Source organism: Gobio gobio (assembly GCF_949357685.1).
Source record: "Gobio gobio genome assembly, chromosome: 5".
Taxonomy (NCBI): domain Eukaryota; kingdom Metazoa; phylum Chordata; class Actinopteri; order Cypriniformes; family Gobionidae; genus Gobio; species Gobio gobio.
The window spans coordinates 38,737,797-38,809,885 of NC_137101.1; positions in this window are offsets into that span (position 1 = coordinate 38,737,797).

Sequence of the window (72,089 nt, forward strand, 5' to 3'; positions counted from 1 at the left end):
TGGTTTGGAATGAATGGCCAAAAACACAGATGACCGGGACTTTTTGAAACAGTTCTCGCTTCAGACTCGAAAAGAGATGTGGGTTGCCAAATTTCCGTTCTGCATGTGAAGTTAGAGAACAAAAGCAGGTCAACTAAAGCTCCTGGAGGGAACAACTCCCGACGGAAACCGACAAAGCACCACGTAGTCGGCAGGGTTCGAACCTGCGCGGGGAGACCCCAATGGATTTCGAGTCCATCGCCTTAACCTCTCGGCCACGACTACTCCTTGATAAGAGTCGCATGTCATTTTCTTGGCAGGATGTGAAGGGCAGAGTACAACGGGTACAATGCACACAGCTAAAAAATCGAGTTGTGAGCTGCACCTGAAGTTAGAGAAGACATTGAGCTGTAAGAAAGCTCCTATATGACACAATTCTTTTCACAAACAGACAAAGCATCACGTAGTCGGCAGGGTTCGAACCTGCGCGGGGAGACCCCAATGGATTTCAAGTCCATCGCCTTAACCTCTCGGCCACGACTACTGCATTCAGTGAGTCGCATGCTATTTTCTTGGCTGGATTTGAGCAGCAGAGGAGATCAGGTCCAACCTTCCATGCACCCGGCTACAAAATCGAGTTGGCAAAAAGGAGTTCAATGTCATCTTCGCCTACAAGAAAAGACTGCCATGACCCGGATTCGGACCGCGGTTGCTGCGGGTACAATGCAGAGTACTAAAAGCAATACGGTGACGGCACACCAATTGCCAGGGCTTGCATGCTTAAGTGGTTTGAACAGAGGAGTAAATGGTACATAATGAGTAGGCTTCTGTTTTACTATTGTAAGAGAGAACAAGTGCAACATTTAAAAAATAAAGACTAATATGCAAGGTTCTCCACAATACATAATTCAGTGACTCTTGAGCTGCACAACGTCAAGGCCTTGAAGTTATCGAGGGTTACCAAAGCCATTGCTCCGACTGCCTATATAGAATGGCCAGAAAATCAGATGACCGGGGCTTTTTGAAACGGTGCTCACTTAAGTCTTGAAAAGAGATACGTGCTGCCCAATTTCCATACTGCACATGAAGTTAGATAAGACAACGAGCTCAAACAAAGCTCCTGTATGACACAATTCTTGTCGCAAAACAGACAAAGCATCACGTAGTCGGCAGGGTTCGAACCTGCGCGGGGAGACCCCAATGGATTTCAAGTCCATCGCCTTAACCTCTCGGCCACGACTACTCCTTTCAGTGAGTCACATGCTATTTTCACGGCTAGATGTGAGCAGCAGAGGAGGCCGGGTCAAACCGTCGATGTACCCGACTACAATATTGAATTGGCAAAAAGGAGTTGAGTGCCGCCTTCGCCTACACGAAAAGACTGCCATGACCCGGATTCGGACTGCGGTTGCTGCGGGCACAACGCAGAGTACTAAACGCTATACAGTGATGGTAGGAACACTGTCATTGAAAGAGTTGTTTTATTTCATTACTAGTTGATAACTCTTACGTGGTTTGGAATGAATGGCCAAAAACACAGATGACCGGGACTTTTTGAAACAGTTCTCGCTTCAGACTCGAAAAGAGATGTGGGTTGCCAAATTTCCGTTCTGCATGTGAAGTTAGAGAACAAAAGCAGGTCAACTAAAGCTCCTGGAGGGAACAACTCCCGACGGAAACCGACAAAGCACCACGTAGTCGGCAGGGTTCGAAACTGCGCGGGGAGACCCCAATGGATTTCGAGTCCATCGCCTTAACCTCTCGGCCACGACTACTCCTTGATAAGAGTCGCATGTCATTTTCTTGGCAGGATGTGAAGGGCAGAGTACAACGGGTACAATGCACACAGCTAAAAAATCGAGTTGTGAGCTGCACCTGAAGTTAGAGAAGACATTGAGCTGTAAGAAAGCTCCTATATGACACAATTCTTTTCACAAACAGACAAAGCATCACGTAGTCGGCAGGGTTCGAACCTGCGCGGGGAGACCCCAATGGATTTCAAGTCCATCGCCTTAACCTCTCGGCCACGACTACTGCATTCAGTAAGTCGCATGCTATTTTCTTGGCTGGATTTGAGCAGCAGAGGAGATCAGGTCCAACCTTCCATGCACCCGGCTACAAAATCGAGTTGGCAAAAAGGAGTTCAATGTCATCTTCGCCTACAAGAAAAGACTGCCATGACCCGGATTCGGACCGCGGTTGCTGCGGGTACAATGCAGAGTACTAAAAGCAATACGGTGACGGCACACCAATTGCCAGGGCTTGCATGCTTAAGTGGTTTGAACAGAGGAGTAAATGGTACATAATGAGTAGGCTTCTGTTTTACTATTGTAAGAGAGAACAAGTGCAACATTTAAAAAATAAAGACTAATATGCAAGGTTCTCCACAATACATAATTCAGTGACTCTTGAGCTGCACAACGTCAAGGCCTTGAAATTATCGAGGGTTACCAAAGCCATTGCTCCGACTGCCTATATAGAATGGCCAGAAAATCAGATGACCGGGGCTTTTTGAAACGGTGCTCACTTAAGTCTTGAAAAGAGATACGTGCTGCCCAATTTCCATACTGCACATGAAGTTAGAGAAGACAACGAGCTCAAACAAAGCTCCTGTATGACACAATTCTTGTCGCAAAACAGACAAAGCATCACGTAGTCGGCAGGGTTCGAACCTGCGCGGGGAGACCCCAATGGATTTCAAGTCCATCGCCTTAACCTCTCGGCCACGACTACTCCTTTCAGTGAGTCACATGCTATTTTCACGGCTAGATGTGAGCAGCAGAGGAGGCCGGGTCAAACCGTCGATGTACCCGACTACAATATTGAATTGGCAAAAAGGAGTTGAGTGCCGCCTTCGCCTACACGAAAAGACTGCCATGACCCGGATTCGGACTGCGGTTGCTGCGGGCACAACGCAGAGTACTAAACGCTATACAGTGATGGTAGGAACACTGTCATTGAAAGAGTTGTTTTATTTCATTACAAGTTGATAACTCTTACGTGGTTTGGAATGAATGGCCAAAAACACAGATGACCGGGACTTTTTGAAACAGTTCTCGCTTCAGACTCGAAAAGAGATGTGGGTTGCCAAATTTCCGTTCTGCATGTGAAGTTAGAGAACAAAAGCAGGTCAACTAAAGCTCCTGGAGGGAACAACTCCCGACGGAAACCGACAAAGCACAACGTAGTCGGCAGGGTTCGAACCTGCGCGGGGAGACCCCAATGGATTTCGAGTCCATCGCCTTAACCTCTCGGCCACGACTACTCCTTGATAAGAGTCGCATGTCATTTTCTTGGCAGGATGTGAAGGGCAGAGTACAACGGGTACAATGCACACAGCTAAAAAATCGAGTTGTGAGCTGCACCTGAAGTTAGAGAAGACATTGAGCTGTAAGAAAGCTCCTATATGACACAATTCTTTTCACAAACAGACAAAGCATCACGTAGTCGGCAGGGTTCGAACCTGCGCGGGGAGACCCCAATGGATTTCAAGTCCATCGCCTTAACCTCTCGGCCACGACTACTGCATTCAGTGAGTCGCATGCTATTTTCTTGGCTGGATTTGAGCAGCAGAGGAGATCAGGTCCAACCTTCCATGCACCCGGCTACAAAATCGAGTTGGCAAAAAGGAGTTCAATGTCATCTTCGCCTACAAGAAAAGACTGCCATGACCCGGATTCGGACCGCGGTTGCTGCGGGTACAATGCAGAGTACTAAAAGCAATACGGTGACGGCACACCAATTGCCAGGGCTTGCATGCTTAAGTGGTTTGAACAGAGGAGTAAATGGTACATAATGAGTAGGCTTCTGTTTTACTATTGTAAGAGAGAACAAGTGCAACATTTAAAAAATAAAGACTAATATGCAAGGTTCTCCACAATACATAATTCAGTGACTCTTGAGCTGCACAACGTCAAGGCCTTGAAATTATCGAGGGTTACCAAAGCCATTGCTCCGACTGCCTATATAGAATGGCCAGAAAATCAGATGACCGGGGCTTTTTGAAACGGTGCTCACTTAAGTCTTGAAAAGAGATACGTGCTGCCCAATTTCCATACTGCACATGAAGTTAGAGAAGACAACGAGCTCAAACAAAGCTCCTGTATGACACAATTCTTGTCGCAAAACAGACAAAGCATCACGTAGTCGGCAGGGTTCGAACCTGCGCGGGGAGACCCCAATGGATTTCAAGTCCATCGCCTTAACCTCTCGGCCACGACTACTCCTTTCAGTGAGTCACATGCTATTTTCACGGCTAGATGTGAGCAGCAGAGGAGGCCGGGTCAAACCGTCGATGTACCCGACTACAATATTGAATTGGCAAAAAGGAGTTGAGTGCCGCCTTCGCCTACACGAAAAGACTGCCATGACCCGGATTCGGACTGCGGTTGCTGCGGGCACAACGCAGAGTACTAAACGCTATACAGTGATGGTAGGAACACTGTCATTGAAAGAGTTGTTTTATTTCATTACAAGTTGATAACTCTTACGTGGTTTGGAATGAATGGCCAAAAACACAGATGACCGGGACTTTTTGAAACAGTTCTCGCTTCAGACTCGAAAAGAGATGTGGGTTGCCAAATTTCCGTTCTGCATGTGAAGTTAGAGAACAAAAGCAGGTCAACTAAAGCTCCTGGAGGGAACAACTCCCGACGGAAACCGACAAAGCACCACGTAGTCGGCAGGGTTCGAACCTGCGCGGGGAGACCCCAATGGATTTCGAGTCCATCGCCTTAACCTCTCGGCCACGACTACTCCTTGATAAGAGTCGCATGTCATTTTCTTGGCAGGATGTGAAGGGCAGAGTACAACGGGTACAATGCACACAGCTAAAAAATCGAGTTGTGAGCTGCACCTGAAGTTAGAGAAGACATTGAGCTGTAAGAAAGCTCCTATATGACACAATTCTTTTCACAAACAGACAAAGCATCACGTAGTCGGCAGGGTTCGAACCTGCGCGGGGAGACCCCAATGGATTTCAAGTCCATCGCCTTAACCTCTCGGCCACGACTACTGCATTCAGTGAGTCGCATGCTATTTTCTTGGCTGGATTTGAGCAGCAGAGGAGATCAGGTCCAACCTTCCATGCACCCGGCTACAAAATCGAGTTGGCAAAAAGGAGTTCAATGTCATCTTCGCCTACAAGAAAAGACTGCCATGACCCGGATTCGGACCGCGGTTGCTGCGGGTACAATGCAGAGTACTAAAAGCAATACGGTGACGGCACACCAATTGCCAGGGCTTGCATGCTTAAGTGGTTTGAACAGAGGAGTAAATGGTACATAATGAGTAGGCTTCTGTTTTACTATTGTAAGAGAGAACAAGTGCAACATTTAAAAAATAAAGACTAATATGCAAGGTTCTCCACAATACATAATTCAGTGACTCTTGAGCTGCACAACGTCAAGGCCTTGAAGTTATCGAGGGTTACCAAAGCCATTGCTCCGACTGCCTATATAGAATGGCCAGAAAATCAGATGACCGGGGCTTTTTGAAACGGTGCTCACTTAAGTCTTGAAAAGAGATACGTGCTGCCCAATTTCCATACTGCACATGAAGTTAGATAAGACAACGAGCTCAAACAAAGCTCCTGTATGACACAATTCTTGTCGCAAAACAGACAAAGCATCACGTAGTCGGCAGGGTTCGAACCTGCGCGGGGAGACCCCAATGGATTTCAAGTCCATCGCCTTAACCTCTCGGCCACGACTACTCCTTTCAGTGAGTCACATGCTATTTTCACGGCTAGATGTGAGCAGCAGAGGAGGCCGGGTCAAACCGTCGATGTACCCGACTACAATATTGAATTGGCAAAAAGGAGTTGAGTGCCGCCTTCGCCTACACGAAAAGACTGCCATGACCCGGATTCGGACTGCGGTTGCTGCGGGCACAGCGCAGAGTACTAAACGCTATACAGTGATGGTAGGAACACTGTCATTGAAAGAGTTGTTTTATTTCATTACAAGTTGATAACTCTTACGTGGTTTGGAATGAATGGCCAAAAACACAGATGACCGGGACTTTTTGAAACAGTTCTCGCTTCAGACTCGAAAAGAGATGTGGGTTGCCAAATTTCCGTTCTGCATGTGAAGTTAGAGAACAAAAGCAGGTCAACTAAAGCTCCTGGAGGGAACAACTCCCGACGGAAACCGACAAAGCACCACGTAGTCGGCAGGGTTCGAAACTGCGCGGGGAGACCCCAATGGATTTCGAGTCCATCGCCTTAACCTCTCGGCCACGACTACTCCTTGATAAGAGTCGCATGTCATTTTCTTGGCAGGATGTGAAGGGCAGAGTACAACGGGTACAATGCACACAGCTAAAAAATCGAGTTGTGAGCTGCACCTGAAGTTAGAGAAGACATTGAGCTGTAAGAAAGCTCCTATATGACACAATTCTTTTCACAAACAGACAAAGCATCACGTAGTCGGCAGGGTTCCAACCTGCGCGGGGAGACCCCAATGGATTTCAAGTCCATCGCCTTAACCTCTCGGCCACGACTACTGCATTCAGTGAGTCGCATGCTATTTTCTTGGCTGGATTTGAGCAGCAGAGGAGATCAGGTCCAACCTTCCATGCACCCGGCTACAAAATCGAGTTGGCAAAAAGGAGTTCAATGTCATCTTCGCCTACAAGAAAAGACTGCCATGACCCGGATTCGGACCGCGGTTGCTGCGGGTACAATGCAGAGTACTAAAAGCAATACGGTGACGGCACACCAATTGCCAGGGCTTGCATGCTTAAGTGGTTTGAACAGAGGAGTAAATGGTACATAATGAGTAGGCTTCTGTTTTACTATTGTAAGAGAGAACAAGTGCAACATTTAAAAAATAAAGACTAATATGCAAGGTTCTCCACAATACATAATTCAGTGACTCTTGAGCTGCACAACGTCAAGGCCTTGAAATTATCGAGGGTTACCAAAGCCATTGCTCCGACTGCCTATATAGAATGGCCAGAAAATCAGATGACCGGGGCTTTTTGAAACGGTGCTCACTTAAGTCTTGAAAAGAGATACGTGCTGCCCAATTTCCATACTGCACATGAAGTTAGAGAAGACAACGAGCTCAAACAAAGCTCCTGTATGACACAATTCTTGTCGCAAAACAGACAAAGCATCACGTAGTCGGCAGGGTTCGAACCTGCGCGGGGAGACCCCAATGGATTTCAAGTCCATCGCCTTAACCTCTCGGCCACGACTACTCCTTTCAGTGAGTCACATGCTATTTTCACGGCTAGATGTGAGCAGCAGAGGAGGCCGGGTCAAACCGTCGATGTACCCGACTACAATATTGAATTGGCAAAAAGGAGTTGAGTGCCGCCTTCGCCTACACGAAAAGACTGCCATGACCCGGATTCGGACTGCGGTTGCTGCGGGCACAACGCAGAGTACTAAACGCTATACAGTGATGGTAGGAACACTGTCATTGAAAGAGTTGTTTTATTTCATTACAAGTTGATAACTCTTACGTGGTTTGGAATGAATGGCCAAAAACACAGATGACCGGGACTTTTTGAAACAGTTCTCGCTTCAGACTCGAAAAGAGATGTGGGTTGCCAAATTTCCGTTCTGCATGTGAAGTTAGAGAACAAAAGCAGGTCAACTAAAGCTCCTGGAGGGAACAACTCCCGACGGAAACCGACAAAGCACCACGTAGTCGGCAGGGTTCGAACCTGCGCGGGGAGACCCCAATGGATTTCGAGTCCATCGCCTTAACCTCTCGGCCACGACTACTCCTTGATAAGAGTCGCATGTCATTTTCTTGGCAGGATGTGAAGGGCAGAGTACAACGGGTACAATGCACACAGCTAAAAAATCGAGTTGTGAGCTGCACCTGAAGTTAGAGAAGACATTGAGCTGTAAGAAAGCTCCTATATGACACAATTCTTTTCACAAACAGACAAAGCATCACGTAGTCGGCAGGGTTCCAACCTGCGCGGGGAGACCCCAATGGATTTCAAGTCCATCGCCTTAACCTCTCGGCCACGACTACTGCATTCAGTGAGTCGCATGCTATTTTCTTGGCTGGATTTGAGCAGCAGAGGAGATCAGGTCCAACCTTCCATGCACCCGGCTACAAAATCGAGTTGGCAAAAAGGAGTTCAATGTCATCTTCGCCTACAAGAAAAGACTGCCATGACCCGGATTCGGACCGCGGTTGCTGCGGGTACAATGCAGAGTACTAAAAGCAATACGGTGACGGCACACCAATTGCCAGGGCTTGCATGCTTAAGTGGTTTGAACAGAGGAGTAAATGGTACATAATGAGTAGGCTTCTGTTTTACTATTGTAAGAGAGAACAAGTGCAACATTTAAAAAATAAAGACTAATATGCAAGGTTCTCCACAATACATAATTCAGTGACTCTTGAGCTGCACAACGTCAAGGCCTTGAAGTTATCGAGGGTTACCAAAGCCATTGCTCCGACTGCCTATATAGAATGGCCAGAAAATCAGATGACCGGGGCTTTTTGAAACGGTGCTCACTTAAGTCTTGAAAAGAGATACGTGCTGCCCAATTTCCATACTGCACATGAAGTTAGAGAAGACAACGAGCTCAAACAAAGCTCCTGTATGACACAATTCTTGTCGCAAAACAGACAAAGCATCACGTAGTCGGCAGGGTTCGAACCTGCGCGGGGAGACCCCAATGGATTTCAAGTCCATCGCCTTAACCTCTCGGCCACGACTACTCCTTTCAGTGAGTCACATGCTATTTTCACGGCTAGATGTGAGCAGCAGAGGAGGCCGGGTCAAACCGTCGATGTACCCGACTACAATATTGAATTGGCAAAAAGGAGTTGAGTGCCGCCTTCGCCTACACGAAAAGACTGCCATGACCCGGATTCGGACTGCGGTTGCTGCGGGCACAACGCAGAGTACTAAACGCTATACAGTGATGGCACTCCAAATCACCAAGGCCCGCTGAGAAGTGCCTGAACATACAGCGTCAACGGATAGCTTCAGCTCAGCTCTCTCAAGTCCCCCAACCCTGCTTGCTGAGACAGCAACCATGTCTTAAAGCAGGTAAAACAAAACCAAAGACTGGGAAAAAAACAACACCACATCTTTTCTTGGGGAGGAAGACCATTTCTCTCAAAGGCAGGAAAGAGCACGGCAAGTTATTAGGGGAGGTCTGCAACAAACTGACAGCCCTTCACCAGAACAGGGACTTGAACCCTGGACCCTCAGACTAAAAGTCTGATGCTCTACCGACTGAGCTGTCTGGGCTCTTGCTACAGTACAGTCATCCTGGGGACATAACAGTACTTTCTCCATAACGTGTTCATGCTTTGTCATCTTAAGGATGAAGACAACAATTTATAAAGGGAAGAGATATGGGCTGCTCCTGTAAGGTAGGAACACTGTCATTGAAAGAGTTGTTTTATTTCATTACAAGTTGATAACTCTTACGTGGTTTGGAATGAATGGCCAAAAACACAGATGACCGGGACTTTTTGAAACAGTTCTCGCTTCAGACTCGAAAAGAGATGTGGGTAGCCAAATTTCCGTTCTGCATGTGAAGTTAGAGAACAAAAGCAGGTCAACTAAAGCTCCTGGAGGGAACAACTCCCGACGGAAACTGACAAAGCACCACGTAGTCGGCAGGGTTCGAACCTGCGCGGGGAGACCCCAATGGATTTCGAGTCCATCGCCTTAACCTCTCGGCCACGACTACTCCTTGATAAGAGTCGCATGTCATTTTCTTGGCAGGATGTGAAGGGCAGAGTACAACGGGTACAATGCACACAGCTAAAAAATCGAGTTGTGAGCTGCACCTGAAGTTAGAGAAGACACTGAGCTGTAACAAAGCTCCTGTATGACACAATTCTTTTCACAAACAGACAAAGCATCACGTAGTCGGCAGGGTTCGAACCTGCGCGGGGAGACCCCAATGGATTTCAAGTCCATCGCCTTAACCTCTCGGCCACGACTACTGCTTTCAGTGAGTCGCATGCTATTTTCTTGGCTAGATTTGAGCAGCAGAGGAGATCAGGTCCAACCTTCCATGCACCCGGCTACAAAATCGAGTTGGCAAAAAGGAGTTCAATGTCATCTTCGCCTACAAGAAAAGACTGCCATGACCCGGATTCGGACCGCGGTTGCTGCGGGTACAATGCAGAGTACTAAAAGCAATACGGTGACGGCACACCAATTGCCAGGGCTTGCATGCTTAAGTGGTTTGAACAGAGGAGTAAATGGTACATAATGAGTAGGCTTCTGTTTTACTATTGTAAGAGAGAACAAGTGCAACATTTAAAAAATAAAGACTAATATGCAAGGTTCTCCACAATACATAATTCAGTGACTCTTGAGCTGCACAACGTCAAGGCCTTGAAATTATCGAGGGTTACCAAAGCCATTGCTCCGACTGCCTATATAGAATGGCCAGAAAATCAGATGACCGGGGCTTTTTGAAACGGTGCTCACTTAAGTCTTGAAAAGAGATACGTGCTGCCCAATTTCCATACTGCACATGAAGTTAGAGAAGACAACGAGCTCAAACAAAGCTCCTGTATGACACAATTCTTGTCGCAAAACAGACAAAGCATCACGTAGTCGGCAGGGTTCGAACCTGCGCGGGGAGACCCCAATGGATTTCAAGTCCATCGCCTTAACCTCTCGGCCACGACTACTCCTTGCAGTGAGTCACATGCTATTTTCACGGCTAGATGTGAACAACAGAGGAGGCCGGGTCAAACCGTCGATGTACCCGACTACAATATTGAATTGGCAAAAAGGAGTTGAGTGCCGCCTTCGCCTACACGAAAAGACTGCCATGACCCGGATTCGGACTGCGGTTGCTGCGGGCACAACGCAGAGTACTAAACGCTATACAGTGATGGTAGGAACACTGTCATTGAAAGAGTTGTTTTATTTCATTACAAGTTGATAACTCTTACGTGGTTTGGAATGAATGGCCAAAAACACAGATGACCGGGACTTTTTGAAACAGTTCTCGCTTCAGACTCGAAAAGAGATGTGGGTTGCCAAATTTCCGTTCTGCATGTGAAGTTAGAGAACAAAAGCAGGTCAACTAAAGCTCCTGGAGGGAACAACTCCCGACGGAAACCGACAAAGCACCACGTAGTCGGCAGGGTTCGAACCTGCGCGGGGAGACCCCAATGGATTTCGAGTCCATCGCCTTAACCTCTCGGCCACGACTACTCCTTGATAAGAGTCGCATGTAATTTTCTTGGCAGGATGTGAAGGGCAGAGTACAACGGGTACAATGCACACAGCTAAAAAATCGAGTTGTGAGCTGCACCTGAAGTTAGAGAAGACACTGAGCTGTAACAAAGCTCCTGTATGACACAATTCTTTTCACAAACAGACAAAGCATCACGTAGTCCGCAGGGTTCGAACCTGCGCGGGGAGACCCCAATGGATTTCAAGTCCATCGCCTTAACCTCTCGGCCACGACTACTGCATTCAGTGAGTCGCATGCTATTTTCTTGGCTGGATTTGAGCAGCAGAGGAGATCAGGTCCAACCTTCCATGCACCCGGCTACAAAATCGAGTTGGCAAAAAGGAGTTCAATGTCATCTTCGCCTACAAGAAAAGACTGCCATGACCCGGATTCGGACCGCGGTTGCTGCGGGTACAATGCAGAGTACTAAAAGCAATACGGTGACGGCACACCAATTGCCAGGGCTTGCATGCTTAAGTGGTTTGAACAGAGGAGTAAATGGTACATAATGAGTAGGCTTCTGTTTTACTATTGTAAGAGAGAACAAGTGCAACATTTAAAAAATAAAGACTAATATGCAAGGTTCTCCACAATACATAATTCAGTGACTCTTGAGCTGCACAACGTCAAGGCCTTGAAGTTATCGAGGGTTACCAAAGCCATTGCTCCGACTGCCTATATAGAATGGCCAGAAAATCAGATGACCGGGGCTTTTTGAAACGGTGCTCACTTAAGTCTTGAAAAGAGATACGTGCTGCCCAATTTCCATACTGCACATGAAGTTAGATAAGACAACGAGCTCAAACAAAGCTCCTGTATGACACAATTCTTGTCGCAAAACAGACAAAGCATCACGTAGTCGGCAGGGTTCGAACCTGCGCGGGGAGACCCCAATGGATTTCAAGTCCATCGCCTTAACCTCTCGGCCACGACTACTCCTTTCAGTGAGTCACATGCTATTTTCACGGCTAGATGTGAGCAGCAGAGGAGGCCGGGTCAAACCGTCGATGTACCCGACTACAATATTGAATTGGCAAAAAGGAGTTGAGTGCCGCCTTCGCCTACACGAAAAGACTGCCATGACCCGGATTCGGACTGCGGTTGCTGCGGGCACAGCGCAGAGTACTAAACGCTATACAGTGATGGTAGGAACACTGTCATTGAAAGAGTTGTTTTATTTCATTACAAGTTGATAACTCTTACGTGGTTTGGAATGAATGGCCAAAAACACAGATGACCGGGACTTTTTGAAACAGTTCTCGCTTCAGACTCGAAAAGAGATGTGGGTTGCCAAATTTCCGTTCTGCATGTGAAGTTAGAGAACAAAAGCAGGTCAACTAAAGCTCCTGGAGGGAACAACTCCCGACGGAAACCGACAAAGCACCACGTAGTCGGCAGGGTTCGAAACTGCGCGGGGAGACCCCAATGGATTTCGAGTCCATCGCCTTAACCTCTCGGCCACGACTACTCCTTGATAAGAGTCGCATGTCATTTTCTTGGCAGGATGTGAAGGGCAGAGTACAACGGGTACAATGCACACAGCTAAAAAATCGAGTTGTGAGCTGCACCTGAAGTTAGAGAAGACATTGAGCTGTAAGAAAGCTCCTATATGACACAATTCTTTTCACAAACAGACAAAGCATCACGTAGTCGGCAGGGTTCCAACCTGCGCGGGGAGACCCCAATGGATTTCAAGTCCATCGCCTTAACCTCTCGGCCACGACTACTGCATTCAGTGAGTCGCATGCTATTTTCTTGGCTGGATTTGAGCAGCAGAGGAGATCAGGTCCAACCTTCCATGCACCCGGCTACAAAATCGAGTTGGCAAAAAGGAGTTCAATGTCATCTTCGCCTACAAGAAAAGACTGCCATGACCCGGATTCGGACCGCGGTTGCTGCGGGTACAATGCAGAGTACTAAAAGCAATACGGTGACGGCACACCAATTGCCAGGGCTTGCATGCTTAAGTGGTTTGAACAGAGGAGTAAATGGTACATAATGAGTAGGCTTCTGTTTTACTATTGTAAGAGAGAACAAGTGCAACATTTAAAAAATAAAGACTAATATGCAAGGTTCTCCACAATACATAATTCAGTGACTCTTGAGCTGCACAACGTCAAGGCCTTGAAATTATCGAGGGTTACCAAAGCCATTGCTCCGACTGCCTATATAGAATGGCCAGAAAATCAGATGACCGGGGCTTTTTGAAACGGTGCTCACTTAAGTCTTGAAAAGAGATACGTGCTGCCCAATTTCCATACTGCACATGAAGTTAGAGAAGACAACGAGCTCAAACAAAGCTCCTGTATGACACAATTCTTGTCGCAAAACAGACAAAGCATCACGTAGTCGGCAGGGTTCGAACCTGCGCGGGGAGACCCCAATGGATTTCAAGTCCATCGCCTTAACCTCTCGGCCACGACTACTCCTTTCAGTGAGTCACATGCTATTTTCACGGCTAGATGTGAGCAGCAGAGGAGGCCGGGTCAAACCGTCGATGTACCCGACTACAATATTGAATTGGCAAAAAGGAGTTGAGTGCCGCCTTCGCCTACACGAAAAGACTGCCATGACCCGGATTCGGACTGCGGTTGCTGCGGGCACAACGCAGAGTACTAAACGCTATACAGTGATGGTAGGAACACTGTCATTGAAAGAGTTGTTTTATTTCATTACAAGTTGATAACTCTTACGTGGTTTGGAATGAATGGCCAAAAACACAGATGACCGGGACTTTTTGAAACAGTTCTCGCTTCAGACTCGAAAAGAGATGTGGGTTGCCAAATTTCCGTTCTGCATGTGAAGTTAGAGAACAAAAGCAGGTCAACTAAAGCTCCTGGAGGGAACAACTCCCGACGGAAACCGACAAAGCACCACGTAGTCGGCAGGGTTCGAACCTGCGCGGGGAGACCCCAATGGATTTCGAGTCCATCGCCTTAACCTCTCGGCCACGACTACTCCTTGATAAGAGTCGCATGTCATTTTCTTGGCAGGATGTGAAGGGCAGAGTACAACGGGTACAATGCACACAGCTAAAAAATCGAGTTGTGAGCTGCACCTGAAGTTAGAGAAGACATTGAGCTGTAAGAAAGCTCCTATATGACACAATTCTTTTCACAAACAGACAAAGCATCACGTAGTCGGCAGGGTTCCAACCTGCGCGGGGAGACCCCAATGGATTTCAAGTCCATCGCCTTAACCTCTCGGCCACGACTACTGCATTCAGTGAGTCGCATGCTATTTTCTTGGCTGGATTTGAGCAGCAGAGGAGATCAGGTCCAACCTTCCATGCACCCGGCTACAAAATCGAGTTGGCAAAAAGGAGTTCAATGTCATCTTCGCCTACAAGAAAAGACTGCCATGACCCGGATTCGGACCGCGGTTGCTGCGGGTACAATGCAGAGTACTAAAAGCAATACGGTGACGGCACACCAATTGCCAGGGCTTGCATGCTTAAGTGGTTTGAACAGAGGAGTAAATGGTACATAATGAGTAGGCTTCTGTTTTACTATTGTAAGAGAGAACAAGTGCAACATTTAAAAAATAAAGACTAATATGCAAGGTTCTCCACAATACATAATTCAGTGACTCTTGAGCTGCACAACGTCAAGGCCTTGAAGTTATCGAGGGTTACCAAAGCCATTGCTCCGACTGCCTATATAGAATGGCCAGAAAATCAGATGACCGGGGCTTTTTGAAACGGTGCTCACTTAAGTCTTGAAAAGAGATACGTGCTGCCCAATTTCCATACTGCACATGAAGTTAGAGAAGACAACGAGCTCAAACAAAGCTCCTGTATGACACAATTCTTGTCGCAAAACAGACAAAGCATCACGTAGTCGGCAGGGTTCGAACCTGCGCGGGGAGACCCCAATGGATTTCAAGTCCATCGCCTTAACCTCTCGGCCACGACTACTCCTTTCAGTGAGTCACATGCTATTTTCACGGCTAGATGTGAGCAGCAGAGGAGGCCGGGTCAAACCGTCGATGTACCCGACTACAATATTGAATTGGCAAAAAGGAGTTGAGTGCCGCCTTCGCCTACACGAAAAGACTGCCATGACACGGATTCGGACTGCGGTTGCTGCGGGCACAACGCAGAGTACTAAACGCTATACAGTGATGGCACTCCAAATCACCAAGGCCCGCTGAGAAGTGCCTGAACATACAGCGTCAACGGATAGCTTCAGCTCAGCTCTCTCAAGTCCCCCAACCCTGCTTGCTGAGACAGCAACCATGTCTTAAAGCAGGTAAAACAAAACCAAAGACTGGGAAAAAAACAACACCACATCTTTTCTTGGGGAGGAAGACCATTTCTCTCAAAGGCAGGAAAGAGCACGGCAAGTTATTAGGGGAGGTCTGCAACAAACTGACAGCCCTTCACCAGAACAGGGACTTGAACCCTGGACCCTCAGACTAAAAGTCTGATGCTCTACCGACTGAGCTGTCTGGGCTCTTGCTACAGTACAGTCATCCTGGGGACATAACAGTACTTTCTCCATAACGTGTTCATGCTTTGTCATCTTAAGGATGAAGACAACAATTTATAAAGGGAAGAGATATGGGCTGCTCCTGTAAGGTAGGAACACTGTCATTGAAAGAGTTGTTTTATTTCATTACAAGTTGATAACTCTTACGTGGTTTGGAATGAATGGCCAAAAACACAGATGACCGGGACTTTTTGAAACAGTTCTCGCTTCAGACTCGAAAAGAGATGTGGGTAGCCAAATTTCCGTTCTGCATGTGAAGTTAGAGAACAAAAGCAGGTCAACTAAAGCTCCTGGAGGGAACAACTCCCGACGGAAACTGACAAAGCACCACGTAGTCGGCAGGGTTCGAACCTGCGCGGGGAGACCCCAATGGATTTCGAGTCCATCGCCTTAACCTCTCGGCCACGACTACTCCTTGATAAGAGTCGCATGTCATTTTCTTGGCAGGATGTGAAGGGCAGAGTACAACGGGTACAATGCACACAGCTAAAAAATCGAGTTGTGAGCTGCACCTGAAGTTAGAGAAGACACTGAGCTGTAACAAAGCTCCTGTATGACACAATTCTTTTCACAAACAGACAAAGCATCACGTAGTCGGCAGGGTTCGAACCTGCGCGGGGAGACCCCAATGGATTTCAAGTCCATCGCCTTAACCTCTCGGCCACGACTACTGCTTTCAGTGAGTCGCATGCTATTTTCTTGGCTAGATTTGAGCAGCAGAGGAGATCAGGTCCAACCTTCCATGCACCCGGCTACAAAATCGAGTTGGCAAAAAGGAGTTCAATGTCATCTTCGCCTACAAGAAAAGACTGCCATGACCCGGATTCGGACCGCGGTTGCTGCGGGTACAATGCAGAGTACTAAAAGCAATACGGTGACGGCACACCAATTGCCAGGGCTTGCATGCTTAAGTGGTTTGAACAGAGGAGTAAATGGTACATAATGAGTAGGCTTCTGTTTTACTATTGTAAGAGAGAACAAGTGCAACATTTAAAAAATAAAGACTAATATGCAAGGTTCTCCACAATACATAATTCAGTGACTCTTGAGCTGCACAACGTCAAGGCCTTGAAATTATCGAGGGTTACCAAAGCCATTGCTCCGACTGCCTATATAGAATGGCCAGAAAATCAGATGACCGGGGCTTTTTGAAACGGTGCTCACTTAAGTCTTGAAAAGAGATACGTGCTGCCCAATTTCCATACTGCACATGAAGTTAGAGAAGACAACGAGCTCAAACAAAGCTCCTGTATGACACAATTCTTGTCGCAAAACAGACAAAGCATCACGTAGTCGGCAGGGTTCGAACCTGCGCGGGGAGACCCCAATGGATTTCAAGTCCATCGCCTTAACCTCTCGGCCACGACTACTCCTTGCAGTGAGTCACATGCTATTTTCACGGCTAGATGTGAACAACAGAGGAGGCCGGGTCAAACCGTCGATGTACCCGACTACAATATTGAATTGGCAAAAAGGAGTTGAGTGCCGCCTTCGCCTACACGAAAAGACTGCCATGACCCGGATTCGGACTGCGGTTGCTGCGGGCACAACGCAGAGTACTAAACGCTATACAGTGATGGTAGGAACACTGTCATTGAAAGAGTTGTTTTATTTCATTACAAGTTGATAACTCTTACGTGGTTTGGAATGAATGGCCAAAAACACAGATGACCGGGACTTTTTGAAACAGTTCTCGCTTCAGACTCGAAAAGAGATGTGGGTTGCCAAATTTCCGTTCTGCATGTGAAGTTAGAGAACAAAAGCAGGTCAACTAAAGCTCCTGGAGGGAACAACTCCCGACGGAAACCGACAAAGCACCACGTAGTCGGCAGGGTTCGAACCTGCGCGGGGAGACCCCAATGGATTTCGAGTCCATCGCCTTAACCTCTCGGCCACGACTACTCCTTGATAAGAGTCGCATGTAATTTTCTTGGCAGGATGTGAAGGGCAGAGTACAACGGGTACAATGCACACAGCTAAAAAATCGAGTTGTGAGCTGCACCTGAAGTTAGAGAAGACACTGAGCTGTAACAAAGCTCCTGTATGACACAATTCTTTTCACAAACAGACAAAGCATCACGTAGTCCGCAGGGTTCGAACCTGCGCGGGGAGACCCCAATGGATTTCAAGTCCATCGCCTTAACCTCTCGGCCACGACTACTGCATTCAGTGAGTCGCATGCTATTTTCTTGGCTGGATTTGAGCAGCAGAGGAGATCAGGTCCAACCTTCCATGCACCCGGCTACAAAATCGAGTTGGCAAAAAGGAGTTCAATGTCATCTTCGCCTACAAGAAAAGACTGCCATGACCCGGATTCGGACCGCGGTTGCTGCGGGTACAATGCAGAGTACTAAAAGCAATACGGTGACGGCACACCAATTGCCAGGGCTTGCATGCTTAAGTGGTTTGAACAGAGGAGTAAATGGTACATAATGAGTAGGCTTCTGTTTTACTATTGTAAGAGAGAACAAGTGCAACATTTAAAAAATAAAGACTAATATGCAAGGTTCTCCACAATACATAATTCAGTGACTCTTGAGCTGCACAACGTCAAGGCCTTGAAGTTATCGAGGGTTACCAAAGCCATTGCTCCGACTGCCTATATAGAATGGCCAGAAAATCAGATGACCGGGGCTTTTTGAAACGGTGCTCACTTAAGTCTTGAAAAGAGATACCTGCTGCCCAATTTCCATACTGCACATGAAGTTAGAGAAGACAACGAGCTCAAACAAAGCTCCTGTATGACACAATTCTTGTCGCAAAACAGACAAAGCATCACGTAGTCGGCAGGGTTCGAACCTGCGCGGGGAGACCCCAATGGATTTCAAGTCCATCGCCTTAACCTCTCGGCCACGACTACTCCTTTCAATGAGTCACATGCTATTTTCACGGCTAGATGTGAGCAGCAGAGGAGGCCGGGTCAAACCGTCGATGTACCCGACTACAATATTGAATTGGCTAAAAGGAGTTGAGTGCCGCCTTCGCCTACACGAAAAGACTGCCATGACCCGGATTCGGACTGCGGTTGCTGCGGGCACAACGCAGAGTACTAAACGCTATACAGTGATGGCACTCCAAATCACCAAGGCCCGCTGAGAAGTGCCTGAACATACAGCGTCAACGGATAGCTTCAGCTCAGCTCTCTCAAGTCCCCCAACCCTGCTTGCTGAGACAGCAACCATGTCTTAAAGCAGGTAAAACAAAACCAAAGACTGGGAAAAAAACAACACCACATCTTTTCTTGGGGAGGAAGACCATTTCTCTCAAAGGCAGGAAAGAGCACGGCAAGTTATTAGGGGAGGTCTGCAACAAACTGAGAGCCCTTCGCCCGAACAGGGACTTGAACCCTTGACCCTCAGACTAAAAGTCTGATGCTCTACCGACTGAGCTGTCTGGGCTCTTGCCACAGTACAGTCACCCTGGGGACATAACAGTACTTTCTCCATAACGTGTTCATGCTTTGTCATCTTAAGGATGAAGACAACAATTTGTAAAGGGAAGAGATATGGGCTGCTCCTGGCAAGGTAGGAACACTGTCATTGAAAGAGTTGTTTTATTTCATTACAAGTTGATAACTCTTACGTGGTTTGGAATGAATGGCCAAAAACACAGATGACCGGGACTTTTTGAAACAGTTCTCGCTTCAGACTCGAAAAGAGATGTGGGTTGCCAAATTTCCGTTCTGCATGTGAAGTTAGAGAACAAAAGCAGGTCAACTAAAGCTCCTGGAGGGAACAACTCCCGACGGAAACCGACAAAGCACCACGTAGTCGGCAGGGTTCGAACCTGCGCGGGGAGACCCCAATGGATTTCGAGTCCATCGCCTTAACCTCTCGGCCACGACTACTCCTTGATAAGAGTCGCATGTCATTTTCTTGGCAGGATGTGAAGGGCAGAGTACAACGGGTACAATGCACACAGCTAAAAAATCGAGTTGTGAGCTGCACCTGAAGTTAGAGAAGACATTGAGCTGTAAGAAAGCTCCTATATGACACAATTCTTTTCACAAACAGACAAAGCATCACGTAGTCGGCAGGGTTCGAACCTGCGCGGGGAGACCCCAATGGATTTCAAGTCCATCGCCTTAACCTCTCGGCCACGACTACTGCATTCAGTGAGTCGCATGCTATTTTCTTGGCTGGATTTGAGCAGCAGAGGAGATCAGGTCCAACCTTCCATGCACCCGGCTACAAAATCGAGTTGGCAAAAAGGAGTTCAATGTCATCTTCGCCTACAAGAAAAGACTGCCATGACCCGGATTCGGACCGCGGTTGCTGCGGGTACAATGCAGAGTACTAAAAGCAATACGGTGACGGCACACCAATTGCCAGGGCTTGCATGCTTAAGTGGTTTGAACAGAGGAGTAAATGGTACATAATGAGTAGGCTTCTGTTTTACTATTGTAAGAGAGAACAAGTGCAACATTTAAAAAATAAAGACTAATATGCAAGGTTCTCCACAATACATAATTCAGTGACTCTTGAGCTGCACAACGTCAAGGCCTTGAAGTTATCGAGGGTTACCAAAGCCATTGCTCCGACTGCCTATATAGAATGGCCAGAAAATCAGATGACCGGGGCTTTTTGAAACGGTGCTCACTTAAGTCTTGAAAAGAGATACGTGCTGCCCAATTTCCATACTGCACATGAAGTTAGATAAGACAACGAGCTCAAACAAAGCTCCTGTATGACACAATTCTTGTCGCAAAACAGACAAAGCATCACGTAGTCGGCAGGGTTCGAACCTGCGCGGGGAGACCCCAATGGATTTCAAGTCCATCGCCTTAACCTCTCGGCCACGACTACTCCTTTCAGTGAGTCACATGCTATTTTCACGGCTAGATGTGAGCAGCAGAGGAGGCCGGGTCAAACCGTCGATGTACCCGACTACAATATTGAATTGGCAAAAAGGAGTTGAGTGCCGCCTTCGCCTACACGAAAAGACTGCCATGACCCGGATTCGGACTGCGGTTGCTGCGGGCACAACGCAGAGTACTAAACGCTATACAGTGATGGTAGGAACACTGTCATTGAAAGAGTTGTTTTATTTCATTACAAGTTGATAACTCTTACGTGGTTTGGAATGAATGGCCAAAAACACAGATGACCGGGACTTTTTGAAACAGTTCTCGCTTCAGACTCGAAAAGAGATGTGGGTTGCCAAATTTCCGTTCTGCATGTGAAGTTAGAGAACAAAAGCAGGTCAACTAAAGCTCCTGGAGGGAACAACTCCCGACGGAAACCGACAAAGCACCACGTAGTCGGCAGCGTTCGAAACTGCGCGGGGAGACCCCAATGGATTTCGAGTCCATCGCCTTAACCTCTCGGCCACGACTACTCCTTGATAAGAGTCGCATGTCATTTTCTTGGCAGGATGTGAAGGGCAGAGTACAACGGGTACAATGCACACAGCTAAAAAATCGAGTTGTGAGCTGCACCTGAAGTTAGAGAAGACATTGAGCTGTAAGAAAGCTCCTATATGACACAATTCTTTTCACAAACAGACAAAGCATCACGTAGTCGGCAGGGTTCGAACCTGCGCGGGGAGACCCCAATGGATTTCAAGTCCATCGCCTTAACCTCTCGGCCACGACTACTGCATTCAGTGAGTCGCATGCTATTTTCTTGGCTGGATTTGAGCAGCAGAGGAGATCAGGTCCAACCTTCCATGCACCCGGCTACAAAATCGAGTTGGCAAAAAGGAGTTCAATGTCATCTTCGCCTACAAGAAAAGACTGCCATGACCCGGATTCGGACCGCGGTTGCTGCGGGTACAATGCAGAGTACTAAAAGCAATACGGTGACGGCACACCAATTGCCAGGGCTTGCATGCTTAAGTGGTTTGAACAGAGGAGTAAATGGTACATAATGAGTAGGCTTCTGTTTTACTATTGTAAGAGAGAACAAGTGCAACATTTAAAAAATAAAGACTAATATGCAAGGTTCTCCACAATACATAATTCAGTGACTCTTGAGCTGCACAACGTCAAGGCCTTGAAATTATCGAGGGTTACCAAAGCCATTGCTCCGACTGCCTATATAGAATGGCCAGAAAATCAGATGACCGGGGCTTTTTGAAACGGTGCTCACTTAAGTCTTGAAAAGAGATACGTGCTGCCCAATTTCCATACTGCACATGAAGTTAGAGAAGACAACGAGCTCAAACAAAGCTCCTGTATGACACAATTCTTGTCGCAAAACAGACAAAGCATCACGTAGTCGGCAGGGTTCGAACCTGCGCGGGGAGACCCCAATGGATTTCAAGTCCATCGCCTTAACCTCTCGGCCACGACTACTCCTTTCAGTGAGTCACATGCTATTTTCACGGCTAGATGTGAGCAGCAGAGGAGGCCGGGTCAAACCGTCGATGTACCCGACTACAATATTGAATTGGCAAAAAGGAGTTGAGTGCCGCCTTCGCCTACACGAAAAGACTGCCATGACCCGGATTCGGACTGCGGTTGCTGCGGGCACAACGCAGAGTACTAAACGCTATACAGTGATGGTAGGAACACTGTCATTGAAAGAGTTGTTTTATTTCATTACAAGTTGATAACTCTTACGTGGTTTGGAATGAATGGCCAAAACCACAGATGACCGGGACTTTTTGAAACAGTTCTCGCTTCAGACTCGAAAAGAGATGTGGGTTGCCAAATTTCCGTTCTGCATGTGAAGTTAGAGAACAAAAGCAGGTCAACTAAAGCTCCTGGAGGGAACAACTCCCGACGGAAACCGACAAAGCACCACGTAGTCGGCAGGGTTCGAACCTGCGCGGGGAGACCCCAATGGATTTCGAGTCCATCGCCTTAACCTCTCGGCCACGACTACTCCTTGATAAGAGTCGCATGTCATTTTCTTGGCAGGATGTGAAGGGCAGAGTACAACGGGTACAATGCACACAGCTAAAAAATCGAGTTGTGAGCTGCACCTGAAGTTAGAGAAGACATTGAGCTGTAAGAAAGCTCCTATATGACACAATTCTTTTCACAAACAGACAAAGCATCACGTAGTCGGCAGGGTTCCAACCTGCGCGGGGAGACCCCAATGGATTTCAAGTCCATCGCCTTAACCTCTCGGCCACGACTACTGCATTCAGTGAGTCGCATGCTATTTTCTTGGCTGGATTTGAGCAGCAGAGGAGATCAGGTCCAACCTTCCATGCACCCGGCTACAAAATCGAGTTGGCAAAAAGGAGTTCAATGTCATCTTCGCCTACAAGAAAAGACTGCCATGACCCGGATTCGGACCGCGGTTGCTGCGGGTACAATGCAGAGTACTAAAAGCAATACGGTGACGGCACACCAATTGCCAGGGCTTGCATGCTTAAGTGGTTTGAACAGAGGAGTAAATGGTACATAATGAGTAGGCTTCTGTTTTACTATTGTAAGAGAGAACAAGTGCAACATTTAAAAAATAAAGACTAATATGCAAGGTTCTCCACAATACATAATTCAGTGACTCTTGAGCTGCACAACGTCAAGGCCTTGAAGTTATCGAGGGTTACCAAAGCCATTGCTCCGACTGCCTATATAGAATGGCCAGAAAATCAGATGACCGGGGCTTTTTGAAACGGTGCTCACTTAAGTCTTGAAAAGAGATACGTGCTGCCCAATTTCCATACTGCACATGAAGTTAGAGAAGACAACGAGCTCAAACAAAGCTCCTGTATGACACAATTCTTGTCGCAAAACAGACAAAGCATCACGTAGTCGGCAGGGTTCGAACCTGCGCGGGGAGACCCCAATGGATTTCAAGTCCATCGCCTTAACCTCTCGGCCACGACTACTCCTTTCAGTGAGTCACATGCTATTTTCACGGCTAGATGTGAGCAGCAGAGGAGGCCGGGTCAAACCGTCGATGTACCCGACTACAATATTGAATTGGCAAAAAGGAGTTGAGTGCCGCCTTCGCCTACACGAAAAGACTGCCATGACCGGATTCGGACTGCGGTTGCTGCGGGCACAACGCAGAGTACTAAACGCTATACAGTGATGGCACTCCAAATCACCAAGGCCCGCTGAGAAGTGCCTGAACATACAGCGTCAACGGATAGCTTCAGCTCAGCTCTCTCAAGTCCCCCAACCCTGCTTGCTGAGACAGCAACCATGTCTTAAAGCAGGTAAAACAAAACCAAAGACTGGGAAAAAAACAACACCACATCTTTTCTTGGGGAGGAAGACCATTTCTCTCAAAGGCAGGAAAGAGCACGGCAAGTTATTAGGGGAGGTCTGCAACAAACTGACAGCCCTTCGCCCGAACAGGGACTTGAACCCTGGACCCTCAGACTAAAAGTCTGATGCTCTACCGACTGAGCTGTCTGGGCTCTTGCCACAGTACAGTCACCCTGGGGACTTAACAGTACTTTCTCCATAACGTGTTCATGCTTTGTCATCTTAAGGATGAAGACAACAATTTATAAAGGGAAGAGATATGGGCTGCTCCTGGCAAGGTAGGAACACTGTCATTGAAAGAGTTGTTTTATTTCATTACAAGTTGATAACTCTTACGTGGTTTGGAATGAATGGCCAAAAACACAGATGACCGGGACTTTTTGAAACAGTTCTCGCTTCAGACTCGAAAAGAGATGTGGGTAGCCAAATTTCCGTTCTGCATGTGAAGTTAGAGAACAAAAGCAGGTCAACTAAAGCTCCTGGAGGGAACAACTCCCGACGGAAACTGACAAAGCACCACGTAGTCGGCAGGGTTCGAACCTGCGCGGGGAGACCCCAATGGATTTCGAGTCCATCGCCTTAACCTCTCGGCCACGACTACTCCTTGATAAGAGTCGCATGTCATTTTCTTGGCAGGATGTGAAGGGCAGAGTACAACGGGTACAATGCACACAGCTAAAAAATCGAGTTGTGAGCTGCACCTGAAGTTAGAGAAGACACTGAGCTGTAACAAAGCTCCTGTATGACACAATTCTTTTCACAAACAGACAAAGCATCACGTAGTCGGCAGGGTTCGAACCTGCGCGGGGAGACCCCAATGGATTTCAAGTCCATCGCCTTAACCTCTCGGCCACGACTACTGCTTTCAGTGAGTCGCATGCTATTTTCTTGGCTAGATTTGAGCAGCAGAGGAGATCAGGTCCAACCTTCCATGCACCCGGCTACAAAATCGAGTTGGCAAAAAGGAGTTCAATGTCATCTTCGCCTACAAGAAAAGACTGCCATGACCCGGATTCGGACCGCGGTTGCTGCGGGTACAATGCAGAGTACTAAAAGCAATACGGTGACGGCACACCAATTGCCAGGGCTTGCATGCTTAAGTGGTTTGAACAGAGGAGTAAATGGTACATAATGAGTAGGCTTCTGTTTTACTATTGTAAGAGAGAACAAGTGCAACATTTAAAAAATAAAGACTAATATGCAAGGTTCTCCACAATACATAATTCAGTGACTCTTGAGCTGCACAACGTCAAGGCCTTGAAATTATCGAGGGTTACCAAAGCCATTGCTCCGACTGCCTATATAGAATGGCCAGAAAATCAGATGACCGGGGCTTTTTGAAACGGTGCTCACTTAAGTCTTGAAAAGAGATACGTGCTGCCCAATTTCCATACTGCACATGAAGTTAGAGAAGACAACGAGCTCAAACAAAGCTCCTGTATGACACAATTCTTGTCGCAAAACAGACAAAGCATCACGTAGTCGGCAGGGTTCGAACCTGCGCGGGGAGACCCCAATGGATTTCAAGTCCATCGCCTTAACCTCTCGGCCACGACTACTCCTTGCAGTGAGTCACATGCTATTTTCACGGCTAGATGTGAACAACAGAGGAGGCCGGGTCAAACCGTCGATGTACCCGACTACAATATTGAATTGGCAAAAAGGAGTTGAGTGCCGCCTTCGCCTACACGAAAAGACTGCCATGACCCGGATTCGGACTGCGGTTGCTGCGGGCACAACGCAGAGTACTAAACGCTATACAGTGATGGTAGGAACACTGTCATTGAAAGAGTTGTTTTATTTCATTACAAGTTGATAACTCTTACGTGGTTTGGAATGAATGGCCAAAAACACAGATGACCGGGACTTTTTGAAACAGTTCTCGCTTCAGACTCGAAAAGAGATGTGGGTTGCCAAATTTCCGTTCTGCATGTGAAGTTAGAGAACAAAAGCAGGTCAACTAAAGCTCCTGGAGGGAACAACTCCCGACGGAAACCGACAAAGCACCACGTAGTCGGCAGGGTTCGAACCTGCGCGGGGAGACCCCAATGGATTTCGAGTCCATCGCCTTAACCTCTCGGCCACGACTACTCCTTGATAAGAGTCGCATGTAATTTTCTTGGCAGGATGTGAAGGGCAGAGTACAACGGGTACAATGCACACAGCTAAAAAATCGAGTTGTGAGCTGCACCTGAAGTTAGAGAAGACACTGAGCTGTAACAAAGCTCCTGTATGACACAATTCTTTTCACAAACAGACAAAGCATCACGTAGTCCGCAGGGTTCGAACCTGCGCGGGGAGACCCCAATGGATTTCAAGTCCATCGCCTTAACCTCTCGGCCACGACTACTGCATTCAGTGAGTCGCATGCTATTTTCTTGGCTGGATTTGAGCAGCAGAGGAGATCAGGTCCAACCTTCCATGCACCCGGCTACAAAATCGAGTTGGCAAAAAGGAGTTCAATGTCATCTTCGCCTACAAGAAAAGACTGCCATGACCCGGATTCGGACCGCGGTTGCTGCGGGTACAATGCAGAGTACTAAAAGCAATACGGTGACGGCACACCAATTGCCAGGGCTTGCATGCTTAAGTGGTTTGAACAGAGGAGTAAATGGTACATAATGAGTAGGCTTCTGTTTTACTATTGTAAGAGAGAACAAGTGCAACATTTAAAAAATAAAGACTAATATGCAAGGTTCTCCACAATACATAATTCAGTGACTCTTGAGCTGCACAACGTCAAGGCCTTGAAGTTATCGAGGGTTACCAAAGCCATTGCTCCGACTGCCTATATAGAATGGCCAGAAAATCAGATGACCGGGGCTTTTTGAAACGGTGCTCACTTAAGTCTTGAAAAGAGATACCTGCTGCCCAATTTCCATACTGCACATGAAGTTAGAGAAGACAACGAGCTCAAACAAAGCTCCTGTATGACACAATTCTTGTCGCAAAACAGACAAAGCATCACGTAGTCGGCAGGGTTCGAACCTGCGCGGGGAGACCCCAATGGATTTCAAGTCCATCGCCTTAACCTCTCGGCCACGACTACTCCTTTCAATGAGTCACATGCTATTTTCACGGCTAGATGTGAGCAGCAGAGGAGGCCGGGTCAAACCGTCGATGTACCCGACTACAATATTGAATTGGCTAAAAGGAGTTGAGTGCCGCCTTCGCCTACACGAAAAGACTGCCATGACCCGGATTCGGACTGCGGTTGCTGCGGGCACAACGCAGAGTACTAAACGCTATACAGTGATGGCACTCCAAATCACCAAGGCCCGCTGAGAAGTGCCTGAACATACAGCGTCAACGGATAGCTTCAGCTCAGCTCTCTCAAGTCCCCCAACCCTGCTTGCTGAGACAGCAACCATGTCTTAAAGCAGGTAAAACAAAACCAAAGACTGGGAAAAAAACAACACCACATCTTTTCTTGGGGAGGAAGACCATTTCTCTCAAAGGCAGGAAAGAGCACGGCAAGTTATTAGGGGAGGTCTGCAACAAACTGAGAGCCCTTCGCCCGAACAGGGACTTGAACCCTTGACCCTCAGACTAAAAGTCTGATGCTCTACCGACTGAGCTGTCTGGGCTCTTGCCACAGTACAGTCACCCTGGGGACATAACAGTACTTTCTCCATAACGTGTTCATGCTTTGTCATCTTAAGGATGAAGACAACAATTTGTAAAGGGAAGAGATATGGGCTGCTCCTGGCAAGGTAGGAACACTGTCATTGAAAGAGTTGTTTTATTTCATTACAAGTTGATAACTCTTACGTGGTTTGGAATGAATGGCCAAAAACACAGATGACCGGGACTTTTTGAAACAGTTCTCGCTTCAGACTCGAAAAGAGATGTGGGTTGCCAAATTTCCGTTCTGCATGTGAAGTTAGAGAACAAAAGCAGGTCAACTAAAGCTCCTGGAGGGAACAACTCCCGACGGAAACCGACAAAGCACCACGTAGTCGGCAGGGTTCGAACCTGCGCGGGGAGACCCCAATGGATTTCGAGTCCATCGCCTTAACCTCTCGGCCACGACTACTCCTTGATAAGAGTCGCATGTCATTTTCTTGGCAGGATGTGAAGGGCAGAGTACAACGGGTACAATGCACACAGCTAAAAAATCGAGTTGTGAGCTGCACCTGAAGTTAGAGAAGACATTGAGCTGTAAGAAAGCTCCTATATGACACAATTCTTTTCACAAACAGACAAAGCATCACGTAGTCGGCAGGGTTCGAACCTGCGCGGGGAGACCCCAATGGATTTCAAGTCCATCGCCTTAACCTCTCGGCCACGACTACTGCATTCAGTGAGTCGCATGCTATTTTCTTGGCTGGATTTGAGCAGCAGAGGAGATCAGGTCCAACCTTCCATGCACCCGGCTACAAAATCGAGTTGGCAAAAAGGAGTTCAATGTCATCTTCGCCTACAAGAAAAGACTGCCATGACCCGGATTCGGACCGCGGTTGCTGCGGGTACAATGCAGAGTACTAAAAGCAATACGGTGACGGCACACCAATTGCCAGGGCTTGCATGCTTAAGTGGTTTGAACAGAGGAGTAAATGGTACATAATGAGTAGGCTTCTGTTTTACTATTGTAAGAGAGAACAAGTGCAACATTTAAAAAATAAAGACTAATATGCAAGGTTCTCCACAATACATAATTCAGTGACTCTTGAGCTGCACAACGTCAAGGCCTTGAAGTTATCGAGGGTTACCAAAGCCATTGCTCCGACTGCCTATATAGAATGGCCAGAAAATCAGATGACCGGGGCTTTTTGAAACGGTGCTCACTTAAGTCTTGAAAAGAGATACGTGCTGCCCAATTTCCATACTGCACATGAAGTTAGATAAGACAACGAGCTCAAACAAAGCTCCTGTATGACACAATTCTTGTCGCAAAACAGACAAAGCATCACGTAGTCGGCAGGGTTCGAACCTGCGCGGGGAGACCCCAATGGATTTCAAGTCCATCGCCTTAACCTCTCGGCCACGACTACTCCTTTCAGTGAGTCACATGCTATTTTCACGGCTAGATGTGAGCAGCAGAGGAGGCCGGGTCAAACCGTCGATGTACCCGACTACAATATTGAATTGGCAAAAAGGAGTTGAGTGCCGCCTTCGCCTACACGAAAAGACTGCCATGACCCGGATTCGGACTGCGGTTGCTGCGGGCACAACGCAGAGTACTAAACGCTATACAGTGATGGTAGGAACACTGTCATTGAAAGAGTTGTTTTATTTCATTACAAGTTGATAACTCTTACGTGGTTTGGAATGAATGGCCAAAAACACAGATGACCGGGACTTTTTGAAACAGTTCTCGCTTCAGACTCGAAAAGAGATGTGGGTTGCCAAATTTCCGTTCTGCATGTGAAGTTAGAGAACAAAAGCAGGTCAACTAAAGCTCCTGGAGGGAACAACTCCCGACGGAAACCGACAAAGCACCACGTAGTCGGCAGCGTTCGAAACTGCGCGGGGAGACCCCAATGGATTTCGAGTCCATCGCCTTAACCTCTCGGCCACGACTACTCCTTGATAAGAGTCGCATGTCATTTTCTTGGCAGGATGTGAAGGGCAGAGTACAACGGGTACAATGCACACAGCTAAAAAATCGAGTTGTGAGCTGCACCTGAAGTTAGAGAAGACATTGAGCTGTAAGAAAGCTCCTATATGACACAATTCTTTTCACAAACAGACAAAGCATCACGTAGTCGGCAGGGTTCGAACCTGCGCGGGGAGACCCCAATGGATTTCAAGTCCATCGCCTTAACCTCTCGGCCACGACTACTGCATTCAGTGAGTCGCATGCTATTTTCTTGGCTGGATTTGAGCAGCAGAGGAGATCAGGTCCAACCTTCCATGCACCCGGCTACAAAATCGAGTTGGCAAAAAGGAGTTCAATGTCATCTTCGCCTACAAGAAAAGACTGCCATGACCCGGATTCGGACCGCGGTTGCTGCGGGTACAATGCAGAGTACTAAAAGCAATACGGTGACGGCACACCAATTGCCAGGGCTTGCATGCTTAAGTGGTTTGAACAGAGGAGTAAATGGTACATAATGAGTAGGCTTCTGTTTTACTATTGTAAGAGAGAACAAGTGCAACATTTAAAAAATAAAGACTAATATGCAAGGTTCTCCACAATACATAATTCAGTGACTCTTGAGCTGCACAACGTCAAGGCCTTGAAATTATCGAGGGTTACCAAAGCCATTGCTCCGACTGCCTATATAGAATGGCCAGAAAATCAGATGACCGGGGCTTTTTGAAACGGTGCTCACTTAAGTCTTGAAAAGAGATACGTGCTGCCCAATTTCCATACTGCACATGAAGTTAGAGAAGACAACGAGCTCAAACAAAGCTCCTGTATGACACAATTCTTGTCGCAAAACAGACAAAGCATCACGTAGTCGGCAGGGTTCGAACCTGCGCGGGGAGACCCCAATGGATTTCAAGTCCATCGCCTTAACCTCTCGGCCACGACTACTCCTTTCAGTGAGTCACATGCTATTTTCACGGCTAGATGTGAGCAGCAGAGGAGGCCGGGTCAAACCGTCGATGTACCCGACTACAATATTGAATTGGCAAAAAGGAGTTGAGTGCCGCCTTCGCCTACACGAAAAGACTGCCATGACCCGGATTCGGACTGCGGTTGCTGCGGGCACAACGCAGAGTACTAAACGCTATACAGTGATGGTAGGAACACTGTCATTGAAAGAGTTGTTTTATTTCATTACAAGTTGATAACTCTTACGTGGTTTGGAATGAATGGCCAAAACCACAGATGACCGGGACTTTTTGAAACAGTTCTCGCTTCAGACTCGAAAAGAGATGTGGGTTGCCAAATTTCCGTTCTGCATGTGAAGTTAGAGAACAAAAGCAGGTCAACTAAAGCTCCTGGAGGGAACAACTCCCGACGGAAACCGACAAAGCACCACGTAGTCGGCAGGGTTCGAACCTGCGCGGGGAGACCCCAATGGATTTCGAGTCCATCGCCTTAACCTCTCGGCCACGACTACTCCTTGATAAGAGTCGCATGTCATTTTCTTGGCAGGATGTGAAGGGCAGAGTACAACGGGTACAATGCACACAGCTAAAAAATCGAGTTGTGAGCTGCACCTGAAGTTAGAGAAGACATTGAGCTGTAAGAAAGCTCCTATATGACACAATTCTTTTCACAAACAGACAAAGCATCACGTAGTCGGCAGGGTTCCAACCTGCGCGGGGAGACCCCAATGGATTTCAAGTCCATCGCCTTAACCTCTCGGCCACGACTACTGCATTCAGTGAGTCGCATGCTATTTTCTTGGCTGGATTTGAGCAGCAGAGGAGATCAGGTCCAACCTTCCATGCACCCGGCTACAAAATCGAGTTGGCAAAAAGGAGTTCAATGTCATCTTCGCCTACAAGAAAAGACTGCCATGACCCGGATTCGGACCGCGGTTGCTGCGGGTACAATGCAGAGTACTAAAAGCAATACGGTGACGGCACACCAATTGCCAGGGCTTGCATGCTTAAGTGGTTTGAACAGAGGAGTAAATGGTACATAATGAGTAGGCTTCTGTTTTACTATTGTAAGAGAGAACAAGTGCAACATTTAAAAAATAAAGACTAATATGCAAGGTTCTCCACAATACATAATTCAGTGACTCTTGAGCTGCACAACGTCAAGGCCTTGAAGTTATCGAGGGTTACCAAAGCCATTGCTCCGACTGCCTATATAGAATGGCCAGAAAATCAGATGACCGGGGCTTTTTGAAACGGTGCTCACTTAAGTCTTGAAAAGAGATACGTGCTGCCCAATTTCCATACTGCACATGAAGTTAGAGAAGACAACGAGCTCAAACAAAGCTCCTGTATGACACAATTCTTGTCGCAAAACAGACAAAGCATCACGTAGTCGGCAGGGTTCGAACCTGCGCGGGGAGACCCCAATGGATTTCAAGTCCATCGCCTTAACCTCTCGGCCACGACTACTCCTTTCAGTGAGTCACATGCTATTTTCACGGCTAGATGTGAGCAGCAGAGGAGGCCGGGTCAAACCGTCGATGTACCCGACTACAATATTGAATTGGCAAAAAGGAGTTGAGTGCCGCCTTCGCCTACACGAAAAGACTGCCATGACCGGATTCGGACTGCGGTTGCTGCGGGCACAACGCAGAGTACTAAACGCTATACAGTGATGGCACTCCAAATCACCAAGGCCCGCTGAGAAGTGCCTGAACATACAGCGTCAACGGATAGCTTCAGCTCAGCTCTCTCAAGTCCCCCAACCCTGCTTGCTGAGACAGCAACCATGTCTTAAAGCAGGTAAAACAAAACCAAAGACTGGGAAAAAAACAACACCACATCTTTTCTTGGGGAGGAAGACCATTTCTCTCAAAGGCAGGAAAGAGCACGGCAAGTTATTAGGGGAGGTCTGCAACAAACTGACAGCCCTTCGCCCGAACAGGGACTTGAACCCTGGACCCTCAGACTAAAAGTCTGATGCTCTACCGACTGAGCTGTCTGGGCTCTTGCCACAGTACAGTCACCCTGGGGACTTAACAGTACTTTCTCCATAACGTGTTCATGCTTTGTCATCTTAAGGATGAAGACAACAATTTATAAAGGGAAGAGATATGGGCTGCTCCTGGCAAGGTAGGAACACTGTCATTGAAAGAGTTGTTTTATTTCATTACAAGTTGATAACTCTTACGTGGTTTGGAATGAATGGCCAAAAACACAGATGACCGGGACTTTTTGAAACAGTTCTCGCTTCAGACTCGAAAAGAGATGTGGGTAGCCAAATTTCCGTTCTGCATGTGAAGTTAGAGAACAAAAGCAGGTCAACTAAAGCTCCTGGAGGGAACAACTCCCGACGGAAACTGACAAAGCACCACGTAGTCGGCAGGGTTCGAACCTGCGCGGGGAGACCCCAATGGATTTCGAGTCCATCGCCTTAACCTCTCGGCCACGACTACTCCTTGATAAGAGTCGCATGTCATTTTCTTGGCAGGATGTGAAGGGCAGAGTACAACGGGTACAATGCACACAGCTAAAAAATCGAGTTGTGAGCTGCACCTGAAGTTAGAGAAGACACTGAGCTGTAACAAAGCTCCTGTATGACACAATTCTTTTCACAAACAGACAAAGCATCACGTAGTCGGCAGGGTTCGAACCTGCGCGGGGAGACCCCAATGGATTTCAAGTCCATCGCCTTAACCTCTCGGCCACGACTACTGCTTTCAGTGAGTCGCATGCTATTTTCTTGGCTAGATTTGAGCAGCAAAGGAGATCAGGTCCAACCTTCCATGCACCCGGCTACAAAATCGAGTTGGCAAAAAGGAGTTCAATGTCATCTTCGCCTACAAGAAAAGACTGCCATGACCCGGATTCGGACCGCGGTTGCTGCGGGTACAATGCAGAGTACTAAAAGCAATACGGTGACGGCACACCAATTGCCAGGGCTTGCATGCTTAAGTGGTTTGAACAGAGGAGTAAATGGTACATAATGAGTAGGCTTCTGTTTTACTATTGTAAGAGAGAACAAGTGCAACATTTAAAAAATAAAGACTAATATGCAAGGTTCTCCACAATACATAATTCAGTGACTCTTGAGCTGCACAACGTCAAGGCCTTGAAATTATCGAGGGTTACCAAAGCCATTGCTCCGACTGCCTATATAGAATGGCCAGAAAATCAGATGACCGGGGCTTTTTGAAACGGTGCTCACTTAAGTCTTGAAAAGAGATACGTGCTGCCCAATTTCCATACTGCACATGAAGTTAGAGAAGACAACGAGCTCAAACAAAGCTCCTGTATGACACAATTCTTGTCGCAAAACAGACAAAGCATCACGTAGTCGGCAGGGTTCGAACCTGCGCGGGGAGACCCCAATGGATTTCAAGTCCATCGCCTTAACCTCTCGGCCACGACTACTCCTTGCAGTGAGTCACATGCTATTTTCACGGCTAGATGTGAACAACAGAGGAGGCCGGGTCAAACCGTCGATGTACCCGACTACAATATTGAATTGGCAAAAAGGAGTTGAGTGCCGCCTTCGCCTACACGAAAAGACTGCCATGACCCGGATTCGGACTGCGGTTGCTGCGGGCACAACGCAGAGTACTAAACGCTATACAGTGATGGTAGGAACACTGTCATTGAAAGAGTTGTTTTATTTCATTACAAGTTGATAACTCTTACGTGGTTTGGAATGAATGGCCAAAAACACAGATGACCGGGACTTTTTGAAACAGTTCTCGCTTCAGACTCGAAAAGAGATGTGGGTTGCCAAATTTCCGTTCTGCATGTGAAGTTAGAGAACAAAAGCAGGTCAACTAAAGCTCCTGGAGGGAACAACTCCCGACGGAAACCGACAAAGCACCACGTAGTCGGCAGGGTTCGAACCTGCGCGGGGAGACCCCAATGGATTTCGAGTCCATCGCCTTAACCTCTCGGCCACGACTACTCCTTGATAAGAGTCGCATGTAATTTTCTTGGCAGGATGTGAAGGGCAGAGTACAACGGGTACAATGCACACAGCTAAAAAATCGAGTTGTGAGCTGCACCTGAAGTTAGAGAAGACACTGAGCTGTAACAAAGCTCCTGTATGACACAATTCTTTTCACAAACAGACAAAGCATCACGTAGTCGGCAGGGTTCGAACCTGCGCGGGGAGACCCCAATGGATTTCAAGTCCATCGCCTTAACCTCTCGGCCACGACTACTGCATTCAGTGAGTCGCATGCTATTTTCTTGGCTGGATTTGAGCAGCAGAGGAGATCAGGTCCAACCTTCCATGCACCCGGCTACAAAATCGAGTTGGCAAAAAGGAGTTCAATGTCATCTTCGCCTACAAGAAAAGACTGCCATGACCCGGATTCGGACCGCGGTTGCTGCGGGTACAATGCAGAGTACTAAAAGCAATACGGTGACGGCACACCAATTGCCAGGGCTTGCATGCTTAAGTGGTTTGAACAGAGGAGTAAATGGTACATAATGAGTAGGCTTCTGTTTTACTATTGTAAGAGAGAACAAGTGCAACATTTAAAAAATAAAGACTAATATGCAAGGTTCTCCACAATACATAATTCAGTGACTCTTGAGCTGCACAACGTCAAGGCCTTGAAGTTATCGAGGGTTACCAAAGCCATTGCTCCGACTGCCTATATAGAATGGCCAGAAAATCAGATGACCGGGGCTTTTTGAAACGGTGCTCACTTAAGTCTTGAAAAGAGATACCTGCTGCCCAATTTCCATACTGCACATGAAGTTAGAGAAGACAACGAGCTCAAACAAAGCTCCTGTATGACACAATTCTTGTCGCAAAACAGACAAAGCATCACGTAGTCGGCAGGGTTCGAACCTGCGCGGGGAGACCCCAATGGATTTCAAGTCCATCGCCTTAACCTCTCGGCCACGACTACTCCTTTCAGTGAGTCACATGCTATTTTCACGGCTAGATGTGAGCAGCAGAGGAGGCCGGGTCAAACCGTCGATGTACCCGACTACAATATTGAATTGGCTAAAAGGAGTTGAGTGCCGCCTTCGCCTACACGAAAAGACTGCCATGACCCGGATTCGGACTGCGGTTGCTGCGGGCACAACGCAGAGTACTAAACGCTATACAGTGATGGCACTCCAAATCACCAAGGCCCGCTGAGAAGTGCCTGAACATACAGCGTCAACGGATAGCTTCAGCTCAGCTCTCTCAAGTCCCCCAACCCTGCTTGCTGAGACAGCAACCATGTCTTAAAGCAGGTAAAACAAAACCAAAGACTGGGAAAAAAACAACACCACATCTTTTCTTGGGGAGGAAGACCATTTCTCTCAAAGGCAGGAAAGAGCACGGCAAGTTATTAGGGGAGGTCTGCAACAAACTGAGAGCCCTTCGCCCGAACAGGGACTTGAACCCTTGACCCTCAGACTAAAAGTCTGATGCTCTACCGACTGAGCTGTCTGGGCTCTTGCCACAGTACAGTCACCCTGGGGACATAACAGTACTTTCTCCATAACGTGTTCATGCTTTGTCATCTTAAGGATGAAGACAACAATTTGTAAAGGGAAGAGATATGGGCTGCTCCTGGCAAGGTAGGAACACTGTCATTGAAAGAGTTGTTTTATTTCATTACAAGTTGATAACTCTTACGTGGTTTGGAATGAATGGCCAAAAACACAGATGACCGGGACTTTTTGAAACAGTTCTCGCTTCAGACTCGAAAAGAGATGTGGGTTGCCAAATTTCCGTTCTGCATGTGAAGTTAGAGAACAAAAGCAGGTCAACTAAAGCTTCTGGAGGGAACAACTCCCGACGGAAACCGACAAAGCACCACATAGTCGGCAGGGTTCGAACCTGCGCGGGGAGACCCCAATGGATTTCGAGTCCATCGCCTTAACCTCTCGGCCACGACTACTCCTTGATAAGAGTCGCATGTCATTTTCTTGGCAGGATGTGAAGGGCAGAGTACAACGGGTACAATGCACACAGCTAAAAAATCGAGTTGTGAGCTGCACCTGAAGTTAGAGAAGACATTGATCTGTAACAAAGCTCCTGTATGACACAATTCTTTTCACAAACAGACAAAGCATCACGTAGTCGGCAGGGTTCGAACCTGCGCGGGGAGACCCCAATGGATTTCAAGTCCATCGCCTTAACCTCTCGGCCACGACTACTGCATTCAGTGAGTCGCATGCTATTTTCTTGGCTGGATTTGAGCAGCAGAGGAGATCAGGTCCAACCTTCCATGCACCCGGCTACAAAATCGAGTTGGCAAAAAGGAGTTCAATGTCATCTTCGCCTACAAGAAAAGACTGCCATGACCCGGATTCGGACCGCGGTTGCTGCGGGTACAATGCAGAGTACTAAAAGCAATACGGTGACGGCACACCAATTGCCAGGGCTTGCATGCTTAAGTGGTTTGAACAGAGGAGTAAATGGTACATAATGAGTAGGCTTCTCTTTTACTCTTGTAAGAGAGAACAAGTGCAACATTTAAAAAATAAAGACTAATATGCAAGGTTCTCCACAATACATAATTCAGGGACTCTTGAGCTGCACAACGTCAAGGCCTTGAAGTTATCGAGGGTTACCAAAGCCATTGCTCCGACTGCCTATATAGAATGGCCAGAAAATCAGATGACCGGGGCTTTTTGAAACGGTGCTCACTTAAGTCTTGAAAAGAGATACGTGCTGCCCAATTTCCATACTGCACATGAAGTTAGAGAGGACAACGAGCTCAAACAAAGCTCCTGTATGACACAATTCTTGTCGCAAAACAGACAAAGCATCACGTAGTCGGCAGGGTTCGAACCTGCGCGGGGAGACCCCAATGGATTTCAAGTCCATCGCCTTAACCTCTCGGCCACGACTACTTCTTTCAGTGAGTCACATGCTATTTTCACGGCTAGATGTGAGCGGCCGGGTCAAACCGTCGATGTACCCGACTACAATATTGAATTGGCAAAAAGGAGTTGAGTGCCGCCTTCGCCTACACGAAAAGACTGCCATGACCCGGATTCGGACTGCGGTTGCTGCGGGCACAACGCAGAGTACTAAACGCTATACAGTGATGGCACTCCAAATCACCAAGGCCCGCTGAGAAGTGCCTGAACATACAGCGTCAACGGATAGCTTCAGCTCAGCTCTCTCAAGTCCCCCAACCCTGCTTGCTGAGACAGCAACCATGTCTTAAAGCAGGTAAAACAAAACCAAAGACTGGGAAAAAAACAACACCACATCTTTTCTTGGGGAGGAAGACCATTTCTCTCAAAGGCAGGAAAGAGCACGGCAAGTTATTAGGGGAGGTCTGCAACAAACTGACAGCCCTTCGCCCGAACAGGGACTTGAACCCTGGACCCTCAGACTAAAAGTCTGATGCTCTACCGACTGAGCTGTCTGGGCTCTTGCCACAGTACAGTCACCCTGGGGACTTAACAGTACTTTCTCCATAACGTGTTCATGCTTTGTCATCTTAAGGATGAAGACAACAATTTATAAAGGGAAGAGATATGGGCTGCTCCTGGCAAGGTAGGAACACTGTCATTGAAAGAGTTGTTTTATTTCATTACAAGTTGATAACTCTTACGTGGTTTGGAATGAATGGCCAAAAACACAGATGACCGGGACTTTTTGAAACAGTTCTCGCTTCAGACTCGAAAACAGATGTGGGTTGCCAAATTTCCGTTCTGCATGTGAAGTTAGAGAACAAAAGCAGGTCAACTAAAGCTCCTGGACGGAACAACTCCCGACGGAAACCGACAAAGCACCACGTAGTCGGCAGGGTTCGAACCTGCGTGGGGAGACCCCAATGGATTTCGAGTCCATCGTCTTAACCTCTCGGCCACGACTACTCCTTGATAAGAGTCGCATGTCATTTTCTTGGCAGGATGTGAAGGGCAGAGTACAACGGGTACAATGCACACAGCTAAAAAATCAAGTTGTGAGCTGCACCTGAAGTTAGAGAAGACATTGAGCTGTAACAAAGCTCCTGTATGACACAATTCTTTTCACAAACAGACAAAGCATCACGTAGTCGGCAGGGTTCAAACCTGCGCGGGGAGACCCCAATGGATTTCAAGTCCATCGCCTTAACCTCTCGGCCACGACTACTGCATTCAGTGAGTCCCATGCTATTTTCTTGGCTGGATTTGAGCAGCAGAGGAGATCAGGTCCAACCTTCCATGCATCCGGCTACAAAATCGAGTTGGCAAAAAGGAGTTCAATGTCATCTTCGCCTACAAGAAAAGACTGCCATGACCCGGATTCGGAGCGCGGTTGCTGCGGGTACAATGCAGAGTACTAAAAGCAATACGGTGACGGCACACCAATTGCCAGGGCTTGCACGCTTAAGTGGTTTGAACAGAGAAGTAAATGGTACATAATGAGTAGGCTTCTGTTTTACTATTGTCAGAGAGAACAAGTGCAACATTTAAAAAATAAAGACTAATATGCAAGGTTCTCCACAATACATAATTCAGGGACTCTTGAGCTGCACAACGTCAAGGCCTTGAAGTTATCGAGGATTACCAAAGCCATTGCTCCGACTGCCTATATAGAATGGCCAGAAAATCAGATGACCGGGGCTTTTTGAAACGGTGCTCACTTAAGTCTTGAAAAGAGATACGTGCTGCCCAATTTCCATACTGCACATGAAGTTAGAGAAGACAACAAGCTCAAACAAAGCTCCTGTATGACACAATTCTTTTCACAAACAGACAAAGCATCACGTAGTCGGCAGGGTTCGAACCTGCGCGGGGAGACCCCAATGGATTTCAAGTCCATCGCCTTAACCTCTCGGCCACGACTACTGCATTCAGTGAGTCGCATGCTATTTTCTTGGCTGGATTTGAGCAGCAGAGGAGATCAGGTCCAACCTTCCATGCACCCGGCTACAAAATCGAGTTGGCAAAAAGGAGTTCAATGTCATCTTCGCCTACAAGAAAAGACTGCCATGACCCGGATTCGGACCGCGGTTGCTGCGGGTACAATGCAGAGTACTAAAAGCAATACGGTGACGGCACACCAATTGCCAGGGCTTGCATGCTTAAGTGGTTTGAACAGAGGAGTAAATGGTACATAATGAGTAGGCTTCTCTTTTACTCTTGTAAGAGAGAACAAGTGCAACATTTAAAAAATAAAGACTAATATGCAAGGTTCTCCACAATACATAATTCAGGGACTCTTGAGCTGCACAACGTCAAGGCCTTGAAGTTATCGAGGGTTACCAAAGCCATTGCTCCGACTGCCTATATAGAATGGCCAGAAAATCAGATGACCGGGGCTTTTTGAAACGGTGCTCACTTAAGTCTTGAAAAGAGATACGTGCTGCCCAATTTCCATACTGCACATGAAGTTAGAGAGGACAACGAGCTCAAACAAAGCTCCTGTATGACACAATTCTTGTCGCAAAACAGACAAAGCATCACGTAGTCGGCAGGGTTCGAACCTGCGCGGGGAGACCCCAATGGATTTCAAGTCCATCGCCTTAACCTCTCGGCCACGACTACTTCTTTCAGTGAGTCACATGCTATTTTCACGGCTAGATGTGAGCGGCCGGGTCAAACCGTCGATGTACCCGACTACAATATTGAATTGGCAAAAAGGAGTTGAGTGCCGCCTTCGCCTACACGAAAAGACTGCCATGACCCGGATTCGGACTGCGGTTGCTGCGGGCACAACGCAGAGTACTAAACGCTATACAGTGATGGCACTCCAAATCACCAAGGCCCGCTGAGAAGTGCCTGAACATACAGCGTCAACGGATAGCTTCAGCTCAGCTCTCTCAAGTCCCCCAACCCTGCTTGCTGAGACAGCAACCATGTCTTAAAGCAGGTAAAACAAAACCAAAGACTGGGAAAAAAACAACACCACATCTTTTCTTGGGGAGGAAGACCATTTCTCTCAAAGGCAGGAAAGAGCACGGCAAGTTATTAGGGGAGGTCTGCAACAAACTGACAGCCCTTCGCCCGAACAGGGACTTGAACCCTGGACCCTCAGACTAAAAGTCTGATGCTCTACCGACTGAGCTGTCTGGGCTCTTGCCACAGTACAGTCACCCTGGGGACTTAACAGTACTTTCTCCATAACGTGTTCATGCTTTGTCATCTTAAGGATGAAGACAACAATTTATAAAGGGAAGAGATATGGGCTGCTCCTGGCAAGGTAGGAACACTGTCATTGAAAGAGTTGTTTTATTTCATTACAAGTTGATAACTCTTACGTGGTTTGGAATGAATGGCCAAAAACACAGATGACCGGGACTTTTTGAAACAGTTCTCGCTTCAGACTCGAAAACAGATGTGGGTTGCCAAATTTCCGTTCTGCATGTGAAGTTAGAGAACAAAAGCAGGTCAACTAAAGCTCCTGGACGGAACAACTCCCGACGGAAACCGACAAAGCACCACGTAGTCGGCAGGGTTCGAACCTGCGTGGGGAGACCCCAATGGATTTCGAGTCCATCGTCTTAACTTCTCGGCCACGACTACTCCTTGATAAGAGTCGCATGTCATTTTCTTGGCAGGATGTGAAGGGCAGAGTACAACGGGTACAATGCACACAGCTAAAAAATCAAGTTGTGAGCTGCACCTGAAGTTAGAGAAGACATTGAGCTGTAACAAAGCTCCTGTATGACACAATTCTTTTCACAAACAGACAAAGCATCACGTAGTCGGCAGGGTTCAAACCTGCGCGGGGAGACCCCAATGGATTTCAAGTCCATCGCCTTAACCTCTCGGCCACGACTACTGCATTCAGTGAGTCCCATGCTATTTTCTTGGCTGGATTTGAGCAGCAGAGGAGATCAGGTCCAACCTTCCATGCATCCGGCTACAAAATCGAGTTGGCAAAAAGGAGTTCAATGTCATCTTCGCCTACAAGAAAAGACTGCCATGACCCGGATTCGGAGCGCGGTTGCTGCGGGTACAATGCAGAGTACTAAAAGCAATACGGTGACGGCACACCAATTGCCAGGGCTTGCACGCTTAAGTGGTTTGAACAGAGAAGTAAATGGTACATAATGAGTAGGCTTCTGTTTTACTATGTTAACAGAAGTCTGTTTTACTTCTGTTTTTCAGAGAGAACAAGTGCAACATTTAAAAAATAAAGACTAATATGCAAGGTTCTCCACAATACATAATTCAGGGACTCTTGAGCTGCACAACGTCAAGGCCTTGAAGTTATCGAGGATTACCAAAGCCATTGCTCCGACTGCCTATATAGAATGGCCAGAAAATCAGATGACCGGGGCTTTTTGAAACGGTGCTCACTTAAGTCTTGAAAAGAGATACGTGCTGCCCAATTTCCATACTGCACATGAAGTTAGAGAAGACAACGAGCTCAAACAAAGCTCCTGTATGACACAATTCTTGTCGCAAAACAGACAAAGCATCACGTAGTCGGCAGGGTTCGAACCTGCGCGGGGAGACCCCAATGGATTTCAAGTCCATCGCCTTAACCTCTCGGCCACGACTACTCCTTTCAGTGAGTCACATGCTATTTTCACGGCTAGATGTGAGCAGCAGAGGAGGCCGGGTCAAACCGTCGATGTACCCCACTACAGTATTGAATTGGCAAAAAGGAGTTCAGGAGTTCACAAAAAGACTGCCATGACCCGGATTCGGACTGCGGTTGCTGCGGGCACAACGCAGAGTACTAATGATGTTAAAGTGGGTAGCAAGGTGCTTCAAACGGCCTTGCCGGGGTCTCTCGAGCACAATGGATTAGCAGTCCATCGCCTTAACCACTCGGCCACTTCGTGACAAGGCTGCCTATTAGCACGAATCTGGGCTCTGGTTTTTTTGGCAGCCAAGTTTAGGATGATGGTGTTAAAGTGGGTTGCAAGGTGCTTCAAACAGCCTTGCCAGGCACTCTCAAACACTACACTAAAGACACCAAACGACGAGGATGTGATTCGAACCCACGCGTGCAGAGCACAATGGATTTGCAGTCCATCGCCTTAACCATTAGGCCACCTCATCACATGGCTGCCTATTAGCACGAAACTGGGCTCTGTTTTTTTTGGCAGCCAAGTTTAGGATGATGATGTTAAAGTAGGTGCTGAGCAGCAAGAAAATAGGCTGTGATTTTTTTTGCAGCTTTGTTTAGGAGGATGATGTTAAAGTGGGTAGCAAGGTTCTTCAAATGGCCTTGCCGGGCCCTCTCGAACACTAAAGACACCAAACGACGAGGATGGGATTCAAACCCACACGCGCAAAACACAATGGATTAGCAGTCCATCGACTTAACCACTCGGCCACCTTGTGACAAGGCTGCCTATTAGCAAGAATCTGGGCCCTGTTTTTTTTTGGCAGCCCAGTTTAGGATGATGATGTTAAAGTGGGTAGCAAGGTGCTTCAAAAAGCCTTGCTTGGCACTCTCGAACACTAAAGACACCAAACAACGAGGATGGGATTCGAACCCACGCGTGCAGAGCACAATGGATTAGCAGTACATCGCCTTAAACACTCGGCACAGCCACCTCATCACACGGCTGCCTATTAGCACGAAACTGGGCTGTGGTTTTTTTCTGCAGCTATGTTAAGGATGATGATGTTAAAGTGGGTGCTGAGCAGCAAGAAAATAGGCTGTGATGTTTTTTTGCAGCTTTGTTTAGAAGGATGATGTTAAAGTGGGTAGCAAGGTGCTTCAAACGGCCTTGCCTGGGTCTCTCGAGCACAATGGATTAGCAGTCCATCGCCTTAACCACTCGGCCACCTCGTGACAAGGCTGCCTATTAACACGAATCTGGGCTCTGAGTTTTTTTGGCAGCCAAGTTAAGGATGATGATGTTAAAGTGGGTAGCAAGGTGCTTCAAACAGCCTTGCTGGGCACTCTCGAACACTAAAGACACCAAACGACGAGGATGGGATTCGAACCCACGCGTGCAGAGCACAATGGATTAGCAGTAAATCGCCTTAACCACTCGGCCACCTCGTCCCACGGCTGGTGCTTCAAACAGCCTTGCCGGGCACTCTCGAACATTAAAGACACCAAAAGACGAGTATGGGATTCAAACCCACGCATGCAGGGCACAATGGATTAGCAATCCATCACCTTAACCACTCGGCCACCTCGTGACAAGGCTGCCTATTAGCACGAATCTGGGCTCTGGTTTTTTTTGGCAGCCAAGTTTAGGATGATGATGTTAAAGTGGGTAGCAAGGTGCTTCAAACAGCCTTGCTGGGCACTCTCAAACACTAAAGACACCAAACGACGTGTATGGGATTCAAACCCACACGCGCAAAACACAATGGATTAGCAGTCCATCGACTTAACCACTCGGCCACCTTGTGACAAGGCTGCCTATTAGCAAGAATCTGGGCCCTGTTTTTTTTTGGCAGCCCAGTTTAGGATGATGATGTTAAAGTGGGTAGCAAGGTGCTTCAAAAAGCCTTGCTTGGCACTCTCGAACACTAAAGACACCAAACAACGAGGATGGGATTCGAACCCACGCGTGCAGAGCACAATGGATTAGCAGTACATCGCCTTAAACACTCGGCACAGCCACCTCATCACACGGCTGCCTATTAGCACGAAACTGGGCTGTGGTTTTTTTCTGCAGCTATGTTAAGGATGATGATGTTAAAGTGGGTGCTGAGCAGCAAGAAAATAGGCTGTGATGTTTTTTTGCAGCTTTGTTTAGAAGGATGATGTTAAAGTGGGTAGCAAGGTGCTTCAAACGGCCTTGCCTGGGTCTCTCGAGCACAATGGATTAGCAGTCCATCGCCTTAACCACTCGGCCACCTCGTGACAAGGCTGCCTATTAACACGAATCTGGGCTCTGAGTTTTTTTGGCAGCCAAGTTAAGGATGATGATGTTAAAGTGGGTAGCAAGGTGCTTCAAACAGCCTTGCTGGGCACTCTCGAACACTAAAGACACCAAACGACGAGGATGGGATTCGAACCCACGCGTGCAGAGCACAATGGATTAGCAGTAAATCGCCTTAACCACTCGGCCACCTCGTCCCACGGCTGGTGCTTCAAACAGCCTTGCCGGGCACTCTCGAACATTAAAGACACCAAAAGACGAGTATGGGATTCAAACCCACGCATGCAGGGCACAATGGATTAGCAATCCATCACCTTAACCACTCGGCCACCTCGTGACAAGGCTGCCTATTAGCACGAATCTGGGCTCTGGTTTTTTTTGGCAGCCAAGTTTAGGATGATGATGTTAAAGTGGGTAGCAAGGTGCTTCAAACAGCCTTGCTGGGCACTCTCAAACACTAAAGACACCAAACGACGTGTATGGGATTCAAACCCACGCGTGCAGAGCACAATGGATTAGCAATCCATCGCCTTAACCACTCGGCCACCTCGACACACACGGCTGCCTATTAGCACGAAACTGGGCTGTGTTTTTTCTCTGCAGCTATGTTAAGGATGATGATGTTAAAGTGGGTGCTGAGCAGCAAGAAAATAGGCTGTGATGTTTTTTTGCAGCTTTGTTTAGAAGGATGATGTTAAAGTGGGTAGCAAGATGCTTCAAACGGCCTTGCCTGGGTCTCTCGAGCACAATGGATTAGCAGTCCATCGCCTTAACCACTCGGCCACCTCGTGACAAGGCTGCCTATTACAGTTTTTCTCCATTGGTTTGGCTCATTTCTTGAAACAGAAATTACATTCTCGAAATTGTAAGATAATTTGGCAAAACAGTCTTACAGTTCAGCACAACACTATAGCTCACTTGCAAAAGCTAATATCTCTCCCAAAACTGATCACTCATGCTTCAGAACTAAATTCCTTTCCCATATAGATGGTCAGTGCCACCAAAATAGCAAAGATCCTTCTCAATTGATTTGGCTCATTTCTTGAAACAGACCGGACGTTCTCAACTCTCTTGGTGCTTTTGCCAAAATAACGTGGATGGTTTGGCACAACACCATGGTTCACCTGCAAAAGCTCATACCTCTCCCAAAACAGTTCACTCATGTGTCAAAACTAAATTTCCTTCTCATTTAAACAGTCAGTGCCCGCAAAATGCTTTGTCCCTTTGGCATTGTGTAAGCACTGCAAGTCAAAATGTTTAGATGTTTTGTCACTATGGCAGAGGACCATTGAAATATCCCTGATGTCCACCTTTCAGTCTTAGCCCAGTCCTTCATTTTTGTCTAGCTAACAGAATACAATTGTGTATAAAACTGAAAAAAAGAAATAGGATTTTAGGGTAAGAGTAGCCTCCAAGGAAATTGTAACCATTATCATTCACACACATAAAGTAACTTCCATACATCAGAGTAAAAAGAAAATGTATACAGCATAATATACTGTAATATAACACACAAACAAAAAAACTATGAAAATTACCGTCCTCACCCTCCTGGCCATCCACACGCTGCTGTTCTCAATCTTACTGTAAACACTTGTAAATTTCTACTTTTCTAATGATATAATCTGGGTTAGATTTTTTTTTCTGAGATATTGTTAGAGTAAAGTATATGAATATATTGACCAAACAGTACACACAAGACCAGTACTGCATGCATATTGATGAAAATATTTATTTCTCTCCACATTTGTAAAATCATTCGATTCATTCATGCGTTTTCAAAGGTTTGTTTTTTATATCTGCTGAGGTTGGGCTGAAGTCTCTGTCCAGCCTCTCTCTATAGTCAACCCATGGGTACTCAGTAGAATCGCATCTGATAACTTTGGTCCCTGTCTTCTTTGGCCACATCCTACTCCAGGTCTACCTCTTCCTACCCCCCTTACCCTCTCTTCCTCTCTCTATCCCTTCCCCTCTCTACCCCTCTCTACCCAACTTATCCCCCCTTCCCCTCTCTTCCCCTCTCTACCCCTCTCTACCCCTCTCTACCCAACTTCCCCTCTCTACACCTCTCATCCCCCCTTCCCCTCTCTACCCCTCTCATCCCCCCTTCCCCTCTCTTCCCCTCTTTACCCCTCTCTACCCCCTTCCCCTCTCATCCCCCTTCCCCTCTCTACCCCTCTCTACCCACTTCCCCTCTCATCCCCCTTCCCCTCTCATCCCCCTTCCCCTCTCTTCCCCTCTTTACCCCTCTATACCCCTCTCTACCCAACTTCCCCTCTCTACACCTCTCATCCCCCCTTCCCCTCTCTACCCCTCTCATCCCCCCTTCCCCTCTCTTCCCCTCTTTACCCCTCTCTACCCCCTTCCCCTCTCATCCCCCTTCCCCTCTCTACCCCTCTCTACCCACTTCCCCTCTCATCCCCCTTCCCCTCTCATCCCCCTTCCCCTCTCTTCCCCTCTCTACCCCTCTCTACCCCTCTCTACCCAACTTCCCCTCTCATCCCCCTTCCCCTCTCTACCCCTCTCATCCCCCTTCCCCTCTCTACCCCTCTCTACCCACTTCCCCTCTCATCCCCCCTTCCCCTCTCTTCCGCTCTCTACCCACTTCCCCTCTCATCCCCCCTTCCCCTCTCTACCCCTCTCTACCCACTTCCCCTCTCATCCCCCCTTCCCCTCTCTTCCACTCTCTACCCACTTCCCTTCTCATCCCCCCTTCCCCTCTCTTCCACTCTCTACCCACTTCCCCTCTCATCCCCCCTTCCCCTCTCTTCTCCTCTCTTGTTCATTTACTTGGCCAGGTGCCTCCATGTTCAAAAATTGTACTGGTCCTGCATGGTCAAGCTCTTTACATATATGTTTGACAGCTTTCACAGTCACCTGACTGTCAATTGCTGTAATAAATTTATCAAATGTTCCACGGGATTCATGGTATTCATGGTATTATGTTCTTGACTAATTTTGACAATTGAACAGACTATTGTGCATGTGATGACTTATACAATGAAATGATGCTGATACGTTTTGGAGCGAACGACCATTAGACTGAGAATCACACAATCAGTTTAGATCAACAAGATCTAATCACTTGCAAACTGTGCTAAATGTAGGCTACCTGTACTTAATCCATTGCAAAGATGTACTGAGACATTGAGACATGTACTTAGACATTTGCAATTTGATGAAATTAATGAGAAATGCTATTCTGTTGTGAACAATTGCCAAGTGGTTTGGAGATTTGTCCATGTTGTTTTGAGAATGTAATTTCTGTTTCAAGAAATGAGCGAAACCAATGGAGAAAAACTGTAACACGAATCTGGGCTCTGAGTTTTTTTGGCAGCCAAGTTTAGGATGATGATGTTAAAGTGGGTAGCAAGGTGCTTCAAACAGCCTTGCTGGGCACTCTCGAACACTAAAGACACCAAACAACAAGGATGGGATTTGAACCCACGCGTGCAGAGCACAATGGATAAGCAGTCCATCGCCTTAACCACTCGGCCACCTCGTCACACGGCTGCCTATTAGCACGAAACTGGGCTCTGGTTTTTTTTGGCTGCCAAGTTTAGGATGATGATGTTAAAGTGGGTAGCAAGGTGCTTCAAACAGCCTTGCCGAGCACTCTCAAACACTAAAGACACCAAACGACGAGGATGGGATTCAAACCCACGCGTGCAGAGCACAATGGATTAGCAGTCCATCGCCTTAACCCCTCGGCTGGTGCTTCAAACAGCCTTGCCGGGCACTCTCGAACACTAATGACACCAAACGACGAGTATGGGATTCGAACCCACGCGTGCAGAGCACAATGGATTAGCAGTCCATCGCCTTAACCACTCGGCCAACTCGTCACACGGCTGCCTATTAGCACGAAACTGGGCTTTGGTTTTTTTTGGCAGCCAAGTTTAGGATGATGATGTTAAAGTGGGTAGCAAGGTGCTTCAAACAGCCTTGCCGGGCACTCTCGAACACTAAAGACACCAAACGACGAGGATGGGATTCAAACCAACGCGTGCAGAGCACAATGGATTAGCAGTCCAACGGGTGCTGTGGGTGCTGAGCAGCAAGAAATAGGCTGTGATGTTTTTTTGCACCTTTGTTTAGGAGGATGATGTTAAAGTGGGTAGCAAGGTGCTTCAAACGGCCTTGCCGGGGTCTCTCGAGCACAATGGATTAGCAGTCCATCGCCTTAACCACTCGGCCACCTCGTCACACGGCTGCCTATTAGCACGAAACTGGGCTGTGTTTTTTTTCTGCAGCTATGTTAAGGATGATGATGTTAAAGTGGGTGCTGAGGAGCAAGAAAATAGGCTGTGATGTTTGTGGTGTAATTAGGGAGATAGATAGATAGATAGATAGATAGATAGATAGATAGATAGATAGATAGATAGATAGATAGATAGATAGATAGATAGATAGATAGATAGATAGATAGATAGATAGATAGATAGATAGATAGATAGATAGATAGATAGATAGATAGATAGATAGATTTATTAATTGTCCGCTGGGGAAAGTTGTTTTCATAGTAAAAATGTATTCATCAGCTACGGAATCATGTCTCAACCATTCAGAAAACTGCAAGAAATTACATTTGCACTGAACTATTTCCCATTTCCACGTAGATAATAGGTATAGGGATTAATAGGGATTCCCCAATAATTGCCGCCAGTCTCTCATCAAGAGGGGTCAGCTCCGGTGTCCCCTCTCCCCCACCCGTGGCAGACACACTCTGGCAATGGAGCGCTAGACGTTTTTTTGCCTCGACTTTGATGTCCGACCATTTCTTTTTTATTTTGGCCATGGTCCGAGGTTGTGAGGCTACAGCATTTACGGCGTCTGCAACCTTTTGCCACTCAAGTGCCTTTTTGGCTTGAGTAATGCCCACACTGTGCCCTCCAAACAAAAATGTTCTCCTCTTTTCCACCTCGCCAACGATAACTTCTACTTCACATTGAGTGAAGTTATGTTTTTTTTTATTTCCTCTCTGTGTTTGCCATGATTTCGCAAATTATGAATATTAACTTGTGGGCGTTTCACGGACTATTTATGGGCAACTATGGGCGTGACATGAAGCCGCAAAAGCTCCTCGAGAGAGACAATCAGTTCACCTAGTTCTGAGTTTGTCCGGCAAGGATGAGACTGACAGATCAACCAAGTTCTGAGTCTGCCCTGCCTTTTATGAGACTGTGACAGAGCAACCAAGTTCTGAGTCGCCCCTTTAGAGAGACATAACAGATACAATGTAACATTCTGAGCCTTTGGTTCATCCAGAGAGACAACAAAAGATCCAAGGATCTGAGTCTACATCTTGAGAGGCAGCAACAGATACGACCACGTTCTGAGCCTCCAGCCTGTGAGGAAAGAGACATTAGAGTTTTAGTCTAGCGAGACAGTGACGATACAGCACGTCCCGAGTCTCCATGCCAGAGAGACAAAAGCGGATTGACCAAGTTCTGAGTGTCTGGCCCAGAGAGGCAGAAGACACAAAAAGACTTTTGCAACAAGGTTAAGTACAGGAGAGCAAACCTTCACTTCAAGGTTCCTTCATATGCATGTTCCAGATTAAGGACCTTCTGCACCTACTTTAGGGCCTCATCTGCGTGTTCCAGATTTTAGGACCCTTTGGTGCTCCAGGAGATCAGCATCCCACAGATCTTCGTGTTCAAGGCTGTTGAAACGGATTCCAGCTCCTTTCCCCACTGTATTATTACTAAGCACAACCAGTGGAAGAAGTCACCGCCATCGGACTGCTTACTCAACCACGGGGAATGTAAATATCACTTAACCAAACCTCTTTCCAGAGACCTTGATGATTAGTGTTCAATGGTTCAATATATTTTTAAAAACATATTGACTAATTATGTTTTTGAATTTTATGGCAATGAGGGATATACTTAATTATCTATCCAAGATCTCACAAATTGAACAGAGGCATCGAAGCTTGTGTCGATAATAAATGGGCGAGCCAGATGAAGCCCAGATTCGAGGCTTTTGTTGTTAACAGAGAAATCACGTGACCAATGACTAAAGAGGCCTCGGTTTGTGTGGAATATGTCATCGGTTCGGTTTGAGTGTCGCTTTCGGTTCGAAACTCGTGCCACCTTGTGGTTCTAGTGCCGTTTCAGAGAAGTGTCAGGAGTAGTAGAAGTGTGAGTGTCAGAGTTGTCATTGTCGTTATTGTGTTTCATATGTGTTAGGGCTATATATTATTACATTATACTAATATACTACAGTCAGGGCTTAAAAACGGAAAAAAATATCAATCGGTTCACTCCGAGCAGAATCGATATTATAGCGTTTCCGTTTTTGCGTTTCTCAATAAACATTACTGTTCCGAAAACGGTTTGATATGAAAAAATACCGGTTAATAACGTTATTTTAATTAAGCCTATACTTTAAACAAATATGTATAAATAGACTTATTTTCACTCAATAATAATATAACACATGGTAATTAAACTTGATTATTTATTTAATAACATTTTTAAAACCAGAAATGCATGCATTAATTACAAGGCATAAACAGCGGACCTGTTTTAATGGAGCGTTAGACAATCTAAAGTGGCCTCTAATGCCTAATTATTTTCAGAAGAGTGATAACATTCTTTGTACATAACTTTTTTTCAACACGACTTGTTTTAAAAAATGCATGAATAAAGAATAAATAAACTGGATAGGTAACCATTGCTCTTTTAATGCACCGTCAACTGGTAATTTCAAAGCAAACACTACGCAACACGTCCTTGCATCACATAATCAAATTCAGTCAGCTAATAAAGCTTGATCATTTAATGCAATATAACATACCATTTAATACGAAGCATCAACCGTCTATATAGAAAACATTGACCTGTCCTGTATTGGCAATCTGAACGACTATAGGAAAAATGTTTGATAGATGCTAGTAGCCTACTTGGACAGGCTTAAACAAAATCCATAAACTAAATCAGCCTAAATCAGACTATTTGAGTTTAAAGTCCGTACTGCTTATTTAAACGTTCAAAAAGAATGTCCTCCAATACCTGCATATTCATTGTAGACCTCAGCGGGGAAAGAAATGTACTTGAGGCATGAAAATGCGCGCGCTCTACACTGACTTGCGTACCGGTAGATTCATAGATGACTGGTGCGCGGGCATTTCACTCACGCTTGATCCGTCAACGTCACATGCTGTACTACTCATTTCATGATTGGTCACTGCCAAATTAAAATATTAAAGAGAACGATAAAATAACGTTATTAACCGGTTAATGGTCATTTCAAATTAACGTTTCTGTTCAGAACGATTCAAATTGATTTTGATTTTGTTTCCGTTTTTGTTCCTCTTAAAATTTCGTTCGTTTCCGGTTTTCGTTTTCGTTCCTTGAACCGGTTCAGAGCCCTGACTACAGTACTACATTATCACTATTAGGTTAGATAGTTTTTCTCTAATAGAGTTTTGCTCTATTATTAGGTGTCCTTTGTCATCTGCTGGATAGCATGGTTGATCACTGTATAAATAAATAATTAATTAACAGTGTGTCTGACAGTTGTCTTTGTGCAAGTAAAGTCAGACAGAGAAAGATACATATTTTATTTTATACCCAGGCAATGGACAATTGTCTGCTCAGGATTAAAGGATTTGTCTGGTATTTCTTTGCACAGCAGCTAGGTGTCATTAGTGAGCAATGATGAATGAAGCTTCGGGTAATGAACCTTTTGGTGAAGCAATGGGCTCTCAGTGATTCAGGAAGCCTCATTTTGCCATCACTACTGAGAATCCAAACGCAGCTTTATTAAAGGATAATCCACAATCGTAGTCAAAAAACTGGCAAAAGGTCATACATATGCAAGCAGTCCAAACAGGTAACCAAGACAGGAGAGACAGGCAAAAGGGGTAATCCACGAACGGGCAAGTAATCCAAAACCAAGAGACAAAAAACCAGGGAAACCGCTCAGAAATGCAGTGATACAACAAACAAGACTTCGCAATGAATGACAGAGTGAACAGGCTAGATATATGCAGAGGTAATGAGGTAAATTAGATACAGGTGTAAACAATGAGTGCTGATGAGTCCGGGCAAAGGATTATGGGAGATGTAGTCTTTGATGGAATGACAGTCCGGGGTGGAGTGCCCTCTGGTGGTAATCAGGGGCCCCCTCACTGGTGAATTGTGATACCTGCACTTAGGGTTGCCACCTGTCCCGTGAAATACGGAATCGTCCTGTACTTACAGGCAAAATGACGTGTGAAAATGACATCAATACTTTGCAATGCTTCTAAAGATAGACCTATTGGTTTTTTTTATGGATAATATATTAATATAATATTCCATACATTATCAGAGCTTGGCAGACAGAATTATATTTTTTTAGACAGGTTAATTAATAGATTATAGCCTAATTAATGTTATTATTAATTGATCCTTTAGCTAGGCTATATTAATCATACATAATAAATAATCCTGTCATATAGGCCTAAAGTTTATGGCATTTAAAAAAATGTTTAGATCAAAATGGTCAAATAATTAATAATAATAGTTATAATTTAAGTAAATTAATTAAAAATGAAACATTGTCCAATAAAGTGATTACTGGTTCAGAAAGGTCACCCAAAAATGAAAATTCTGTCATCATTTACTCACCCTTAAGTTGTTTCAAACCTGTATAATTTCTTTGTTATGTTGAACACATAGGAAGATATATTCCTACTATGGAAGTCAATAGTGGCCCCAAAGCAGCTTGGTTACAAAAAATATATTTTTTGTGTGTTTTGTTGCGGAGAGAACAAGGAGGAGAACAACAGTGCAGAAGTTCATGAAGACATTTACAACAATAGAATTTTATACTGGATGCGGACAGAAACAGGTAGCCAATGTAGATTATAGAGCAAAGGGGTAATGTGATCAGATTTCTTGACTTGATTGATGACTCTGATAGCAGAATTTTGTACATATTGTAGTCTATCGATTGTTCTAGTGGGCAGCTCAATAAGAAGTGAATTACAGTAGTCGAGACATGAGGTTCTTAAAGCACTGATTAGAGTTTCGGTATCTTTAGTGCTGAGAGCAGTTTGCAGTTGGGCAAAGTTACAAAGGTGGTAGAATGCAGTCTTGGTAATAGAACTTATATGAGCTTGAAATGTAAGTGAAGAGTCAAATGTTACACCCAGATTTTTAACAGTGTGAGATGGAATTAATGTGGCCCCATCAATAGGTAGACTCAATTCAGACTTTTTCAAAAGGGATGGTGGACCGAAAACAGTAATCTCAGTTTTATCGTTATTAAATTTAAGGACGTTTCTATGTAACCATTTTAATGTCAGTAATACAGGTATTCAAAGAGTCCAGGGGGAGAGCAGAGACGGAGCGGGCTGAATTGTAAATTTGCAAGTCATCAGCAGTGTCATGATCCTGGTACTCCCTCTTTTTCCCCCTCTGCTGGTCATTCTCTGACTCACGCTTTCCACTGCATGAAAAGTGGGATTTTCGTCAGTATGTGGCACTGTAGATTGCCATGGAACTTCAGGTTTACGACTGTGCACGGCAATTTGCAGGCAACACCGAAAACTGCCGTAAATTGTTGGAAATTGACGTGGGCCTTGCTTGGCAGTTGTCCCCCCATGACCCCCCCTCCCCCTAATCCGAAGGGAGGCTTTAACATGCAAATGAACATGCTGTGAGCTACACAAATGCAAATCAGAGTAGCAGCAGGGGGAGTTTTATCTAGGTTCTGAATTTATTAAACTAAAACATTTTAAGTTAAATGTACTCGTTTTAGTTCACATTACTACATTTTTAGGGCAACCAGTTTGCTCCAATTTTTTAAGTAGATTCAACTTGTCCGGGCTAACAGTGTAGATTAATTACTCTGTATGTCATTAGCAATAACCAATGTTATGTAAAAAAAGACACACAAAATAATTTATTTCAAAAAATGTAATTGTTTTAACAGAGTTTTAATCAGGCTCAAAATGTGCATTCTATGCAAATAACATCAAACAACATTTTATGGCTTTCCATAATTGTGCAATTACATCACAGTTTCCTAGAGCTCAAATACTGTGCATAGTGGCATGACTACAGTGACCTTTTCTTTGGTCTTGCTTAAATGCACAGTGGATGTGTTAACCACACATCTCCCAGCAATGCGCTCAACAGGAAGAAATGATGCAGGGTATGATAAGTCTGTTCCCTGACGCGCCCAAACTTCTATTGGCTTTCCATAAAAATATCTCTCCGGATGGGGCTGAAGCCAGGAAACTTGTGCAATTACATGTTTGAATGCAGTACCTTTTGACACAACATTAACAACTATAAACTGCTTTATAATGGCTGGTCGTAGTTCGGCTAGAGGGTCAAGGATGGGTTCTTCAAAACTGTTAGTGTTTCCACACCACTTAGCATATACATATGCTGACCTTTCTGCTCTAGATCCATCAATTGAGTAAGTTACATTCAGATATGTTACCCGTTTGCATGTCATGGCAAAACAGTAATGTCACTGACACAAGGGTACATCTGATGATACATTGTCAACATTGCATGTCTGTCAGTCTCATCCAAGATTGTCTGGTGGAATGGAGACAGAGGCACCACTGTACAGTTTCCGAAGAGAAGACTTTCTGCTGACACCAAAACACTGTGTTTCACATAAAGCATATCAGCTGTGTCATTGCATGACAAAGTCCCAACCATTTGTTTTCCTAAAATACTGGCAAATTCAGCACCATATTCAGATGTCCATGGCATATGAAGTTGTTGGCTCTGCTGAAATTGCCTCATAATCTGGACTTCAATTGCCCTGTTGTTGTTATAAAAATTTTCGAGTATTCCATTAAAACGCTTGAATGAAAAACACCAAAAAGAATAAACTGGTCTGTAATCCAACATGCACTCTTTCAAATGAAGATGTAGATGCATGTTGGGGGTGCAGTGCAATGGGCCAAAGAGTTCGACAAATTTTGAGAGAAATGTCTGCAGGTATCCATCTGCCAGTCTATTGATGGATATGACTCTGGAGCAGAGTATGATACAAGCCTGCACACAGTCAAACCACATGTCATAGTGTCTGTTGTTGATAAGCCCCTTCAGACAAAACAGTGAGTAAATGGTTGTCCAGTTTTTCCACTGATCTGCTGTAAATCCTGTAAAGCCAGATGAAATCCGTAAGGGAATTCTTCCAACCTCATATGGTACTTTGATGTTTTCCACTCTAGCTTGAAGTTCATCAAGGCTTTTTGTTGTTAAAACTCCTAATTCTGTCAACAGTCTGAATACATGTCTTGCGGAACCAAGGAGAAGGTTGTGCATTGGATCTATGACGACAAATCTGATGGCATCATAGTAACTCAAGCGGAAAAGTTCTGACCATCTAGCTCCATACTCGCGTTCAATTCTTTTCTGTTCTGCCTTTGTCTTTGCCCGTTTGGATAATCCAGCATAGTGTGTGTGTGATCCTTTGATGTGCGTGGCTCCCACGAAGACCGCTCAAATCCTGAGTAGTCAATTTTTTCACCAAATTCCTTCTTGCTGAACGTCTTCAAACACTTGTGGCATCCTGCAAATGTAAGTTAAATGCAATATGTTACACACACATATTCACATATGTCACCGGAAATGGAGAGGACGCTGGCGCAGTTGGCTGCCGCTTCTCCGCCGTGTTTTATCAGTTTATTAATTTTGTAATTGATTTTATAACTGTTATTTTACGCTACGTTTACCTTGCAGTTTTTAGAGTTAGGCTGCTGGATGTTAGTAAACTTCTCTGGCGCCTTCATTGTTTTTGGACTTCTCTATTGTCGTGCCGGACACCTGCTGCTTACACCTGTTGCTTACACCTGTTTTCCGCGCTCTCCTAACGCTTTGAGGAACGTGGATCTTTTGCTGAGCTGGTGCTGCTGTTTTCTCTCTTGCGAATTGCTGTATCGTATCTGCAACTGGGACGTGTCAAGGATTCTACTGGACTGGATTGCGATGCTGTTCTCACTCGTTATAGTGATCACTCTGGTCTACACACCAATATGGACGCCAATATGAAAAGGTACTCTTTCTCTGAACTTCTATCGCTGGATCTTCAATTGCCTCTTAGTGATTGTACTCAAAATGCCCTGAGAGCTTCGCAACTGTTGCGCCGGCCAAAATATGCTCATCGCAGCTCTCGCATGGGCTTATATAACTCGCCGGGGCTTGCTTGTATAAATATTCTGTGCTCCCACTCCCGGCGAGTTGTACATCGAAAGTCCCGTGGCGTTTGTATATCCAATCTATCTTTCCCACGTATGTCTCCTGAGAATAAGTACGGCAAGACTGCAATTTCTAAAATTAGACTCGCGCAATTAAATGTGCGTTCTATAAATAAGAAAGCAGCATCGCTTTATGATATTATTCTGGATGGAAAACTTGACTTTCTTTGTCTCAGCGAGACTTGGCATTACCCAAAAGACTATTACAACTTGAACCTGGCCTTGCCACATGGATATACATACATTGACAAACCTAGACTTACCGGTAAAGGTGGTGGTCTTGCAATTTTATACAAATCAGAACTGTCTGTTGCATTAATCACTGCACCTGAAATGTCTTCGTTTGAGTGCTTGGTTGTGAAAATTTAATGGCAATTCCCCGATGCTTATCACACTTATTTATCGTCCTCCTAAGGTAACTTCTGTCTTTTTTTCTGAACTTGCTGAACTACTGACCCTGCTAAATTCTAATTGTCCAGATATTTTGCTAATAGGGGACATAAATATCCATGTTGACAAACCAGACTGTTCTCAAACAGCAAATTTCATGCATATACTGGACTGTTTTAATTTTAATCAGCATGTTGATTTCCCCACTCATAAATCTGGCCACACACTGGACTTGGTCTGCACAGTTGGTATAGATATAGACCAACTTAGAAACGACGAGCTACATTTCAGTGATCACAACTTATTAACTTGCGAATTTACCTCCACTGCCTCTTCAAAAGCTTCTAAAGAGCGTGTCATAACTTTTAGGAATATCAAGAAAATTGATTCTCAGTTACTCTTGAGCTCTATTGCTGAACTTCCTGTGACTGATTCTGTGGACAGCTACAACTCCGCGCTATCATCTATTCTTGATATTGTAGCACCATTGAAACAACGAGTCGTGTCTTTCACTAGATCATCCCCCTGGTTTACTGATGAGTTACGGGCACTTAAAACCCAGCAAAGAAAGATTGAGCGCTTGCATAGAAAAACTGGTCTTACTGTCCACAAATTAATGTTTGAAGAACAGCAAATGAAATATCATCTTGCCCTTAAATCCACCAGAGAGGAATACTACTCGCACATGATTAATGAAGGTGCAGGTAAACCAAGGTTGATGTTTAAAACAATTAACAAACTGCTTAAACCTCAAAACAAAAACATTTGTTCCTCTATTGAGATGTGTAACAAATTTCATAAATACTTTACAGAGAAAGTTCAAGATATCTATAGCTCCATGGCTTATGATCCCTCTCGTCTATCAAATGAGATCCGCCCTACGCATTTATCTTCTATTTTCTCTAATTTTGTCACTGTTATCACGGATTATATTTTAAAACTGGTCATGTCTATGAATTCATCTACATGCTCTCTTGACCCCATACCTACCGAGATTTTAAAAAAGTGTATAACACTAGTTTGCCCTTCTATCACTGGTATAATTAATCACTCTTTATTAACTGGTCAGGTTCCTTCGGCCCTTAAGTTAGCTGCCATCACACCTGTCCCTAAAAAGACTGGTTGTGATGTAGATGACTTGTCTAACTATAGGCCTATTTCCCATCTACCTTTTTTAGCTAAAGTCTTGGAACGAGTTGTAGCTGGCCAGCTACAGCAATACCTGTCCATCAATAATCTCCTAGAACCATTTCAGTCCGCATTTAGATCAGGCCACAGTACTGAGACTGCTCTCGTCCGGGTCACGAATGATCTTCTTATTTCTGCTGATATGGGTGCCTGTAGTATCTTAGTATTGTTAGACATCACTGCTGCATTTGATACAATATCTCATGCTGTCCTTCTTGAAAGATTGTCTGTATGGCTAGGAATCTCTGGTACTGTATTAGAATGGTTTACATCTTATCTCACAAATCGATTTCAGTTTGTGTCTTTGGGGGAAAACAAATCTTTACCAACATTAGTTCAGCAGGGTGTCCCACAAGGGTCTGTGCTTGGTCCCATCTTATTTAGCATCTATATGTTGCCTCTGGGTAACATAATTCGTAAGTTTGGGTTAGGATTTCATTTTTATGCTGACGACACGCAGATCTACATCAGCATGCACCCTAACCCAAACCTTGCGGTCAAAGCCCTTAGCAACTGCTTGGAAGAGATAAAATCCTGGATGCATGAGAATTTTCTTAAGCTCAACCAGGCTAAGACAGAACTTCTCTTCGTCGGTACATCAAAATCTCTCCTTAAACTAAATATTCCAGAACTGATTACTGTCAATGACTTTGTTACCCCCTCTTTTCAAGTGCGCAATCTTGGAGTTATTTTTGACACTGAACTTATGTTCGACGCTCATATTAAAAATGTCTCAAAAACTGCATTTTACCATCTTAGAAATATCGCTAGATTACGACCATTTCTATCGCGACCAGATGCAGAAAGGCTTATTCACGCCTTCATTACATCAAGGCTTGATTACTGCAATGCGCTCTACTCAGGTCTTCCTAATCAGTCCATCAAAAAATTACAATATATACAAAATTCAGCCGCCCGGTTATTGACACACACAAATACTCGTCAACATATTTCTCCGGTACTCTTTGATTTGCATTGGCTGCCGATACAAGCGCGTATCGAATTCAAAACCTTGGTTTTAACATATAAAGCCATTCATGGATCGGCCCCTGCTTATCTCTGCAGTTTGGTCACCGTTCATACTCCTGCACGCTCTTTGCGCTCTTCCAGGTCATGCATCCTCCAGCAGCCCCGACATAATCTAAATTCCATGGGTGGTCGAGCATTCTCGGTCTCAGCACCACGTCTTTGGAATGCTCTACCACCGGAAATTAGAGACTCTTCAACATTAGAGGGTTTTAAGAAGTCTTTAAAGACACACCTTTTTAGAGCTGCTTATTGTAACTACATGTGACTATTTTATTGTATTTTATTGTAATTACTCTCTATTGTATGAGGTTGTAGCGCTTTGAGTTTGAAGAAAAGCGCGTTAGAAATAAAATGTATTATTATTATTATTATTTATTATATTTGAGCATATATATATCTTTTTAACATTTACATTTATAGTAAAGAATGTTTGAATAGTTCAAATACCTCTGTATGCTCCATGTCCAACAAAGCCTCCACATTTTCGAGTTGCGGGGATATCTGATGAAAGACAAAGCAGAGCTGCTCTGTAAACCTGATGTCCTATCAAAGAGTTGTCTTCTAGAATCATGCCATGCCAAAGTTCTTGAAGCTCATCAACTAAGGGGTCTAAGAAAGCATTTATGTTTAGTGATGGCTCTTTTGGTCCAGGTATTAGTCCAACGAGAATCATATTTTCTTCCTTAAAACGATCTTCACGAGGAAGATTCAAAATGACCAAGTAGATGGCTCCAACTGAATAAGGTGCATATTTGAAAGGTTGGAACCAGTCCACATTCAGCATCAAGGCCAAATTATTTGGCTCTGATAAAAAAGGCTCTCCATTCACATACTGGTAATCCTGCCATACTTGTCCATCATATACATCTCCTAACACACCCTTTGGTATTTCCCGCTTTCGCCATTCTTCGCATTTCTCTTCAAATCCAGGTCTTTTAACAAGTCCTCCCAGAGACTGCACAACACTCTTGTAACAGTAAGAACGTATTGGATGGACATACTCTTCACCGCTTGAATATGTAGCCTTTCTTAGCAAGGCAGAGCCACATTTCTTCCTTAATGCAGACCTCTGCTGTGGGTGATTGTAGAATGGGATGTGACCACAAGTCCTGCAAACCTTTGTACCATCACGTCGTAGGTTTCAGTAAGCATGTACACTGTCATACTGTCGACTAATCTAACGATTATTTTTTCAATTAGTCGACTAATCTAACGATTATTTTTCCGGATTAATCTTATGATTCTTTTTTACTGATTATTGTATTTCAAAGAGGGTAGTGAATTTGTATATTATTTTAACATGAAATCAATGAATGATGACAATATTAATTGTATTTCAGGAAGGGTAGTGTACATAGTATGCCATTTTATAATGAAATATATAAACACAAGAAGCTTTTTAAACATAATATATAATGATACTATTCATCATAAAATGTATACAGAGTAGGCCTAATTAGGAAAAGTTGTTTACTGTAGTAGTTGAGTATGATTTACTTATTGATTTGTGTCAATAGTAAACGAAAATGCACTTGTATTTATCTGCAAAAGGTTCACATACAGGAGCTTTCAGCATAGTTTTAATATAGTATAACTAGTCGTCTATTTTGAAGATACATGTGCATAAACAACGACTAAAGCTGCCAGAAGTTTTTGCCCAAACTTCAAAAGACACATTTAAATGATTAAAGCTAGAGGCATATCTTAACTTTAATGTTACTTTAATCATGCAAACTACCTATACACAGCATGTTATTATGCATATGTGTTTGGGACAGAGGGGAACCAGGTCGCATTAACAGGAGATATATGCAGCCCATAATAAATAAAAGCACGAGACATACTGGGGTCGGAGAAGAACCCCGGAAAATGTGACCTTCTGTTGCAATCATAGACCGTAAAAAAATATGGACGACGCGACTTCATTGACTTCCGCTGACCAAAGTTGAAGCTTTCGTAGGCCGCACACGCCGCTGACATCTTGGGACAGAGTCTGCGCAGTAGCGATCTCGGGACCGGAGTCTGCGCAGTAGAGAACAGGAAGTAGAGGCGCGATTATCAAAAGCCCGCCCACACTCTCGCAGATGCAGAACAATTAATTATGTTGGTGTGAAATAAACAGTTATGGAAGTGTAGAAATTAAAGCTAAAGCTCCAATCTCCTCCCAAAAATCCAGAAAAAAGTCTGTTAGTGCCTCAGTGACAAGTTCATTCAGAGAACCCGTCAATCTCAGCTGTCAATCATGACGTCACACCCCCCGTTTTTATAGCATCAAATAACTCACTAAAACTAAACTTATTTAAAAAAACGAACACTTGAAATGAAATTATTGTAATAAAAACTGCCTAAAATGACAGAAACCATCTTTAGGAAACAATTATTTGAAGTGTAATTAAATTGTTTAGTGTGTCTCGCGCCCATTCAAATACATGGAGGGGTGGGGTTTAGGAGCTATACTGGGACCGGCCACCGGGGGGCGATCGAGGCGCGGAAGCTTCAATTTCTGACTGGAGCACTACAGGCTTGGTTGCAATACACGCGCCACGGTTCAGCTGCGCGAGAGAACCATGGAGAGAACACTGGCAGCAGGGTTGCCAGGTTTTCACAACAAAACCCACCCATTCGCTACTCAAAACTAGCCCAATCGCGTTTCGGGGAGGTTCTCTGGTAAACATCGCATTCGGTGGGGTTAAATATGTGTGTTTTTTTTGCAGGGCTGCCTGCTAAAATTCTCATTCCCGGGGCTAAATATCACATAGTTGGGATCGCTTCAACCCGCGGACATGAGACACAGCCCGCGGCAACAGTGTAGAAGTAGCCCAATTCCGCGGAAAAAAACGGGACTTGGCAACACTGACTGGCAGTGTGAAAGCTCCCGCTCTCCACGTGCACAGCTCCTGCTCTGCCACCGCGCGCAGTGTGAAACCGGCATTACAGAGCGAACAAAGCACAGTTTTATTCGGCTTCTGTTTAAAGTACTCCCACACTTTTGAATGTCGCGGTCTGGCTTTATATGATAAATGATCATTTTCACTATGCCCAGGAGCAGAAACCGCCATTATTCTAGATCTTCTGTTCCATTCTAGAACGTAAATAATGTGCCGCCGACGCGTCGACGCATTTCATCGACGACGTTGACGCGTCGTTGCAGCCCTACTCTGCATGGACGCGACCAACCCCTTTCAGCCAGTCCGCTGACCGATGAGAAGAAACTACTGAATGCTATGAGTGGCCTGTCTCGTCAGCTTACTCTACTTACGAACAATCTGAATGAGAAGTTTGATGTAATTAACTCCAGGTTGCTATCCATGGAGGATAAGTGGGCTGCTTTTGAGTCGAAAAACTGCTGTGCTGTGGAAGAAAATAACTCCAAGAAGAGAAGACGGGTGCACAATCCCAAGATTGCGGTAAGAATATTTTTATGTATAAGCGTAATATTATTTTTAAAGTAGCCCACGCTAAAAGTAACATTTGCAGAACCAGTTTGCGTTTTTATATATAAGTGTCTTTTGTCTTGTATTTTTCAGGAGGCTGTCCGGCGTCTTCACAACTCTGAGGCAAACTTTAGGCGCTATGAACCAGAGCATGGGTATGTAACGTTACAATTGAAAGAATATGCTTTTATTCAGCTGTATAAGGAAATGGATGCGTTAATAGATCCGAGCTTAAAACTGCACATTTTATTTACACAGACTATCCTCGCCTCATAACGAAGCCGTGAGCTCTTATCTGCTTGGAGCGATTTCCGCGAGTCCAGATTTAACCGCTGATCACGACGACATTGTGTGTAAGTATAATTAATAATGTTTTTCTCATTCCTTGTTTAATTTTACCGTGACTGTTTTTATTAACCCTTAATCGCCCCTCAAGTAGGGTTTACGTTTGTGTCCCTTGGGGTCAGATAGACCCCAAACTTTTACAGAGCGATTGCATAAGGAAATATAATTTTTTTACATGGAAAACTATATATCATTTTTTTTTATTTACTTCTCAACTATACATTTATGCTGTGTTTTTGTGGGTATTTGGTAGTTTTTTATCTATTTGCTGCACAAATACCTAACTATGTCATAAATTGGCTCATTAAAAAATATTTTTTTATGCAAAAATCACTTGAATGATGATCTTAAATAAATATAAATAGTTTTTGGACATTGCTCTATGTGTTAGGGATAGAATACCGCCATCTGTAGGTTTGTGGAAAAACTTTAGGAATTATAGTTAAAGAGAAAGAGAGTGCAATGACCACATTATCCAATAGAGGTCCATAGGGAAGTTATGCAAAAGTTAAGCTGCCTTTCATCTTTCTTTTATTTGCCCTTTTCCCTCTCTTTCTCATGATTGTTCCATGTTGCATTTGTGCTCTAGTATTTGTCCTTCATTTATGTATGGAATTTTTTCAGATTTATGCCAGTTTTGTTGATTTTATTTGCCAGTTTCTATAAAAATGCTCTCTGTTGCAGTCCCAACATGTGTGTTTGTTTGTGTGTGTGTGTGTGTGTGTGTGTGTGTGTGTGTGTGTGTGTGTGTGTGTGTGTGTGTGTGTGTGTGTGTGTGTGTGTGTGTGTGTGTGTGTGTGTGTGTTTGTGTGTTTGTGTGTGTGTGTGTGTGTGTGTGTGTGTGCGTGTGTGTATGAGACAGAAAGTTCGTTCCACTTTGTGTTTATGCTCTAGGACCAGATCTTGATATAAATGTAGACATTTTCAGATTTATACTGGATTTAGTTGATTTTTTTTTACAAACAAAGTGAAAAAAAGCATTTTTTACATTTTCCCATTCATTGCTAGCCTGGCGTGGCCATACTCAATTCTAGTCAGAATTTGAGTCTGGTACCGCTCCATTGAGCTTTGATTATGGGGCGTGTTTCAACCGAGCCAAGAAAGACCTCAATTGGATAGACCCACAACCAATCAGAGCAACGGAGCGACGCGTAACGTTAGTTGTCAAATGTCAACAGAACTCAACTGCACTGTGTTACCAAGTCCGTGTTTTTCTCCATGTCCGCGGGTTGAAGCGACCCCAATTATGTGATTATATAAACCCAGGAATGCGAATTTTAGCAGGCAACCTTGCCAAAATAACATATTTTGCCAACCAAACGTTGTGAGTAGCAATTGTGCGCGACATTGCAAAAACACTTGGAAACCCTGTCTGCACGCACGCATGATTAAGTAACGTTACAAGAAAAACATGAGTGTAAACGATCTTTGGCAGTAATAAAATAATTTAAGGATACACAGAGTACTTACCAACACGATCATCGTTTCTGAGAGAAATAGTGAAGGTGAATGCATATACGAACAAGTTCTCCGTTTAGGATAAGAGCAAATTCAACCCAAGAGCCTTTGATGACGTGGATGATTACGTTACTGTTGATCATCTGTCCATCATCGTCTAAAGCCCGCCCTGACAATTTCATTGGTCCGAACAGTTTCTGTTCGGGCATAATTCCTCCTCTATGGAGCGAGTCCAGACCGAATTGCCCGAGCAAAACATTTTGTGGGCGGGGCTAAATTCGGCTGGCATCCAGGCTAATTCATTGCCAAAATCCAAAAAAATGCTCCAGACACCTGTGTTTGTGCTTGTGTGTGTGTGCGCGTGTGAGTGAACATGCTTGTTCCATATTGCATTTGTGCTCTAGTATTAGTACTTCATTTATGTATGAAAATCTTTCAGATTTATGCCAGTTTTGTTGATTTTATTTGCCAATTTCAATAAAAATACTCTCTTTTGCAGTCACACAGATGTGTCTGTGTGTTTGTGTGTGTGTACGTGTGTATGTATGAGATAGAAAGTTCGTTCTACTTTGTGTTTATGCTCTAGGACCAGACCTTGATATAAATGTGGAAATTTTCAGATTTATACTGGATTTAGTAAAAAAAAATTGACAAAAAAAGTGATTTTTTTTTTTTTTTTACACTTTCCCATTCATTTTCAATGTGGGGTCAATCTGACCCGAGGGACTTAAACGGTAAAAAAATTTTTACACACCTTTAGAACAACCAAATCAAGCCCAGATTTTTTGTGCATGTTTAGATAGATTATTTAGGAAAAGTCACAGAGTCTCTGAGTCATCTGGCCCTGAGATGAAGGGAACACTTTTAAAAAATGGAGGAAAAGTCCAGTGGGGTCAGCTGGACACCAAGGGACGATTAAGGGTTAATACCAGTCTCATGTAATTGTTTTCCAGCTGCCTGTAAGACGTATTATGAATCGATACACCGCAGCTTCAGACACAAACAACCTGAACTTGTACCGCAGGCGGAAACTGCGAAGAGTTTAGCTCGGAGTCGATCAAGAAGAAAAAGGGTAAGATTTATTATATTAGAACCGTTTTTTGTCAATGTGAATATTTTTCAGGTTGCTTATTGTCTTTATGTATTGTATTACAGTTGCTGGAAGCAAGACGAAGTGTGCTGGCTCTGGATGAGGTGGACATTTAGAAGTGCGCGACCATTGACCTCATGTCTGACGAGGAAGACGGCATTGTTGACGGGGTGTCTGGATGGATTGTGCCCTCACGCAGCCTGGAGCTCACCGAACTCTGTAACACTTTGCAATCCAGATTAGAGGCCACACCGAAGTACAGGGCAACTCACCATATACGCCTGTGTTCCCCTAATGTGTTGGGCGCTTCTTTTTGACGTTTTTGGAGGACAACATAAGATACTGCTGCACTGTACATAGTTGTGTGTTTAACAATAAAGCTCTTTCTTTGAATGAACAGCTGTGTGTTTATAAATGAAGCTCTTTCTTTGAATAAAACGGCACGGTCCGTATAATTGTCCCATATATTCCTTGATGGTATGAATAGTGTACTTCATAGCACAATAACATTAATATAAAACATACATTATTACAACATAAATTATATATTTATTTTATATTTATTATTATTATTATTGGGGTTTACATTTATAATGAGCCAGGGGGACCAATAATGATTGGTTTGCAGTGATCTGCCAACCAATCACGAGGGATTTTTCTTATTTAAAAGTAGTGGCCTCAGCCAATACTGAGTGAGTAAATTCAAGTCTGGCCGTTGACTCTCTGGTTTCGCTGCTATTCATATGCTAATTAGAGGCGTCGCACCTCCGCGCAATCTCTCAGCGGGGGGCTCTCCACCTACGTCATGGTTCGTTTACGACAATTTGTGGCACAGACGAACGCGACGTTCGCTGCCTCTAAATTGTCGAAAACTGCCGAAAATTAGGGAGATTTACAGTCTACAGTCTACAGGCGTTTACGGGGTCGAAAATCCCACTTTTCATGCAGTGTTCCCTCCGGGCACTTGCACGCACACATTAATTTAGATCAGCTGTCTCTCGTTACCTGCTGCTATGCTGATTCACTCTACACCTGTTCCCCTTTCCCCTCTGATTGGTTTTTCTATTTCTAGTCCCTGCCGGTCCTTTGTTCTTTGCCAGATTATTAACTCTGTTTGCAGATGCGTCATCCCGCTATCACCTCCCGTATCCTGTCTGGTCCACTTGACCATAGTAACTATTTAACCAGCTTTATGTGCTTATGCTCAGTCTGTGTTCTACCCAGCTCGCCTGCCGTTGAACACTATGACCAGGACTCTGTGTACCACTGTCAACGGCCGTCAGCCTGACGCCTTTGTTCTCTTCTACAGACCGGTCATCTACCCGGGTCTACAGCCTCTTTGTTTACATTTGTTTGAGAAAGACTTTCTGTTTGACGGCTTAGCGGCCGTATTGCTTATACTCATTTAAAGACTGTATTACTTGTAGAGATCTTCACGGAGCCCCCGGGACCCATACGGGTTCGGGTCTATATTTTAAATGATCAGCAGGGTCCGGGTCGGGTCCCAATCTATTACTTCGGGTCACGGGTCTGTTTAACATTGTGTGTAATACCCAAGTCGATCCGGACTCGGAGAACACCTGGCCGTGATCAGAGTCAGTCAGCACTGCTTGTGTGTTTTTTGTAACTTGCAACTTGTAAAATTAGGATAAGAAAAGTGTGAGCCGGGAAATAAGGTTTAAAAAAAAGAAAGAAGAAAAACACGAGCAATCTCTCTCTCTCTCTTTTGCTCGCTCGCTATCTCTGCAAGCGCACGGTAAATATAATGGATACCGTCATGAGTGATGTGCGAAAAAAGCTAAAAAACAACGAATATAAAGAAGTTAAACCCACGGACACCTCTTCTGTCTGGGCATCCTTCATGCATGTGGACAAACATGAGAAAAAAGTAAGTGCTGTCAAGTGTATTAGCCTACTTGTGACGCACTGTTGAAGTTTGATTTGAACTTATATTTAAATAATATATTTCAAATCCGCTACAAAATCTCAGGTGAACTGTCACAAATGTTTTCTATGATGTTCAAATGCTCAAAGCTTTTTGCGTAAAAAACATTCTTTAAATCTTTGACTTTTAGCAGTGTTGATTATGTTGGAGTAATATTCTGTACAGTGTTGGGAATAACGGCGTTATAGATAAACGGCGTTACTAATTACTTTTTTCAGTAACGAGTAATCAAACGAATTACTGTTTCTTCCGTTGCAACGCCGTTAGCGTTACTGAGGAAAAGAAATGCGGCGTTACTATAATTGAGCTCATTGAAGCGGTTTTCATCCGAACAGGCTCTCTGTCAGTCGGACCTGCAGCGCGCGCATGTGTGTGTGTGTGCGCATGTGCACCGGCCATGCGTGTTGGGGGGTGGGTTGGGTGGTACACATAACTGATGATGATTGGTGGGTGGGACACAAGGTTGAGGTTGATAGGTTGAGTTCACACACACACCTATGACGCACACGCATATGCACAGTCAGCGATGGCAGTCCAACGACTTCAATGGTAGCTTTCGCAAACTGAAAGTATAAACGCTACTTTTCCCTCGTTGAGGTGAAAGGTAAGAATGTTTATGTAACGTGCAGCTTATGCCCAGGAAGAAAGAGTCTATCCACGTCGGTGGCAAGTAATTCTATTTCTAATCTAATGAAGCCTCACGTCATCACAGCCACAACATTAGTGGCTAAAAACCCAGGTGATAACGTGAGCTCCACTACCAGAGGAGTAGTAAAGAAGTACTGATACTATTTACACAATATTTACACTATATAGTAGGTCTACTGATAATATTTACACAATATGTACACTATAGTAGGTCTACTGATAATATTTACAATAATATATTGAATTTGATAGGTGTCTCACATTGTCCCACAGCAACATTACAATAGTGTACATTAATGTACAATGTTTTATAATAATAATTTATTCTATTTAGTGTCCAATTCATTCATTTAACATATTTAATATTGGGGGCATCCAGGTTATTTGATATATTTGAACATTTGAAGAAAATAAAAAGTAACACATTAGTTACTTTCCCTGGTAATTAGTTACTTTTATAATGATGTAACTCAGTTACTAACTCAGTTACTATTTGTAAGAATTAACTAGTAACTATAACTAATTACTTTTTTAAAGTAACGTGCCCAACACTGCTTCTGTATGTGTGGCCTTAAGAGTTGACTTACCAGCTTAGTTATCCTACGGGTGTGATTGGCTTATAAAGATAGCTTGAGGCTTGAGAGATAGCAGAGTTCTAAGTAGAGAGAACAGCAGAAGGACGAGAAATCAGAGTAAGAAGACAGAGAAGATGCATTAATGGAGTCTGAGAATGACAAAGAATACCCGATTTAACATTGCGATAATTATTAGTAGTTTTGAGAAGAGGTTCAGGAAGAGGAAAGTCAAATCTAACTGTTATTTGTTTATGATAAGACAACATGATAAGATCAAGCGTGTGACCATGGCAGTGAGTAGGAAAATCAACATGTTGTACAAGACTGAAATCGTCCAAAGTTAATGTAAGGTCACTAGTATTAGAGCAGACAGTGTCAAAATGGATATTGAAATCACCAAGCAGCATAACATAGGAGGATACAGCATAGTCCAGAGTGAGTAGTTAATTGAGTTCAGAGAAGAAGTCTGACAGAAACTTAGGAGGACAATATATTAATATGATCAGCAGCACTTTAAAAGCCATGTATTCAAAAGATTTTGCATTATGGAATTCAGTCATGACAATTTTCATAGTATCACGATAGACAACTGCTAGGCCACCACCTCTACCACAGAGATGTGGCTTAGACAAATATGTATAACCAGACGGAGTAAGAAGGCTTAGGGCCCGTCCACACGGAGACACGTATCACTGTATACGTATACATTTTTTTTATCGTATTGGTGTTTCGTCCACACGGATCCGGCGTTTTGGGAGACTGAAACCGCTATTTTTTGAAACCGGGTCCTAAAGTGGATAAATCTGAAAACGACACCCTTGCGGTTTCGTGTATACAGCCAATCCGTATATATTTTGTGAAACGGTGATGTCATCACACCACGTCCTGCGCGGGGAAGACTAGAAGGGATACAACTATGGGCACTGGGCATGCGCACATCAATACTGCGTTGTTTAATTACTGTATTTGCATTATTGTAAGGGTATGTTTAGGGTTGGGGTAGGTGTATGCGTTAATAAAACACATCTGGTAAGTAGCAAATTTATTTATTGTTATTTTATTGTGAGATTTTACCTCACCTCCGACTGTTGCCGTACCCCTTCCAGCCACAACTCTTCTTCTCCGTTTTTAGTGTATTTCTGTGGCAGAATTACAGTGCCACATACTGGCCTGGCATGTATACTACATCGTTTTGAGCTGTTTTCATGCTCTCGTGTGTACGCAGATATTTCTTGAAACGAGGAAAAAAAAAAGATTGGATAGTGAAAGTTCTGGCTTCGTGTGGACGGGGCCTTAGATGAAAGTAGTAATTTGGGACTGCCAGGTTTCTGAGAGAAGCAACATATCCAGTTGAGTATCAGTAATTATATCATTGAGGAGGGATGCTTTTTCAGTCAGTGAACGGCAATTTAGTAATGAAAAGTTCTGTGACAGGCACACACCAGATTTAACGTCATAGTGGTGACAATTCTCCCTGGCCAGGGACCTTAATGAAGCAGTATCTCTTAAACAACATGAAGATGAAGTCTTGTGAACAACAGATCTACTGGTCAAGATAGACAGAATACAGTGCGTGGAAGATATTCATCACGCAAATGCCTGGTAGAGCGATGGACATAGCGTGGTCGGCGAAGAATCCCCAGCGAGCAACAATACTGGTGGGTGTTAAAAGTGCTTGACCACATGGCAACACGGGCCAGAATGAAGTTTAAGCCAAAGAAAACCAGGAGTATGGTGATCAGAAAAGGAAAATTGCCAAACAGGTTTAAGCTGCAAGTGCAGGATATTCCGTCAATAGAGAAGAATCCAATTAAGTGCCTTGGAAAGTGGTTCGACGACTTTGTCAGATAGGAACGATATCAAGAGCACTGAAAAGCAGGCAGAGGACTGGCTGAGGAGGATTGAGAAATCAGGACTTTCGGGGAAATTCAAAGCATGGCTTTACCAAAATGGATTGCTGCCAAGCCTTTTGTGGCTGTGTATGAAATTCCTATGGCCGTGTTTCCATTACCCTTCAAATTGTGCAAATTGAAATTGTGAATTGAAAATATGCCCAATGGAAACACGTCAATTTCGCAAAAAGTCCCATATATCACAAAAAAGTTTTTACGCTCGCATGAGGTGGTTTTTCAGGCAATTCGAAAAAGGAAATTTTCGCAAAACTGCAATGGAAACAGTTTTTTTTTCGGTTTTACAGGTCACCTGGTACGGTGACACATTGCTGCCACTTAGGGCCTACGTGTTTTTTTTTTCCACTCAAGTATGTCGTAATAACGAAATCTTATGTCATTAAAACAACATATATTTTCTCCTAATAAGGACAGTGGCGTAACTTTAACCTAGTAATGACAGACCCCGGTGCAGCCACAAATATCATAATTATCTATAGGCCTACTGTAATTAAGAGATATATTCAATAAATGTATTAAAAACAGAAAAACACTATAGTTTCAGCCTTACTCAAAGGCAGAGGAAACAGGCCAGTTACGCACGTCAATCCATTGCCGACGATCTTGGTTTGCTTCTTTTTGATTAAATATACAGGAAAATAGTTGATTAAACATTGATCAAAATTCAAATACAATTTATACAAAACAAAATAATGTCTGACCCACTCCATGTCCCCAGACATACGCGCATCTGATTATGTGCCTTACTCATGCTGCTCACTTTTCATAATCAACATATAAAATAACAATAAAAAAAATATTTAATCATAGCTAACTATGAAAATAAATAGGCTACGTTTTCTTTAACCCTCTGTCCGACGAAGGCACCGGCGCCTTCTGATGTATTTCTTTCCTTTATGACAGCAGAAAATACATACAGATAAGTGGAAGATATAATTATAAACAGTAAACTGTCTACTTTTATTTGTGTACACTCACAATAACAACAAAGGCCGTGGATTCAGGGACTGGATTATTATGCATGCACTCCACTCCAAACGCTGTCTTCATTTCAAAAATATATTTTGTTTATTAAACGCAAAGTTTTTCATTTCAAAAGTATTTCTAAATTCAGTTCATATTTCCAACAAACGAAATTCCAAGCCAAAATAACGAAGTGCTAAAAAAACTTTGAGTTACCACCATGCAAATTAAAAAACATTTCGCTCTTCTCTGTATGTGGCAGCAATGCGTCATAATAACCGGGCATACGTAAAAGTAGATCATTTGTTAGTGATGGCGAAGTATGTTTGGACAGAAGACGAGACAGAGTTCTTTATTAAACTCATAAAAGGCAATAGAAAAGAAAATGCCACAATTTATAAAGACCTTGAAGCAGATGGAATTCAAGGTGGCAAAATGGAGAATCGTAATGACATACAGAAACACCTAGGATGAGCAAGTCATAAATGCAGGCATTACTACAAGGTCAGGACGCAAGTGGGCTGCTGATACCTCTGTTGCACAAGCTGAAAGAATGCTGAGGCTACATGAAATCATCGGAATGCCATGCTCAGGGAGAGAGGGTCTCGGAACTTCCCGTTTCCATCAATGGGGAAAGGCAGACGCCAGAGAGAGAAGAGACATGATCCAGGAAGAAGTACGATACTTGGAGGAGGAAGGACGAAGATCAAGAGCAGTGAAGCTAGCATCACAGGGAGCCTGGACCAAATGGAACCTTCCCAAGAGGAAGTTCACATGGACTGATCTATGGAAATTGGAGCCTTTCCGTATATCCTTCC